General features: G+C 41.2%; 2 protein-coding genes across 2 annotated transcripts in view; one reads left to right on the plus strand and one right to left on the minus strand.

Moving 5' to 3' along the window:
- Nucleotides 1–2,254: 2,254 nt before the first annotated feature.
- PDCD5 (programmed cell death 5) lies at nucleotides 2,255–44,249 on the minus strand. The gene is made up of 6 exons (XM_053701686.1): nucleotides 44,091–44,249; nucleotides 38,901–38,941; nucleotides 32,648–32,709; nucleotides 12,996–13,087; nucleotides 12,798–12,869; nucleotides 2,255–2,754 (listed from the first exon to the last, which is right to left on the minus strand). The coding sequence occupies exons 1-6, from the start codon at nucleotides 44,154–44,156 to the stop codon at nucleotides 2,710–2,712; spliced, it is 378 nt and encodes a 125-aa protein (XP_053557661.1). The 5' UTR covers nucleotides 44,157–44,249; the 3' UTR covers nucleotides 2,255–2,709.
- Nucleotides 44,250–71,417: 27,168 nt separating this feature from the next.
- LOC128642367 (4-hydroxybenzoate polyprenyltransferase, mitochondrial-like) overlaps nucleotides 71,418–72,089 on the plus strand; it is a 1,307-nt gene continuing 635 nt past the window's right edge. Inside the window, 1 exon segment of the mRNA XM_053695121.1 lies at nucleotides 71,418–72,089. This exon segment is cut by the window's right edge and continues 133 nt beyond it. Within this exon segment, the coding sequence (XP_053551096.1) occupies nucleotides 71,512–72,089 (578 nt within the window). The 5' untranslated portion in view covers nucleotides 71,418–71,511.

Genomic DNA, 72,089 nt, shown 5'->3' on the forward strand with positions numbered 1-72,089 from the left:
CTCAAACCAAAATGCTGCTGCAGCCGTGACAGGCGCAATGCATGCAAGAGGTTGCAATATAAAACCTTGTTGAACAAACATTTTCTTAAGGTAACCCTCTAACTTTTTATCCATTGGATCTGAAAAGGCACAGCTATCCTCCACCGGGATAGTGGTACGCTTAGCTAAAGTAGAAACTGCTCCCTCCACCTTAGGGACCGTTTGCCATAAGTCCCGTGTGGTGGCGTCTATTGGAAACATCTTTCTAAATATAGGAGGGGGTGAGAACGGCACACCGGGTCTATCCCACTCCTTAGTAACAATTTCAGTAAGTCTCTTAGGTATAGGAAAAACGTCAGTACTCGACGGTACCGCAAAATATTTATCCAACCTACACATTTTCTCTGGTATTGCAACTGTGTTACAATCATTCAGAGCCGCTAACACCTCCCCTAGTAATACACGGAGGTTTTCCAGCTTAAATTTAAAATTTGAAATGTCTGAATCCAGTTTGTTTGGATCAGAACCGTCACCCGCAGAATGAAGCTCTCCGTCCTCATGTTCTGCAAATTGTGACGCAGTGTCTGACATGGCCCTAATATTATCAGCGCACTCTGTTCTCACCCCAGAGTGATCACGCTTACCTCTTAGTTCTGGTAATTTAGCCAAAACTTCAGTCATAACAGTAGCCATATCCTGTAATGTGATTTGTAATGGCCGCCCAGATGCACTCGGCGCTACAATATCACGCACCTCCCGAGCGGGAGATGCAGGTACTGACACGTGAGGCGAGTTAGTCGGCATAACTCTCCCCTCGTTGTTTGGTGAAATATGTTCAATTTGTACAGATTGACTTTTATTTAAAGTAGCATCAGTGCAGTTAGTACATAAATTTCTATTGGGCTCCACTTTGGCTTTAGCACATATAGCACAGATATCTTCCTCTGAATCAGACATGTTTAACACACTAGCAAATAAACTAGCAACTTGGAAATGCTTTTCAAGTAATTTACTATAATATGAAAACGTACTGTGCCTATAAGAAGCACAGAAAAAGTTATGACAGTTGAAAATTAATAAACTGAGAAGTTATAGCATCAAATCTTTGTAAAAACACAATTTTAGCAAAGGATTGCTCCCATTAGCAAAGGATAACAAACCCTGATAGCAGAAAAAAAAAATACAGAAATAAACGTTTTTTATCACAGTCAACTACAATCTCACAGCTCTGCTGTGAGTGATTACCTCCCTCAAAATAAGTTTTGAAGACCCCTGAGTTCTGTAGAGATGAACCGGATCATGCAGGGAAGACAATAAACTTCTGACTGAATTTTTTGATGCGTAGCAAAAGCGCCAAAAAAAGGCCCCTCCCCCTCACACACAACAGTGAGAGAGATCAGTAAATAAATTACATAAAACGACTGCCAAGTGGAAAAAAATAGTGCCCAAAACATTTTTTCACCCAGTACCTCAGAAAATTAAACGATTTTACATGCCAGCAAAAAACGTTTAACATTAAATAAATTAAGTGTTATTAAAAAGCCTGTTGCTAGTCCCTGCAAATTAGGCTAAAGTCTTATGCATACAGTATAATTCCAGTGAAGTGCCATTCCCCATAATACTGAAGTGTAAAATATACATACATGACAGCCTGATACCAGTTGCTGCTACTGCATTTAAGGCTGAGTTTACATTATATCGGTATGGCAGAATTTTCTCATCAATTCCATTGTCAGAAAATAATAAGCTGCTACATACCTCTTTGCAGATTAATCTGCCCGCTGTCCCCTGATCTGAAGTTTACCTCTCCTCAGATGGCCGAGAAACAGCAATATGATCTTAACTACGCCGGCTAAAATCATAGAAAAAACTCAGGTAGATTCTTCTTCAAATTCTACCAGAGAAGGAATAACACACTCCGGTGCTATTATAAAATAACAAACTTTTGATTGAAGGTATGAAACTAAGTATAATCACCACAGTCCTCTCACACATCCTATCTATTCGTTGGGTGCAAGAGAATGACTGGGTGTGACGTAGAGGGGAGGAGCTATATAGCAACTCTGCTGGGTGAATCCTCTTGCACTTCCTGTTGGGGAGGAGTTAATATCCCAGAAGTAATGATGACCCGTGGACTGACCACACTTAACAGGAGAAATCTGGATTGCCAGGACGTAGTCAAGACCATTTTGATGATGCACTTGGTAGTTAACTACAGGTCTGTTATTTAAGGTGAGGTGTTTCCCTAATGCTAACAAATAAGTACAGCTATAAATGTTTTAGAACACAGAATGTTTATTGAGTGAGAGGTTGTTCAGAATAATCACTGTTTTGTAGGCCAGAATCTCCAATTCATGGTATAAAAAGATGATAAATTGGCACAAAATAGTTAACTGTAAATATACCAATAAACAAAAGATAGAAATTACCAATAACCTGGCTTACAAATATCACTGGGCTTTTTAAATATTATAACTAAACATAAGAGATTCCAATAAACCATACTGCAAGTGCTTTTCAGACAATCCAGAATTAGAAAATGTATTTGAATGTCTTCAGTGTGCTGGATTACAAAAATGTGAATTTTAATTTAGAAAATGTAGTCTCTTTTCTTTGTTTACTATAACTTAAAGCAGTTCAGTGCCTTTCTCCATAATTGCATGCAGCGTAAAACAAGTGCTTCAACACTCAGAGGGAAATATCCTTGATTCTGCAAGCTTGACCCAATATTCAGTCATCCTCATCATCTGAATCCATAACTTTTCTCCTATTAAACTAAGAAGAAAATATATGCATTAGAGTATGAAAATTAAACAAATGTAATCTTGCATGAGCAAAAAAAAAACAAAACAAAAAACCCCCCATGTTACATTAACCCCTTCCCACCGTTAGGATGCCATGGAACATCCTAGCCATTTGACTGTACTGAAGCCAAATGCGCTTCCTGAATGGGATTGCGGCCGGGAGGCTGTGCTTAGCATCATGGGCACTTCCCCCTGACCCGCTCTCATCATTGAAATCTTGTGATTTCAATTTATTTACATCAGAACTTTGTTCCGATGCAGACAAATTCGGCCTGTCAGGAAAGGGTTCAAAATGAACACATTTGTTTAATGAACACACAAGCCAATTAATGTTATATAGACAGTGTTTTTCATTGTATTTTTTTTTAAAGAAATCATATCTTTATCTTTATTTCTGTTTTATGGAATAAATTAAAGAAACATTAAAAAACTTTTTTTGTACAATTAAAAACAAAACAAACTTCTTTTATTAACGTTTGTGCAAAATAGGCAGTAGCTATAGCTGGAAGACCTAACATTTCAATAGAACTTTATTATTTGACTTGTCCTTAGCAAACTACTTGGCTATATTTCATTCCTAGTTTACATATACTCTCCTACCCAGAACCTACTTCACTTATTGTTTTCTCAAACTCTCATTTGCAAAACTTTTCCAGAACTGCAGCTACTAAGTGAAACTTATTCCCTAGCTCACCAAGACTTGCCTGCAGCTTTCAAAGTAGCAAGCATCTTTTAAAACCCTATCTGACCAGGAGTGCAATCTACATTCAAATGACTCTTTTGCCTTGATACCCCACAGCTCTAACATGTATTTCCAGAATGTAAGTTCACAAGTCCATAACATCCTGTTGATGAACTCATGTAATGATGGTTTACAGCTAAGAATGTACAATTTTATACCCAATGCCATAGTGTTACATAACTTTGGACTGGTATCATTGTTTACATAAAAATATAAATCAGTCTATCTTCGTGGAATACTAAGTTGTATCAAACACAGGTTTCTCCCCATGACCTATTTTAAATAAGCACACCACCCGGTTTATTTATGCTGACCACAAAGTTAAAAAAAAATGAGCATATTTCTCATTGATACAATTACAATATGTATATAGTTTTGTGATATTCTGAGCATTTACTCTATGTTCAAATATATACAACGTTTACATTGATTTTGCTATAGTAATGTTTAATTCTATCCACTAGATGGCAATATTGTGAAAACTATTAAAGGGATATGAAACACAATGTTATAGAAACATAGAATTTGACGGTAGATAAGAACCAAAAAGGCCCATCAAGTCTACCCATATTACATGTTCCTTTTTTCCTAGGATAGCCTTATGCATGTCCCAGGCATATTTGAATTTCTTTACAGTCTTTGCGTTTACCACCTCAAATGGAAGTTTATCCCATAAATCCACCACCCTTTCTGTAAAATAAAATGCTTCCTTAAAATTTCTCCTGAATAACTTTAGATTGTGACCCCTTGTCAGAGCATGCAATTTAAAGCAACTTTCTAATTTACTTTCTAGCTTAGGAGCCAGCCCAATTTTGGTTCAGCACACCCCCCCGGGTAGCGCTTGATTGGTAGCTACATTTAGACACCAATCAGCAAGCACTACCTAGGGTGGGTGCTGAACCAAAATTGGGCTGGCTCCTAAGCTTACATTCCTGCGTTTTCAAATAAAGATACAGAGAGAACAAAGAAAATGTGATAATAGGAGTAAATTAGAAAGTTGACTAAATATGCATGTTCTATCTGAATCATGAAAGAAAAAAAAACATTGGGTTTCATATCCCTTTAAACATGACTCAGGTGTAATATCTTAAGAAAAAAATGAAGGGCCAGGTAGTAGCTTGAAACTCACTTTTTTTAGGGACCCTGATGGACAAGGTCCTTTCATATATATATTTCTTCACAAAACGGATTTAAAAAGGGACATGAAATAGTAACATTTTCTTTCTTCATTTAGATAGAGTGGAGAGAGAGAGAGAGAAAAAGAAAGAGAAAAAGAAAGAGAAAAAGAAAGAGAAAAAGAAAGAGAAAAAGAAAGAAAAAGGGGGGGGGGAACTTCCGGGTGGCAGCCATGATAGGCTGCTTTTTTCCACTCTGCTCCTGCATCCTATATATTACTACTTGGAATAACCTTCTAAACAGCTCGAATTATAGCTAACCATACAGATCTCTAACCAATTTCAGAACCTGCATTTGACGAGCCTAACATAGACAAGATTTCTGCAGTTTTGAGCGCCCGGAGCGGCTTGGAAGGTTGAGGCCTTTTTATATTACCCCCCGGCGAGGCACACCAAGGCCTTGTCGTTAAGCAGCACTGAGTGTCAGATGCGAGCGACACAAAGTGCTGAATATTCAGTACCAAGAAGGTGCCAGCGCAGCTCCTGATTCCTGTTTGATATGCTGACCAGCCGCTTGCTATGGAAGAAGACATGACTTGTATCAGCGCCCTGTTACAAGCGCTACAGAATCTCCTCACGGATCACCATGCGGCTTTGGAAGAACAGCTGTCTGAAGCATTTCGCCCTGAAAGTTCCACGGCACTTCGGCAAGACACTTCAGTTGACCCTGTTTTGGTGCCGCACTTAAGCGTTAACGCTCTGGGGCCCCAGCGTCTTAAACCTACCCTGACTGAAACACAAGGGGTGCGCGCCATCGCAGGGCCTGAGAAACATGGCGAGGTTAGTGTGAATGTTGAGCCTAGATGGAAACTTGCCGACTATGCAGCAGATACAGGGCGCGACAGGGGAATTATAGTTGTGACTCACTCAGCTTTTATGCATGCCGAGGAACATTCAGTCACGAAAGTCTTTTTGGAACATTTGCCCCAAGCTCATATAGATACGTGGGCACTAGCACAAAGACCCCTACTAACTTTACAAATTTTGCAAACCCCTTGCTACAATGATAAAAGGATGTACATCTGGGACACTATTCAAGATCAGAGACAATATTTGTTTACTATTCCTTGGTTCAGACGCAGACTTTATACGATTTGGCAACCTAATGATATGATCATGAGGATTAACACTGGAATTGGTTAGCCTGGTCCTTTACACTGTCATAACGGCTCTAAGTTGAATACTTTACATGCAGTTACTGTTTCATTTGCCAGTTTTCTTATACCATATTATTAAGTCTTGCTTGGTTCTTTACAATGTCCTAACAGCACTAAGTTGAATGGTTTAAATGCAATTACTGTTTTATAAGCAAGTCCCTATACTATAATATTAAGTGTTTTCAATAGGTACCACAATCTGAATTTTTCAGGGGTTTTATACCATTGTGAGGGTCTTACTTCTAGCTACATGCATAATATATCCTCTTTCCCAAATTGTACTTTAATATATATGGGCATATTTTTCCTTGCAATATATATTTTTGGATATTGTGACTCTCACACAGAACTCAAAATGGCTATATTGTTATTATAAATTCATTGTGCGGGGGTGTGGGGCTTGCGGCCGGGGCTGCACATCCTGCGCATACTTACATAACCAGCCAGTACAGGTGAATGAGGGCGCAGTATATTATTTAGTTTAAGCTAAGGCTGCAAATATTAGTAAGTAGTTTTAGTAGTACAATTTTTGATAACATATTCCCCAGTCATGTAATCAGTTACAGTTTATCCTTGCCCTTGCCGAACTGCCTTGGAAATAGCCCTGAGACTGTTCATTTTTTTGTATAAGCTGCCTGATCAACACAGTAAATATATAACACAGAATATGTCAACACCATGATTCTATTTAGCTGGCGCCGATAAATACCAACTTACAAAATTTTTAACTCAGTATACCTACTCTAAAAGCATAGCTAAATAATAGAAAATCTGAGGTTACATTAAAGAGATCCATGAGTGGTCTCCTATAAACCAGATTGCTCTCAATAATTGTCACTATTCTATATGATGTGAGGTCCAAGAGAGGCCTTCTGCATGTATTTGAGGGCTCAATTCTTCTTATTGGCTAGTATTTCCTTAATCTACCCTATTCTCTACAGCAAACATGTAAATTACCGATAAGTTACTGTACATCACCTATACGCTTATAGTATGTGCCTTGGGTTTTACTCTTCTTGGATGATACCTATTGCTCATCTCATGTATTTTATTTTCTATCTTATTATGTCGATGTGTCCTATAAGATACTCCTTGGTATAAGTATTTTTGAAGAGCATTTGTATTATGCTGTGCAGTTTATTGTGTATGCCAATAATTTTTCCTCAATAAAAAATATTAAAAAAAAAAAAAAGAAAGAAAAAGAAAGAGAAAAAGAGAGAAAAAAAAAAGAGAAAAAGAAAGATAGAATAAAAGAAAGAGAAAAAGAGAGAAAAAGAGAAAAAAAAAAAAAAGAAAGAAAAAGAGAAATAACATTGTGCTCAATCAGTCAGCACTAATTGTCTAAAACGCAAGTCTGAAAATAGAACTGAAATAAGGGGGCAGTCTGCAGGGGCTTATACTAGGGAATTGGTTATAAAGGGATTAACTATCCTTTTTTGTAATTAAATATTTTTTATTATTTTTCAAGGTCTCTTAGAAGCAGTCCTTGTTCATGTGAGAAACCTGCATCTTTGTTCTGTGAGCAGTATCGTCCGTTTAAGAAACCATGAGCTGGTATATTTCGATGTGTAGTAGATTAATATTGCTTACAGGGTATCAAGGTCTCCAGGGACTCTCGCAAACGAGATGAGAGAATATAGAGACAAGGATAACTTTCAATATTTTCTTGCATAAGTTGACACATTATGAGGCCTAAAAGGAGTTAAACCAATTAGGTAACAAGGAGGAAGGGGTAGGGGTTAAAGAAAGGGGGTGAGGGGGAGAGAGGGAAGGGATCCAAACTATTGGAAAAGGAGGTAAGTAATATATGAGGTGTAGTATAGGTGCTCGACTATGTTGGAAAAGTAATGTTTACTCCTTATTTTCTCTCTGTTCCCAGATAAAAATGATATCTAGGATGAAGTCTGCCTTACCCTGGTGACTATAGTGAATTTTCTTGAGTGATAAAACAAAGTTGACTTCATGTATCCACATTTGAGGTGTAGGAACTTGTTTTTTTTACAGAATCTAGGGATTAGGCTTTTAGCGCAGTTAATCATGCATTGTAATAATTTCCTACGATATAAATGAGAGATTTTTGGGAGGTCGTTTAGAAGAGTCAATGCTGGGTGTAGTTCTATGTTGGTGTCTAGGGTGAAGTTGATATGCTTACTTATTGTGTCCCAATATTGTTTAAGAAGGGGGCAGTACCAAAAACTGTGGTGAAGGGAGACGATTTCTCCACAGTGCAGTCTTTGAGAGAAGAGGTACCATCTAGACAAAATTTTGTAATTTAGTTCCGATATCATTGGTGATATGGATGATTTTTTGGTCGTTAGGAAGATTTTGTGCCATTGCTGTTGGGTAAATGTCATATTTAGTTCATTCTCCCATTTGGTTGTGTAGGAAGGTATGGGTGTTAAGGCGAGGTCAAGAGAGCATAGCGGATTTGGAAGTAGGAAAACTATTTGTGAAAGGGCAGGCCTAAATTCTGTTTTATGTCAGTTTGGGTTCGAAAGTGTCCATCTTGAAATAATCGGTATACTGGAGAGGACGGTTGTCGGACTGTTTGGTGAGATATATGTATCAGATCTAGCTGAAGGAATGAGGGGTTGTTTAGTAGATGTGTTAGGGGAGAAACAGGACTGAAGAGATTTTTATAGAATTAGATTTACCTGGTCGCTATGTAGTAGTTGGATTTGCACGGTGGTGGTCTGTGTCTTTTTGGTATCCAACAGAGCTCATTTAAGTTAAGTGTTGAGGAGGAGGGAATCTTCTAGCTGGACCCATGGCTTAGAAGGTGAGAGATGGTTCCAGGCCACTATGCACGCTAGGCGGGCTACTCTATAATAATTGGTTAAATTGGGGACACCCATTCCATTATCTTTTTTTTTTTTTTTTTTTTAAAGATGCATGTTTTTATTTTATTTTTTTAGATACCCTCTGTCTTTGGTGTGACCAAAAGAAAGTTTTAATCTGTTTCTGTTGTGTCGCTAGGTAATGTGGTGATAGGTCTAAGGTATAAATATTTTGGGAGAATGGTCATTTTCACCGCACTAACTCGGCCAAGTCAAGAGAGGTGGTTCTGTTTATGCCAGGCATCAAGGAGTTTACGGTTTTCATTTTGGAGGGAGAGGTAGCTGTGGTCAAAAAGGTCTGTTGAGGGGGTGACGTTAATGCCAAGGTATCTTAAAGAATTATTTATGGCAAATATAGTGTGTTGGGTCAGATAGGCAACTTCATCTCCGGGCAGATTAACTGGGAGTAAGACAGATATATCCAGGTTTATGGAGAAATTTGATATTGTTTTGAAAGCCTGCGTATACAAGACATTTTTCATTAATGGGGACAAATTCCACGTCCTCAATATTAGGATTATTTCTAACGTCAGAGGCAAGGGTTTTAACTGTTAGTGCAAACAGAAGGGGCAAAAGGGGGCAGCCCTGTAGAGTGCCGTTCTCACAAATTCCAGTTACGGAATATGTGTCGTTAGCGCGTACCAAGGCTGAAGGGTTGGTGTAGATGGCTTTTATTCTATTTATAAGTGAGGGAGAGAAGTCAAATTTCGACAGAACCGACCACAAATTCCCCGTCGAATGCTTTTTCTGCGTCTGTAGAAAGCATAATATTCGTGAGTTTGCCGACGGAGACTGTGTAGAGGGTTTGAAGGACTCTGAGTTATTTTTAGCCTCTCTGCCCGGGATGAAGCCGACCTGATCTGTGTGGATTAGGTTTGGTAAGAATTTGTTAAGGCGAGTAGCCAATAACTTGGCATTTAATTTAAAATCAATGTTTTAGGGAGATGGGTCGATAGTTTTTGACTTGATCTGCTGGTTTGCCAGGTTTGGGGGATCACCGTAATTGATGCTTCTAGGAGATATGTTGGGAAAAGGTACCGGATTGATCTATTGATTGGTAGAATTCGAGTAGGTGAGGGCTAATGTAGGGTGCAAAAGAGGTGGAAGTATTTAGGGGTGAACCAGTCAGGACCTGGGGCTTTGTCCTGCAGTAGGGCTTTTATAGCATCTAGGATTTCATTTGATTGGAATAGCTGATCCAGCGAGGAGTCGTCCTCTGCCGAAAGAGATGGGAGTTCTTTCTGTGCAAGGTAATCATTAGTCACATCTTGGAAATAGGGTCTGGAGTTTTTATGTTATAGAGGGAAGTGTAATAATTGGCAAAACTCTCACTATAGATGTACTATCAGAAATTTTGACCTGAGGGGTCTGTTAGGTTTATGAATGATTTAAATCTTTTTTTATTGATCTGGCAAGCATGCGCCCTGGTTTATTGCGCTCAATAAAGAACTTAGCTTGTAGTGTGACACAGCGTAGGTGTGCACATTTTATGAGATATTTGCTCATGTCTGAGTAGAGTTGGCTGGACTGGGGGTTATTTTTATGAGCGTATTCAGCTTGCGTCAATTTAGTTGTAAGGGAGTTATAAAAGGATGTTCTATGTTGGCACTGTCTTTAAGTGTGTTTTATGAATTCACCCCTTATAAAACATTTATATGCCTCCCAATTGTTAGTTACTGCTGTGTCTGATGATCTGTTTAGGTCAAAAAATGTAGTCGTTTTTTCAGTAATGTCTTATTTGTGGGTCGGAAAAGAGAAGGTTGTTCAATTTCCAGTTAGGGCGGTGTTCAGGTTTTGGGGACCATATGAATTAGTTGATTACGGCACTGTGATTGAACCACGCAGTGTGGTTGATCTTAGAGAGTCTTCCAGGTATGTTAATGTAGATTGGGCGCAAATTATATAATCGAGACGGGTGTATGTTTGCTATGGAATGCGAAAATAAGGTATAATCTTTTATAGTTGTGTGGGTGATGCGCCAAGTGTCGATGAGAGGGATGGGTTGTATTGCTGACCAGTTTGCATTGATTTGTCTGTGGCTCATATATGATGTCCCTGTGGAAGTGTCTAAGTTTGGGTTGATGGAAAAATTGAGGTCTCCTACCAGGAAGATTGAACCTTTAGCTATATCAATGAGCTGGTTAAGCGCCTTGCGAAAAAAGGTGGTCGTAGGGCGGTTGGGTGCATATAGGTTAGCTACTGCAAGAGGCCTGCCGTATAATAAGCCCACTATGATTAGTATCCTGCCCTCTGGGTCAGAGTATTTATGCATATGTTGAAATGGGGTCCCTTTTTTAAAGGATATACCAACACCATTTATCTTATCAGTGCCTGAGCTAAGGAAATGTTGATCATAATGGAACATAGGGAGTTTGGGTTCTCTGGACTTCTTAAAATGAGTTTCTTGTAAGAGGAGGATGTCAATATGTTTCTTGTGAAAATCATGGAAGGCTATGGAATGTTTACCGGAAGAGAGGAAACCCTTGACATTGTGTAGCTATATGAAGAATATTTGAGTGAGTTGGGCTGGTCATAATGAGTTTATTAGGATTTATAATGTCTGGGTAGGTAAAAATATGGCAAAATTGGAGGTGCAGGTGCTAATGTCAGGGAAGAGTAAAAATGTAGGTTATATCCCTAGAGAAATGCGAGGGGGAGGGCCTAAATGGAGAAAAAATGAGGGGGGCTTACTGTGTGAGGTGGAAGGGTTTCTAAAAGGAAAAGGAAGGGGGATTAACTATATTTTTAAACAATAAAAGTAATTGTCCTAGATTAGAAAAGAGATTCTTGAGCCGTTTGTTTTAATATTTTTAAGCTAAAACTATCTGATATTTCTTTTCAATTTTTGTTGCACAAATTATCATTGAAACAGATAAAGTATGTTAAATTATACAATTAATCTGTCCTTAGGATAGCTTAAATAACATTTACAACAGAAAATGTTTTAGTATTGCAATGTATTACACTGCCCTGGCAACATTTTCTGTGGGAAACACTAAAAATAGCAAATATTTGTACCAAAGATTTGGTTTATCACTATTTTTAATCTGCATAACATTAAACATTTCCCCTTACAAGTATGTTTATTCCTCTTACTTGCAACCAGAAACGTAGCTACTTGCTCTAACTCCTGCACATCATCTTTTGAAATACAGGAGGAGAATCAGGCATTAAATGAAAGTGACAAACTTCATTTCGCCATACAAGAATAATGTGCATAAATATATTTAGTGCCAGGGGAAATATAGAAGACAGAAACCCCCAAAACTAAAAAGACAGAAGTCAAAAAGTTTTACAGGAAGGTTTGAAATCCCCTATAGACTGTTTGACAGGGCTGAGAATGTACTCCTATAAAAACCCTCTTCTAACAACCAAACTGTTTATTCCATAAACTTTTTGACTATTAAAAGGAATAGTTTACTCCAGAATTTTACCGTTTAAAAAGATAGATAATCCCTTTATTAGACATTCCCCAGTTTTGTATAACCAACACTGTTATTTTAATATACTTTTTACCTCTGTGATTACCTTGTATCTAAGCATCTGCAGACTGCCCCCTTATCTCAGTTCTTTGAACAGATATGCACTTTAGCCAATCAGTGCTGACTCTTAAATAACTCTACAGGAGTGAACAAAATGTTATCTATATGTCACACATGAACTAACAGTGTCTAACTGTGAAAAAAAAAAAAAAAAACTGTCAAAACCCACTGAGAAGAGAGGCAGTTCAACTGCTTAGAAATTAGCATATAAACCTATTTTTTTCATAAAATATACCAAGAGAGCAAAGCAAATTTAAAAGTAAATTGGAAAGTTGTTTAAAATTGTATGCTCTATCTGAATAAGAGGTTAAACACACAGTAGAAGTACAGCTCAGAACACCAGGGCACTGAAACCACCGCTGATTCAAATCAGCTGCGCCAGTTGCACGACTCAGATGTGGAACTTGCAGTGGTTTCCGCTCAAGACCTGCAGGGTTTATAGTCTTGAAATTACATTACAATTAAATTTAAAAAAAATGTAATTTTTCAACTTTTATGGTTATTTAATAAAACCTTAACATAAGTTTAAGAATGGTTTTACCTTCTGCCGGAACCACTCACCTTCACGGTAGTCTTTTTTTCAGTCTGCTTACTTACTTTTTCCAAAATTTCTATTAATCCTTGGTCTGACAACTAGGAAGAAAAAATATATATACAAGTAACATTTAGTGACAATTCTATTCCTCAAATGTAAAGAAGGTGAAAGATAGATATGATGTTTTAAAAAAATAGTGGTATGAGAAACGTATAGGTACCCACCTTCCCTCCAAGTTGCCCAAATCTTGCCATTTGTATTAGATAATTTTCCACAGCTTTGGCTTTTTCCGGCTTAACCAGCGCCAAGTTATTCACTGGTTTTAAGAAAAAAAAAAAATTGAGAACAAAAACAAATGAATGCAATTTTTTTTTTATTAAAACATCAACAAACAAATAATAACAGCCATTTTTTGGGCTTTAAACATCTGAAAATAGTGAGATATCTATTCCAAACATATAACGCAAAATGAAATTTTCTGTAAACATATAGATTTGCACATATTGATGATACATTTACCAAAATAATGATTCTAATTCAGCACGGTAGGACCAATCACTTGGTCTTTAAATATTTGCGTATACAAATCGTAGTCATTTTTTGCAAACATATCTGGCTATAACAGACATTTCACAATACAATTTGCAGAACTCTGCATATAAAAACCAATTATATTTAGAAAATTCTTGGCTGCCAGAGAAGAATGCAGAAAATGCAGAGAAGGGCTGCACTGCATAGCAAATAGGTTAAATGACAAATAAACAATCATGGTTTGCATCTTACTGAGAAAGAATATACCAATACAGGAAAAATGAAAGCGATAGATCCAGATAGGTGAGGTGGCATTGAAAAAGAAGATGTAAAGAATAGAGAAATGTTTCTGAAAAGAAACTGGTCTTCGCAAGCCATGAAGAAGAAACGTCTAAATGCTAGATAGTATGTATTCACAGCAAAGAAAAGCATACAATAATATGCAGAAGTATTTTTAAAAATGTATATTAGTTATTCAAATATTGAATAATTAAGAGTAAAGATTTAGTGTTCATAACACAATTAGTGCCGCCATGTTGTAACCTAGGTTTTCTTTTGCTGCTGAAGCCAATTAAGGACAGTTCTAAATGAGTCACTAGAGTGCACCAATGATTGTGTAGAATATAGCAGTGTCAAGTCTTGAGTCTGCACTTTTTAGCTATTGGAATTCCACAATTTTCAATTCAATTGCAGGAGAGGGTCAGAACTAATGAAAGTATACTACTATAAACATTTTATATTACAATCTCAAGGTTTTTAAAGGCCCTTTAAAGTGATTGTAAAGTTTAATGAATAAGTGCCCGGTATGTAAAAATAATCTTAAAAACCAGGGCACTTTCATTCATTAAACTTTACAAAGACGCTTATTTTTTTCAAATATTTACACCTCTGCGTTATGGTAAAAATAATGCCGATGCTTCGCCCACAGCTGCTGCTTTCATTACCATATCAATGACGATCCGGCTTTCTCCAATCGTTGCGTACCCCACAAGTTGGACGCCAAAAAGGGGCACACAACGATTGGAGAAAGCCAGATTCGGCATCTGTTAATGAAAGCAGGAGCTGCGGCTAGAGGATCGGCATTATGTTTACCATAAAGCAAAGGTAAGCATTTTAAAAAATAAGCATCCAAGTTTAATGAATGAAAGTGCCCCCTGTTTAAGTCCCCAATTAATCTTCCATTTAGGGTGAACACAAACTATATTAAATATTTAGGGATAAATAGTCTATGCCCAGAGAAATTGTATAATTCAATTATAAAAGGGTCTATTTTTAAAAATTCAAAAATACACAAAGAATATGGAATGCCTTCCCTTATCATTGTATGGTAAAATAAATATTAAAAATGATTCTGTTCCCTAAATTACTCTATACCAGTGATGGCAAAGCTTGGCACTCCAGATGTTTCAGAACTACATTTCCCATGATGCTTGACTGGACTGCAGAGTGCCTAAGCATCACGGGAAATGATCTTATGAAACATCTGGAGTGTCAAGGTTCGCCATCACTGCTCGAGTCTATACTATGCAAAATCGACTCCCATTTATAAAATCCAAACATGTAAAAATAATCAACAATGCTTTTAGGGAGTTTCTCTGGGCGAAAAATAAACCAAAGATTTCATTATTTAGATTATCGCAGAGAAAAGAATATATAGGCTTCAATCCCAAATATACAAAAATAGAACTGGGTATGCCTTGCAAAACTAATACCAGACTGGTTATTGGAAGCCGGTTATAAACTGTAGTACAATTAATATTCTGACAATTAAATGGAGTATTAATAGAGTATGGAAGGCAACTCTGCTTATTTTGTGGCGGGAATAACATTTAAAATTAATAAATAGAGGGTAGGCGGGGCGTAGCCGTGGAGGAACATGGCTGCACTGTGAAAGAGCTCCGTGGCCTCTCTCATTCTGGCCCCCAATGTACTGATAACCTGATTTACCAGACACGAAAACGGTAAATTCACATACTGGAACACCGGCAGCTCCTTTCTGTGTGTAGTGATCGCTGCTAGGACGACTAATTCCCCCAAAATCCGGGGAAAACAAGCCCCCCTCAGGCACCATCTTACCAGCATGAACTGACATGTCTACTCAGCTTAGCCACGGCTGCAGGATCCAGCAAAGATCTACAAGCTGAGACAATCACCCAGACAGCTGGATCGCTAACAAGAACATCGGTCTACAGATAAGGTAAAACAGGATTGCACATATCTGCCTTAAACAGTGTCTTAAAGAACAGACAGTACATATTAAAAATAACAATCACAACATTGCACATGGGTACGAAGGTCCAAGGGAATAAACAGAGCTAGCCGACCACATGTTAATGGAGTAACAGCGATTGCCTAGTTGAAGGGGAAAAACAACATGATATCAACTTAAAGGTCCTGGCAATGCGTGCCTTAACTAAGAAGCATACCAACTACCAAGATATATAATGGATGTCGTAATACCGCATTAAACGTAGAACATAGCTTGTTGAGGCAAGTATTATGGACACAAACGTCATCTCCCTTTCAAGCACAGAAAGCCAACAACATATATACCTGGTTATTACCTTGCCATATAGCACACCTCCTTTGTAAGCCATTCACTGTCATTGGACTCTCTTACTTTTACACATGGCAACAAGGAGATCATCCAGAGCAAACAAAAAATTAACAGGCACAAATCCTCCTTCAGTTAGGTAATTTTTTAAGTCCTCGTACAAAGCTCCCACTAGTAAGCTAAAACTACCTGAACAACTACATAAAATGGAGTCTCGGCCCGCTACAACCGTATCTTCACTGCCACAAAACTAGCTGTCACAAATTCAGCAAACTATAGCATCTCTGCCATCCAAAAAGTGGTATAGCTGACTTGAAAGCATTTATTAAAACTGAAATCTCCTCTCTAAGAAAAGACATGAACGACATGAACTCAAGAATTGAATACTTAGAGGAGGGACAGGAACACTTGGACAACCTGGTTAGTGACAATACACAACAACTAAATTGCCAAGACTCCATTATTCAATCTCTACAGATGAAGACCTTGATAATCGCAGTCGCCGCAGCAACCTACAAATTCGAGAAATTCTGGAAGATGTCACCCAGGATACCCTAGTTGCTTACTTGCTGCAACTTTTCAAGCAGTTGGAACCCTCACTAGAGCTTTCTGAAACGTCACTGGAATGGCTCACCGAGCCCTTAGACCGAAACCTACTTTACCAAACCCACCTAGGGACGTAATCATGAAGTTTGCAAACTACAAGCAAAAGGAAGCCATATGGAAACAGGCACGAAGTCAACAATCAATATCATTCCAGGGACACAATCTTCAAGTATACCAAGATCTCTGCCCAGCAACAATCAAAAGGAGACGCTCCATTTGTTTTATCACTTCTCTCCTACAGGAGCATAAAATAAAGTATCGCTGGTGCTTCCCCTTTAGCCTCCTGGTGCATAAGGATGGTAAAACTATAATCTACAGGGACCTGGGAGACCCTGTCCAAAAGTCTTAACGTCACTTTTCCAGCACCTCAACAACAGGAAACATCAAAACGTGACAACACACAAGACCATCTGCCGAAATCCCAAGGACCAAAGCACCTAGAAGACATACCTTGGATTCTATACCTAAATGAACAACCACTACCTGAAATAAAAGAAGGTTCCTCACTACAAGGATCAAACTACGGGAACGACAGGTAGTATATGACCTCCTCATGTAAATTATGTGGACTACATGTCATGTGTTAAATTTCACCTAGAAAATTGAGGGAGATACTTAGTAGCTCTACTGTTTCTAGTGGGAAGAGAATGCAGATGTAATGGGAATTACTTTTTATACCTAGACTGTTAGGCCAAAACCTGCACACCTGCTATAATTTATATCCTATATATTTTAACTACGAATGTTTACATGTTACTTGTTCATGGCAACTGCCTTTGTTACCTAGTTAAAGAATTTAATGATGTCGAGAACAAAATGTTGTGCCCCCTATAGGGGCTGCGATAGAGGCGACTGTGTTAGAAATGCTGTATTGCTTGCTTGTCCATTGTTAAACGGACATGGGTGCAGTTGTTGAAAGGGGAGTGGCCCCCCGGGTGGGGGGTGCCCACACAAACAGTTACTGTGCTATTAAAAAGGAACTTTATGCTTACCTGATAGATTTATTTCTTTTACGATATGGACGACTCCACGGATTTCATCCTTACTTATGGGATATCGCCTCCTGGTCAGCAGGAGGCGGCAAAGAGCTCCACAGCAGAGCTGCATGTATAGCCCCTTCCCTCCCCCTCCAGTCATTCGACCGAAGTTAGGAAGAGAAAGGAAAAGCCAAGGAGCAGAGGTGACTGAAGTTTAACAAAAATAAAAACCTGTCTTAAGAAAAATAACAGGGTGGGCCGTGGACTTGTCATATCGTAAAATAAATAAATTTATCAGGTAAGCATAAATTTCCTTTTACAAGATATGACAAGTCCACGGATTTCATCCTTACTTATGGGATACAATACCAAAGCTATAGGCCACGGATGAAAGAGAGCGACAAGACGGGAACCTAAACCGAAGGCACCACTGCTTGAAGAACCTTTCTCCCAAAAACAGCCTCAGATGAAGCAAAAGTATCAAATTTGTAAAATTTGTAAAAAGTATGAAGAGACGACAGAGACAACCAAGTTGCAGCCTTGCAAATCTGTTCAACAGAAGCATCATTTTTGAATGCCCACGAGGAAGCCACAGCCCTAGTAGAATGAGCCGTAATTCGTTCTGGAGGCTGCTGTCCAGCAGTCTCATATGCAACACGGATGATACTCTTCAGCCAAAAAGAAAGAGAGGTAGCCATAGGTTTTTTCTGACCCCTACGTTTCCCAGCAAAAACAACGAATAATGAAGATGATTGACGAAAATCCTTAGTCGCCTGCAAGTAGAACTTCAAGGCACGGACTACGTCCAAATTATGTAACAGACGCTCCTTCTTAGAAGAAGGTTTAGGACACAAGAAGGAACAACAATTTCCTGATTAATATTCTTGTTAGAAACAACTTTAGGAAGAAAACCAGGTTTGGTACGTAACACCACCTTATCAGCATGGAAAATAAGATAAGGAGAATCACATTGTAAAGCCGAAAGCTCAGAAACTCTGCGAGCAGAAGAAATAGCAAACAAAAATAAAACTTTCCAAGATAATAACTTAATATCTATGGAATGCATGTGTTCAAACGGAACCCCTTGAAGCACATTAAGAACTAAATTCAAACTCCAAGGAGGAGCAATTGATCTAAACACAGGTCGGATTCTAGTCAAGGCCTGACAAAAAGATTGAACATCTGGAACACCTGCCAGACGCTTGTGTAATAAAATAGACAAAGCAGAAATCTGTCCCTTTAAGGAACTAGCTGACAACAATTTCTTCAATCCTTCTTGGAGAAAAGATAAAATTCTGGGAATCCTAACCCTACTCCATGAGTAGCCATTGGATTCACACCAATAAAGATATTTACACCATATCTTATGGTAAATCTTTCTAGTAATAGGCATGCGTGCCTGAATCAAGGTATCAATGACCGCATCAGAGAACCCCCGCTTAGATAAAATCAAGCATTCAATCTCCAAGCAGTCCGCTGCAGAGAAATTAGATTCGGATGATGGAAGGGTCCCTGAATGAGAAGGTCCTGCCTCAATGGAAGCTTCCACGGCGACAGAGAGGACATGTCCACCAGATCGGCATACCAAGTCCTGCGAGGCCACGCAGATGCGATTAGAATCACCGAAGCCCTCTCCTGTTTGATCCGTGCAATCACCCGGGGAAGGAGAGCAAACGGTGGAAACACATAAGCTAGGTTGAACGACCAAGGCACTGCCAAGGCATCTATCAGTTCGGCCTGAGGATCCCTGGACCTGGATCCGTATCTCGGGAGTTTGGCATTCTGACCAGACGCCATCAGATCCAATTCCGGTCTGCCCCACCTGAGAATCAGAGTGGCAAAGACCTCCGGATGGTGTTCCCATTCCCCCGGATGAAACGTCTGTCTGCTCAAAAAATCTGCCGCCCAGTTGTCCACCCCTGGGATGTAGATTGCTGACATAACAAGAGTGAGCCTCCGCCCACTGAATTATCTTGGATACTTCTGTCATCGCTAAGGAACTCCATGTTCCTCCCTGATGATTGATGTAAGCCACAGTCGTGATATTGTCCGACTAAAATCGGATGAATTTGGCCGAAGCCAACTGAGGCCAAGCTTGAAGCGCATTGAATATTGCTCTCAACTCCAGAACATTGATGGGAAGTAGAGACTCCGACCGAGTTCACACACCCTGAGCCCTCAGGGATTTCCAGACTGCACCCCATCATAGTAGACTGGCGTCCGTTGTCACAATCACCCATGAGGGTCTGCGGAAGCACGTCCCTTGGGACAGATGATCCTGCGACAACCACCAAAGAAGAGAATCTCTTGTCTCTTGATCCAGATCTATCTGAGGAGACAAATTTGCATAATCTCCATTCCACTGTCTGAGCATGCTCAGTTGTAGAGGCCTGAGATGAAAACGAGCAAACGAAATGATGTCCATCGCCGCCACCATCAATCCAATTACCTCCATGCACTGAGCCACTGATGGCCGAGGATTGGACTGAAGGGTTCGGCATGTATTCAGAATCTTTAACTTTCTGACTTCCGTCAAGAAAATTTTCATGGATACAGAAAATATTAGGGTTCCCAGGAAAGGAACCCTTGTCTGTGGAATTAGTGAACTCTTTTCTAGATTCACCTTCCACCCATGAGTCCTTAGAAAGGACAGAACCATGTCGGTATGAGACTTTGTCAGTTGGAAAGACGACGCCTGGATTAGAATATCGTCCAGATAAGGCGCCACTGCAATGCCCCGCGGTCTGAGAACTGCTAGCAAGGATCCTAGGACCTTCGTGAAGATCCTGGGTGCCGTGGCCAACCAGAAGGGAAGAGCCACGAACTGAAAATGTTTGTCCAGGAAGGCAAACCATAGAAACTGGTGATGGTCTCTGTGGATAGGAATGTGAAGATATGCATCCTTTAAGTCCACGGTAGTCATATATTGACCCTCCTGGATCAATGGAAGAATTGTCCGAATCGTCTCCATCTTGAAGGATGGGACTCTGAGAAACTTGTTTAGACCCTTGAGATCTAAAATGGGTCTGAACGTTCCCTCTTTTTTGGGAACCACAAAAGGATTTGAGTAAAACCCCTGCCCCTGTATTGGGACGAATTACTCCCATAGTGGAGAGGTCTTTTACACAACGTAAGAACGCCTCTCTTTATCTGGTCTACAGACAATCATGAAAGAAGAAACCTTCCCCTTGGGAGGGAATTCTTGAACTCCAATTGATACCCCTGAGACACAATTTCTAGTGTCCAGGGATCCTGAACATCTCTTATCCAAGCCTGGACAAAGAGAGAAAGTCTGCCCCCTACTAGATCCGGTCCCGGATCAGGGGCCGCCCCTTCATGCTGTCTTGGGAGCAGCAGCGGGCTTCTTGGGTTGTTTACCCTTACTCCAAGCCTGATTGGGTCTCCAGACGGGCTTGGCTTGTGCCAAGTTCCCTTCCTGTTTGGCGGAAGAGGAAGAAGGGACTCCCTTGAAATTTCGAAAGGAACGAAAATTACTCTGTCTCCTTTGTTTAGATGTCTTATCCTGAGGGAGGTGGTGACCCTTACCTCCCTTAATGTCAGAAATTATCTCTTTCAATTCAGGCCCGAATAGGGTCTTTCCTTTGAAAGGGATAACCAAAAGCTTAGATTTAGAAGACACATCCGCAGACCAAGATTTTAACCATAAGGCTCTGCGTGCTAAAATGGAAAATCCTGCATTCTTAGCCGCCAACTTGGCGATTTGAAAAGCGGCATCCATAACAAAGTAATTGGCCAGCTTAAGGGCCTTAATTCTATCCATTATTTCCTCCAAAGGGGTCTCCATCTTAAGGGACTCCTCTAAGGCGTCAAACCAAAAGGCAGCCGCAGTTGTGACTGGTACAATGCAGGCCGTCGGTTGTAATAGAAACCCTTGATGAACAAATAGCTTTTTCAGAAGACCCTCCAACTTCTTATGCATGGGGTCTTTGAAAGCACAACTATCCTCAATTGGGATAGTCCTACGCATAGCCAGGGTAGAGATAGCTCCCTCCACCTTAGGAACCGTTTTTCCACGAATCCCTGACAGAGTCAGCTATAGGATACATTTTCTTAAAATTAGGAGAGATTGAGAACGGGATACCCGGTCTTTCCCATTCCCGCCTAACAATTTCCGAAATTCTCTTAGGAACCGGAAAAACATCAGAATTAGACGGAATCTAAGTATTTGTCCATCTTACACAATTTCTCTGGCGGTACCACAATAGAATCACAGTCGTCCAGAGTCGCTAAAACCTCCCGAAGCAACAGGCGGAGATGTTCAAGCTTAAATCTGAAGGACATGACGTCCGAGTCTGTCTGAGGTAACACTTCCTGAGTCAGAAAGTGCCCCCTCAGACAGAAGCTCCCTAACCCCCCAAATCAGATCCCTGGGAGGGCATATCGGACATAGCCAACAAAGCATCAGAAGTCGCAGGAACCGCATGGGTCTCTGTCCTGCATCGTTTGCCCTGTAACACAGGCAATTTAGAAAAAACCTCTGTGAGTGGATGACATAACTGCAGCCATATCTTGCAAAGTGAAAGAAGTAGACGCTGTAGAAGAGCATGGTGTCGTTTGTGCGGGCGTTAAAGGCTGTGACGCTTGGGGAGAAAACTGCGGCATACCCTGAGTCTTATCAGTCTGAGAACCGTCATTGGAGATATCTTTATTAAAATTCTTAAAGAAAATTTGCTCCTTACATTCTTAAGCCCTTTCAATGCATGTAGGGCACAATGTACCAGTGGATTCCACAATAGCATCCAAACACATAGGACATGTAACGTTTTCAATGTCCTCCATAATAACAGATTTGAAATGCAAGCGTGGTCAAATCACTGTTAAAACAATTTAGCAAAAATTTGTTAGTGAACTGTGTTCTAAATTTTAAACGTTTACACAGAGATCCCAAGTATTAAATTAATTTAGCCTCATTAAGAGCGGCTCAAAGTATGCTTTCGTACCCTTATTGGGCCCTGCTAATACCCCAGTCACCTCTCCACAACTCTGCTGCGGTTCCTACCTGCCTCCGTGACCACCGCTATCCTTTAACAGCGTAACTAGGACCGCTTGCAATAATAAAGACAAGCGGACCTAGTAGCTGCATCAGAACACTGCCTTCAAGTTGTCTGGGCTCGATCTATACGTAACTGCGCTATCAGAGCGCGAGGAAAAGCCCCGCCCATCGTGGGCGTAAACCACATCAAGCCCGGGAAGACAGATATGTTGATTTAACGTCAAAACACCGCAAATCAAATACACAGTAAAACACACCTCTTACAAGTCCCCAGCGTCAGCCTAAAACCTCTCTTAATAAAAAGTTATGCCCGTATATGTACTCGCATTAGCACAGCACAATAACCTCCTAGCGCTTCCGGCCATTGCAATTGACACCGGACTGTCAGGGAAAATGTAACTAGATATGGGTTGTCATCTTGTTTCTACTATAAATGACATACCGCCCACTAGTATAGTCAGCCCTATTCAGAGCTTACAAACATTGATCCTGTTCTATTTTGGATCCTGTTCTATTTTTGGATCCCAAAAATTATATCCCTACCATACAGAAAGCTTTCAGCGACTTTGTATGGCGTCAACGCCCTCCTAGGAAAAATTAAAAAAAATGATGCAAACCCCAAAACCACAAGGTGGTTTAGGAATACCCAACATAACGAAATACTATCACAATCAGACCTGATCGATAAGGGATACACTTGCTTTCGTAATTGGTTATTGTATGCCTGCGTTTATCACTTTGTAACATTTCACAAGAACTCCAGGAATATGGTTAGGCCATTGACCAACTTCGAACACCTTTGCGCTAGAACTCCCCCAATATCACATACCCTATCAGCAATATAAAAAAATTCTAACAATCTCCCGGGTCACATACCTCCCTTCCTTGAAAAATGGGAAAGAGAGCTTGGCATAATAATACTGCCCCAAACCAGCATATCTATCTTCCAAAATGTCACGAAAATGTAAATCTCACTTTCTATGCAGAAAATCAACCTGAAAATAGTGCATAGATGGTAACTCTCCCCAGTTAAACTACAACGCTTATACCATAACAAATCCAACCGCTGCTGGAGGTGTGGCCACGGGCATGGTAGTTTGGCACATATTTGGTGGTGGTGCTGCAATACAGTTCAGAATTTCTGGAGAAATAGAAAATATTTTAGATATCCAACTCCCCCTAGACCCCACCATCTAGCTATTAGGTAGACCTAAGATTAAAAACTTAAAGGGACATGAAACCCAATTTTTTTCTCTCATGATTTAGAAAGAGCATGCAATTTTTAACAGCTTTCTAATTTACTTCTATTATCTAATTTTCTTTATTATCTTGATATCCTTTGCTTAAAAGCATATCTAGATAGGCTTAGTAGCTGCCGATTGGTGGCTGCACATAGATACATTGTGTGATTGGCTCACACATGTGCATTGCTATTTCTTCAACAGAGGATATCTAAAGAATGAAGCAAATTAGAGGATAGAAGTAAATTGTAAAGTTGTTTAAAGGAACACTGTACCCAAAATTTTTCTTTTGTGATTCAGATTGAGCATGAAATTTTAAGCAAAATTCTAATTTACTCCTATTATCAAATTTTCTTCATTCTCTTGGTATCTTTATTTGAAATGCAAGAATGTAAGTTTAGATGCCGGCCCATTTTTGGTGAACAACCTGGGTTGTCCTTGCTGATTGGTGGATAAATTCATCCACCAATAAAAAAGTGCTCTCCAGAGTACTGAAACCAAAAAAAGCTTAGATGCCTTCTTTTTCAAATAATGATAGCAAGAGAACGAAGAAAAATTGATAATAGGAGTAAATTAGAAAGTTGATTAAAATTGCATGCTCTTTCTGAATTACAAAAGAAAAAAAAAGGGTTCAGTGTCCCTTTAAAATTGTATTCTCTAAGCACTGAAGGGCTCTCCGAGCCCCAATAGATATTGACTTGGAATCCACAAAGTAATGGAGGATGTCCTGGATAAGTCCTCCCCCGCTCCCTTACCCACCCCCTCCCTATCCACTTCTGTATAATTTCTTTCTACTTCTTTACCTTATACTTTGTGCATAATGAAAGAATGTTAGATCATAAACTTGACAGCAGACTGCAGTGTATCTTAATACATCTTTTACATGTCTCAGTTCAACTACATTTGTTGGGTTCACTGCTGGACTCTGTAGGTATAGATAGATGATTGTATGTAACAACAGCATTTTTTCTTTTTCTTTTATTTACTTCTTGTTATTGTAAAAAAAAAAAAAAAAACTATCTGTATCATAAAAGAAAAAATGTGGGTTTAATGTCCCTTTAAACACTGTCTCAAACTATTCTACATAATGACTAACAGCGCCAGATATCTTCTAGCTAGAAATTGGAAAAACAAAGAAGCCCCCTCACCAACGATGTGGATTCACAGAGTTTCAGAATTCCTTGACCTAGAGGAATATTACTACAGGTAGCCCTCAGTTTACGCCAGGGTTAGGTTCCAGAAGGAATTGTTGTAAATTGAAACCGTTGTAAATTGAAACCCAGTTTATAATGTAAGTCAATGGGAAGTGAGGGATTTAGGTTCCAGGCCCCTCTCAAAATTGTCATAAGTAACACCTAATACATTATTTTTAAAGCTTTGAAATGAAGACTTTAAATGCTAAACAGCATTATAAACCTAATAAAATAATCACACAACACAGAATATATAATTAAACTAAGTTAAATGAACAAAAACATTTGCTAAACAGCATTATAAACCTAATAAAATAATAACACAACACAGACTTTACTTGCATTTTTCTGCAAACAGTTCTTTCTATGCATTCCAATCTGGACTGATTTATAGACAGGAAGTTCTTGTTCCTTTGCAAGCTGCTCGATAGCTCAGGTCTGGTTAAACTGATTAATTTCATCTTGCTTGACTTGCATATCTTTGCTGCAACACAAGCGGACAGCTCCACCTACTGGCTATTTTAATCAATGCACTGCTTCTCAATGCTTTTCAATAGCAGTCACATGACTGAAAAAAAGGTTGTTATTCTGAAACGGTGCAAATTGAACCGTTGTAAATCGAGGGCCATCTGTATATTAAATATGCCAAAATGGATGTCTATGTCGAAATGACCATTCTATGGGAACAATACCTCAAGACGTAATATCTCACTTATGACATGACAAAACGGATCAGTTTATTACATGTAGCCATATTGCACTCTTAAAGCAAACAAGGTGTAAATACAATTATAACGAAACAAATAGGAAAAGCTGGTTGTATGCAACACACTAAGGTGAGTCGTTAGCCGCACTCTACATTTAAGAAGTTAAATAAACCAGTCAGTTTTATGCAGTATCTTTATTCTTTCTTCTTGTCTATCCTCCTTTCCTTTTTCACTTCACATATACCGCAGATATTGTCTATGTAACTAAACTAGAAGGTCTTATGATGTATTATCTTCCTTTCTATAATTCAAATGTAAAATATTACCGATTGTTGACTGTTGGCTTATGGAAGCTGTGTCTTCCACTTTGTAACTCAATATAATTTAAATAAAATCTGGGTTAAAAAAATAATTCATAAATAGAGAATATATTACCCATAGTAATCTAGCGCGGTGGGAGAGAAATTCAAGTGCTTCTTGTCATAGATGTCACCACCCCATAGCAAATATTTTGCATTGTATTTGGTACGGTCCTAAAGTGAGGGATTTTTTATTAAAATTTCTTATTGACTGACAAAGATTATTAAACACCCAATTTCTCTCCAAAAAGAGGATATTATTTTCTCAATGGAAGGTCAATGGGAAAGATGTCAGCGTGAGATTTATCAATTTTAGAATTCTGTGTGTGAGAAATATAATTTATTTTCATCCTGGAAATAAAAAAAAAAAACAGTTCTACTCAATTTGTAAATATTCTGAAAGCAAAATTTGTTGTAGAACAACTTGACTGTACATTAAATTAAGAATTTTTTTGCTAAGTGGGGAAGTTTAATTAAGACTATGCCTCCGAACTTGCAGAAGCAATATGTGTATCCATTCTCTAATACAACATATGTTCAAAATGCGATTTTTAAGGGAAGAATTCTTGTGGGTCTAGGGAGGACTCCCTCCCTCGAAATCTTTTTTACACAATCATCTATTGGTTGGGAAGGGCATAGGATCTAACATTAATATTAGTTATAACAGTATCAATTGAAATATATGAGCTTCAATCATTTAAGAGATAAGTGACAAAGGACAGAAGAGAATCTGATATATATATATTATAGATATAGATATAGATATAGATATAGATATAGATATAGATAGAGAGAGAATATATATATATATATATATATATATATATATATATATATATATATATATATATATATATATATATATAGAATAGAATATATAATATAAATTGGGTGGATGGAAAAAATAGCAGGTTAACCAAGTGTTGAAGTGAAGAGAGTACTCATACACTTCTATCTCGTATTACAATAAATACTGTTGGTGCAGACCCATTCATTAATTATATACAACAATAATAGAGAGAGAAAAATGGCACACAATAGTGACATCCAACAAAGACTGGGAATACAGCACTCTTTTATAAGAAACAGGCGAAAACACTTGTAGAATTTAGTAATCAAAAAAAGGTTTTATTGTGCAGCCAGCGGGTCCGGACCAGTCCAGATCCACTTAAGCAGTGGCATAAAAATGGTATGAACCATAACAAAAATATAATAACAAATAATTAAACTTTTAATCATAGTAAAAGTTTCACCAAAGGGCCGGCCCAAATGTTACCCATGCAAGATGTAACTATAGTAAGTATATTTCACATGTGAAGCAATTAGTAAGCAGCTAGACGTAGTGCTGTAAATGGAAGAAGAGCTTTCTGGTGTGCATCAGACCTAATAAAGGTTTTAGTGAAAACTGAGGCAACCATGAAAAAAGCAACTCTTATTCCAAAATGCAGTACTTGTCACACAAGAAATGACAGTAATATGCATAACGAACTTTAAGCATGACAAATTAGTATAAGACAGCACAACATAAAGCAATTGACATATGGTACTGGTCAGTTGGGCATATAGATGTATTAAATAGTGTTTTCTTTGTAGAGACCATAGAAGTTATACAGTCCTCCAGACTGGAACCAATGTAGTAAGTACAAAAAGTCCCCAGGATAATTTTAGCACTATTCAGTCAAGCGCCCAGTGACGGAAATTGGAGCAGGTCGTTGTAGTAAAAGCAGATACAAACAGTATGCGGTTGTAAGCTGATTTCAAGTAAAGCAGATAAAAGTAGGCCAAGTCACTCAAGCAAGTATTGGAGCACTTATATAGCAAGAGATCAGGTTAGTATAGCGTTAATGAGCAGGCAAAGCAAAGGCATATATAGCAAGCTGGAAAAATGGAAGGGTACAGGAGGATACTAGCTAATTAGAGAAGTACCCCTCTGTCAACTGCACCCTTTCAAAGTAGCCTCAGTTTACCCTCAGCCTTGTCGGAACTTCTGGACGCCTTCAGGACCTCTCTCCAAACATTTTTTTCCTTTCCGCTATGAGCAATCATCAAACCTCGGTTTGTATCCAAGTAGTATCTGCTTGGCCTCAGCAGCGTGCTCATAAGCTCACCATAGGCACGCTGAAACTCCGTATAGTCGTCTGCTCCAAATCACTGTACCGCGACCACATTCAGGCTCCACCAAACAGCATGGGTATCACGTGAGACAGCTACCAAGACACCGACACGTGTTTCACCCCTACGTCATCAGAAGAGACGGGGCTTCATCAGGGCATGTTCTTTTGCACGTCATCTGTGCTTTTTATAGAGATAAGTAAGTAACGCCCATAATAGGAGGTGAAAGAATTCTAAGTACATACAGCAAAGTGACAAAATTAAAAGATTAATATACAGCTTATACAAATGTACAATTATTTATTCTGCATTTTGTTATAGACCAAATATGTTGGAAGTTAGGTTTTTTAAAAACCATTTTCGGAACGATCTGATGAAAGGGATAAAAAATGTAATAATAGTAGAGGGGTCACATGGAAGCTACAAAAAGCTTCCCATATCAAGCTTCTCATTTAGACCGCCTTTACCAATGGTAGAAAGATTAAAAATCCACCTGCATTCTTTTTGCAGGAGGATTTTATCATTGTTCCCCCCTCTACCGTTGGTCATTGTCTGGTGATCTTAATAACCCCTTCTGCTGCGAAACCTCCGTGGACGTCCCCTGCGTCCCCTCTAATCCCCTTGCCTGTTCTGTCTGGAAGGATATCTCCTCCCTTCTGAAGGAGTACTCCCTCCTCCTGTGTCTCTTCCTACCCCCTCTCCTTCTTCTAGACCAGTTCTGGCTAGGTGAAGTTCGTTTTTGGACGACTGCTTTTCGGTTTCTACATCCGAACTGTCAGTCCCTGAGTCATAAGAGCCTCTGACAGTTTGGTAGTTGTATACCCGATTTTTCAAGTAGTCATCATTATCTCCTCTTCCTAGATTTAATATCTGACTGCAGTCTAGCAAGTTGCTCCTGTATTTCTCTATTTAATTTGTCAAAGTTAGTGTTCTGTTCGAAAGTATTTACCACTTTGAGTGCATCTTCTACCGGTTGTTTTGTTTTCTCAAATCTCTCCTTATTTCTTTTAATCATTTTCTTCATAAGGATAATTGAACAATCTGTAAGACTGGAATTCCAGTCTTCCAAAAATATATCACCACCTTCATCTTCCCTCAGATTAGTACCTGGATCTAGTCGTAGTCTTAACCCTCTCGGGATAATCCCATTTTTTACATAATTTTCTAGGCTAGCTGTTTCTGCCCGTAATTTAATCTGTTTGACAAGCAATTTTTTATACTCTTTAAAAGCTGTAAAAATGTTCAGTGGATTCACTTCTCCATCCTTACTTTCTAGCGTGCCAGGCACTGACAAAGTCGCAATCAAATCAGCTTCCCATGTTTCATCAGAAAGTTCATATGCCATTGTCAAAAGATGCTGTCTAGGCAAAAATTGATAGGCAATTTTCCTTGTAAAAGGTGTGTGGCCTGTAGGTTTATGTTACAGACTAAGGTCTTCTCAGTGCACGGGGACAAAACTTATAGGTTAAAACACTTTTTTACCTGTAACACAGAAGGTGTAATTTATCTTCTTTCCTGTAATTGCCCCTGTTTATATGTTGGGAAAACAAAACGAATTCTGAAAGACAGAATCCTGGAACACAGGGACGACATTAAAAACAGAATACAAACTAGCAGTGTAGCTAGACATTTTGAAACTCATAACAGTCTAACACTGTATGAGGGTGACAGGCATTGACAAGGGCATTACCAACGGTAGAGGGGGGAACAATGATAAAATCCTCCTGCAAAAAGAATGCAGGTGGATTTTTAATCTTTCTACCATTGGTAAAGGCGGTCTAAATGAGAAGCTTGATATGGGAAGCTTTTTGTAGCTTCCGTGTGACCCCTCTACTATTATTACATTTTTTATCCCTTTCATCAGATCGTTCCGAAAATGGTTTTTAAAAAACCTAACTTCCAACATATTTGGTCTATAACAAAATGCAGAATAAATAATTGTACATTTGTATAAGCTGTATATTAATAATCTTTTAATTTTGTCACTTTGCTGTATGTACTTAGTATTCTTTCACCTCCTATTATGGGCGTTACTTACTTATCTCTATAAAAAGCACGGATGACGTGCAAAAGAACATGCCCTGATGAAGCCCCGTCTCTTCTGATGACGTAGGGGTGAAACACGTGTCGGTGTGTTGTTAGCTGTCTCACGTGATACCCATGCTGTTTGGTGGAGCCTGAATGTGGTCGCGGTACAGTGATTTGGAGCAGACGACTATACGGAGTTTCAGCGTGCCTATGGTGAGCTTATGAGCACGCTGCTGAGGCCAAGCAGATACTACTTGGATACAAACCGAGGTTTGATGATTGCTCATAGCGGAAAGGAAAAAAATGTTTGGAGAGAGGTCCTGAAGGCGTCCAGAAGTTCCGACAAGGCTGAGGGTAAACTGAGGCTACTTTGAAAGGGTGCAGTTGACAGAGAGGTACTTCTCTAATTAGCTAGTATCCTCCTGTACCCTTCCATTTTTCCAGCTTGCTATATATGCCTTTGCTTTGCCTGCTCATTAACGCTATACTAACCTGATCTCTTGCTATATAAGTGCTCCAATACTTGCTTGAGTGACTTGGCCTACTTTTATCTGCTTTACTTGAAATCAGCTTACAACCGCATACTGTTTGTATCTGCTTTTACTACAACGACCTGCTCCAATTTCCGTCACTGGGCGCTTGACTGAATAGTGCTAAAATTATCCTGGGGACTTTTTGTACTTACTACATTGGTTCCAGTCTGGAGGACTGTATAACTTCTATGGTCTCTACAAAGAAAACACTATTTAATACATCTATATGCCCAACTGACCAGTACCATATGTCAATTGCTTTATGTTGTGCTGTCTTATACTAATTTGTCATGCTTAAAGTTCGTTATGCATATTACTGTCATTTCTTGTGTGACAAGTACTGCATTTTGGAATAAGAGTTGCTTTTTTCATGGTTGCCTCAGTTTTCACTAAAACCTTTATAAGGTCTGATGCACACCAGAAAGCTCTTCTTCCATTTACAGCACTACGTCTAGCTGCTTACTAATTGCTTCACATGTGAAATATACTTACTATAGTTACATCTTGCATGGGTAACATTTGGGCCGGCCCTTTGGTGAAACTTTTACTATGATTAAAAGTTTAATTATTTGTTATTATATTTTTGTTATGGTTCATACCATTTATGCCACTGCTTAAGTGGATCTGGACTGGTCCGGACCCGCTGGCTGCACAATAAAACCTTTTTTTGATTACTAAATTCTACAAGTGTTTTCGTCTGTTTCTTATAAAAGAGTGCTGTATTCCCAGTCTTTGTTGGATGCCACTATTGTGTGCCATTTTTCCTCTCTCTATTATTGTTGTGTGTGTATATATATATATATATATATATATATATATATATATATATATATATATATATATATATATATATATTTTTTTTTTTTTTTTTTTTTTATTTATATATATATTTTTTTAATATATCTTGTTTGGATTAACATCATAATGTTGTTATATATGTTAGATGAGGACGAAGATAGACCTTACTCCTTTCTGAAATATTGATATATATTGATAAAGAATTGTGTAAATTTTGTTTTATGATATGAATGGTTGTCCTTTGTATGTAATTAAGTTTCTTGTGTTATCTTCAACATTTGATGCTTTGTTGTTGGTATGTACCCTTCTCTTTTCTGTCGTTACTGACCTTAATATAATAAAAATATATTTAAAAAAAAAAAAAAAAAAAAAAAAAAGTGAGAAAAAAGTGAGCGCCCATGTGTTAAGATTATTTGGCACTTATTCATTAAAGGATTACTTTCTGTTATAATTTTTAAGCTAAACAACTAACATATTAAAGTTAATAAACATTAATAAAAAACCTACTGACCTATATTTTCTCCAAAATGAAGTTTCAAAGCGTTCTAAAAGTTATATTTTTTATTCGCCGATGATGTTACGTTATCCTGCCCACTATTTTCAGAATTGCATGTTCAAAATACTTAAACCAATAGCATTGTGTTTAAAGTGCCATTTTGAAACCTAGGTATTGTAAACGGATTGGTACAGAGCAAAGGATACCCACGGAGTGGGTTTGGAAAACAATTAAATTTGCAGACAAGATTTCTGATATACGGTAGAGATATGTTAATGAAATGCTATTGATTAAAAGCGTATTTTGGGTAGTTAGTAACAGGCATAGAAAATATTTACTTACAGTGGCCCTTTAAGCTTTACAATAACTTTAGGCTACGCATAAGTGGTTGGACCTAACTACAGCATTTAGCATACGCAGACAACAGCTACACTCTTCCCTCTGTGAGTACACAAGTATGCCTCACACAATGGATTTGTGTTTTCTGAATTATTTACCCAAAGCATAACAGTAAGGTTCAAAATATTTCGCCTACATGCCTAAAGGTGCAAAGCACAGGAGCAAAATAATGGTCCGGGAGAACCCAAGTGATCACTTTTACAAGTGGGGATGAGAAAGTGAATGTTCATTAAGCAGTATCCCATTTGGTTAACTGGGTTTTAACAAAGAGCAAATCAATAAAAAAAGTCCCTTCTTAAAAAATAAATAAAACAAACTTGATACTCACACCTTGCACGAGCTGCCTGGCTGAGAACTTGTGCTAAAACATTATTTCTCATATCTTCATCCCTGTAATAAAAATCAGATTAAAAACATCACACACTGCCATACGCATATTGCTCGGATTCTCCACATAGGCGAGTGTCTATACAGAAACATATCTTTCTTTAACCCCTTAACGACCAAGGACGTACGCCATACGTCCTCAAAAAAAATACACTTAACGCCTGAGGACGTATGGCGTACGTCCTCGGTCTGGAAAGCAGCTGGAAGCGATCCTGCTCGCTTCCAGCTGCTTTCCGGTTATTGCAGTGATGCCTCAACATCGAGGCATCCTGCAATAACCCCCCTTGGCCATCCGATGCAGAGAGAGCCACTCTGTGGCCCTCTCTGCACCGGACATCGATGGCCGGTTTCGTTGGTGGGTGGGAGCCAGTCTGGGAGGCGGGTGGGCGGCTATCGATGGGCCGTATGATGTGGAGGGGGGCGGGATCGTGGGCGGGAACGCCGGGTGTGCGCGCGTGCGCGGGGGTAGGAAGCGGGTGGGAACGGCTACACTACAGAAAAAGTATGTGAAAAAAGTTGCAGTGAGGGGCAAAAAGATCGAAAGTATTTTCGATCTAAGAGATCTGGGGGTGGGGTGGGGGGTTGGTCTTTTGGGGGGGCAAGCTACACTACAGAACAATATTTATAAAAATAAAAACCCCCAAATATTTTACTATAAACTGGGTACTGGCAGACAGCTGCCAGTACCAAAGATGGCTACTAATAAGTTAGAGGGGATGGTTAAAGAGCTGTCTGGGGGGTATCAGGGAGGTTGGGGGCTAAGGGGGGATCCTCCAGAGCAGCATATGTAAAAATGCCTTTTAAAAAATTTTTTTTTATCAAGGATAGCTTTTTTTTTTAGTACTGGCAGACTTTATGCCAGTACTTAACATGGCAGGGACAATTGTGGGGTGGGGGAGGGAAGAGAGCTGTTTGGGAGGGATCAGGGGGTGTAATGTGTCAGGTGGGAGGCTGATCTCTACACTAAAGCTAAAATTAACCCTGCAAGCTCCCTACATGCTACCTAATTAACCCCTTCACTGCTAGCCATAATACACGTGTGATGCGCAGCGGCATTTAGCGGCCTTCTAATTACCAAAAAGCAACGCCAAAGGCATATAAGTCTGCTATTTCTGAAGAAAGGGGATCCCAGAGAAGCATTTACAACCATTTGTGCCATAATTGCACAAGCTGTTTGTAAATGATTTCCGTGAGAAACCTAAAATTTTGAAAAATTTAACTTTTTTTTAATTATTCGCATTTGGCGGTGAAATGGTGGCATGAAATATACCAAAATGGGCCTAGATCAATACTTAGGGTTGTCTACTACACTACAATAAAGCTAAAATTAACCCTACAAGCTCCCTAATTAACCCCTTCATTGCTGGGCATAATACACGTGTGGTGCGCAGTGGCATTTAGCGGCCTTCTAATTACCAGAAAGCAACACCAAATCCATATATGTCTGCTATTTATGAAAAAAGGGGATCACAGAGAAGCATTTACAACCATTTGTGCCATAATTGCACAAGCTGTTTGTAAATAAATTCAGTGAGAAACCTAAAGTTTGTAACAAAATGTGTGAAAAAGTGAACAATTTTTTTTATTTGATCGCATTTGGTGGTGAAATGGTGGCATGAAATATACCAAAATGGGCCTAGATCAATACTTTGGGATGTCTTCTAAAAAAAAATATATACATGTCAAGGGATATTCAGGGATTCCTGGAAGATATCAGTGTTCCAATGTAACTAGCGCTAAGTTTGAAAAAAAGTGGTTTGGAAATAGCAAAGTGCTACTTGTATTTATTGCCCTATAACTTGCAAAAAAAGCAAAGAACATGTAAACATTGGGTATTTCTAAACTCAGGACAAAATTTGGAAACTATTTAGCATGGGTGTTTTTTGGTGGTTGTAGATGTGTAACAGATTTTGGGGGTCAAAGTTAGAAAAAACATAATTTATGTAAGAACTTACCTGATAAATTCATTTCTTTCATATTAGCAAGAGTCCATGAGCTAGTGACGTATGGGATATACATTCCTACCAGGAGGGGCAAAGTTTCCCAAACCTCAAAATGCCTATAAATACACCCCTCACCACACCCACAATTCAGTTTAACGAATAGCCAAGAAGTGGGGTGATAAAAAAAGTGCGAAAGCATATAAAATAAGGAATTGGAATAATTGTGCTTTATACAAAATCATAACCACCACAAAAAAAGGGCGATCCTCATGGACTCTTGCTAATATGAAAGAAATGAATTTATCAGGTAAGTTCTTACATAAATTATGTTTTCTTTCATGTAATTAGCAAGAGTCCATGAGCTAGTGACGTATGGGATAATGACTACCCAAGATGTGGATCTTTCCACACAAGAGTCACTAGAGAGGGAGGGATAAAATAAAGACAGCCAATTCCTGCTGAAAATAATCCACACCCGAAATAATGTTTAACGAAAAACATAAGCAGAAGATTCAAACTGAAACCGCTGCCTGAAGTACTTTTCTACCAAAAACTGCTTCAGAAGAAGAAAATACATCAAAATGGTAGAATTTAGTAAAAGTATGCAAAGAGGACCAAGTTGCTGCTTTGCAAATCTGGTCAACCGAAGCTTCATTCCTAAACGCCCAGGAAGTAGAAACTGACCTAGTAGAATGAGCTGTAATTCTCTGAGGCGGAGTTTTACCCGACTCAACATAGGCAAGATGAATTAAAGATTTCAACCAAGATGCCAAAGAAATGGCAGAAGCTTTCTGGCCTTTTCTAGAACCGGAAAAGATAACAAATAGACTAGAAGTCTTACGGAAAGATTTCGTAGCTTCAACATAATATTTCAAAGCTCTAACAACATCCAAAGAATGCAACGATTTCTCCTTAGAATTCTTAGGATTAGGACATAATGAAGGAACCACAATTTCTCTACTAATGTTGTTGGAATTCACAACCTTAGGTAAAAATTTAAAAGAAGTTCGCAACACCGCCTTATCCTGGTGAAAAAATCAGAAAAGGAGACTCACAAGAAAGAGCAGATAATTCAGAAACTCTTCTGGCAGAAGAGATGGCCAAAAGGAACAAAACTTTCCAAGAAAGTAATTTAATGTCCAATGAATGCATAGGTTCAAACGGAGGAGCTTGAAGAGCTCCCAGAACCAAATTCAAACTCCAAGGAGGAGAAATTGACTTAATGACAGGTTTTATACGAACCAAAGCTTGTACAAAACAATGAATATCAGGAAGAATAGCAATCTTTCTGTGAAAAAGAACAGAAAGAGCAGAGATTTGTCCTTTCAAAGAACTTGCGGACAAACCCTTATCTAGACCATCCTGAAGAAACTGTAAAATTCTCAGAATTCTAAAAGAATGCCAAGAAAAATGATGAGAAAGACACCAAGAAATATAAGTCTTCCAGACTCTATAATATATCTCTCTAGATACAGATTTACGAGCCTGTAACATAGTATTAATCACAGAATCAGAGAAACCTCTTTGACCAAGAATCAAGCGTTCAATCTCCATACCTTTAAATTTAAGGATTTCAGATCCTGATGGAAAAAAGGACCTTGTGACAGAAGGTCTGGTCTTAACGGAAGAGTCCACGGTTGGCAAGAGGCCATCCGGACAAGATCCGCATACCAAAACCTGTGAGGCCATGCCGGAGCTACCAGCAGAACAAACGAGCATTCCTTCAGAATCTTGGAGATTACTCTTGGAAGAAGAACTAGAGGCGGAAAGATATAGGCAGGATGATACTTCCAAGGAAGTGATAATGCATCCACTGCCTCCGCCTGAGGATCCCGGGATCTGGACAGATACCTGGGAAGTTTCTTGTTTAGATGGGACGCCATCAGATCTATTTCTGGAAGTTCCCACATTTGAACAATCTGAAGAAATACCTCTGGGTGAAGAGACCATTCGCCCGGATGCAACGTTTGGCGACTGAGATAATCCGCTTCCCAATTGTCTATACCTGGGATATGAACCGCAGAGATTAGACAAGAGCTGGATTCCGCCCAAACCAAAATTCGAGATACTTCTTTCATAGCCAGAGGACTGTGAGTCCCTCCTTGATGATTGATGTATGCCACAGTTGTGACATTGTCTGTCTGAAAACAAATGAACGATTCTCTCTTCAGAAGAGGCCAAAACTGAAGAGCTCTGAAAATTGCACGGAGTTCCAAAATATTGATCGGTAATCTCACCACCCAATTTATCCCATTCTTTGGAAATTACTGCAGAAATAGCATTAGGAACAGGAAAAACTTCTGGAATAACCACAGGAGCTTTAAATACCTTATCCAAACGTTTAGAATTAGTATCAAGAGGACCAGAATCCTCTATTTCTAAAGCAATTAGTACTTCTTTAAGTAAAGAACGAATAAATTCCATTTTAAATAAATATGAAGATTTATCAGCATCAACCTCTGAGACAGAATCCTCTGAACCAGAAGAGTCATCAGAATCAGAATGATGATGTTCATTTAAAAATTCATCTGTAGGGAGAGAAGTTTTAAAAGATTTTTTACGTTTACTAGAAGGAGAAATAACAGACATAGCCTTCTTTATGGATTCAGAAACAAAATCTCTTATATTATCAGGAACATTCTGCACCTTAGATGTTGAAGCAACTGCAACAGGCAATGGTACTTTACTAAAGGAAATATTATCTGCTTTAACAAGTTTGTCATGACAATCAATACAAACAACAGCTGGAGGAATAGCTATCAAAAGTTTACAGCAGATACACTTAGCTTTGGTAGATTCAGCACTAGACAGCGATTTTCCTGTACTATCTTCTGACTCAGATGCAACGTGGGACATCTTACAATATGTAAGAGAAAAAACAACATATATATAAAGCAAAATTGATCAAATTCCTTAAATGACAGTTTCAGGAATGGGAAAAAATGCCAAAGAACAAGCTTCTAGCAACCAGAAGCAATGAAAAATGAGACTAAAATAATGTGGAGACAAAAGCGACGCCCATAATTTTTCGCGCCAAATAAGACGCCCACATTATTTGGCGCCTAAATGCTTTTGGCGCCAAAAATGACGCCACATCCGGAACGCCGACATTTTTGGCGCAAAATAACGTCAAAAAATGACGCAACTTCCGGCGACACGTATGACGCCGGAAACGGAAATAGAATTTTTGCGCCAAAAGAGTCCGCGCCAAGAATGACGCAATAAAATAAAGCATTTTCAGCCCCCGCGAGCCTAACAGCCCACAGGGAAGAGTCAAATTTTTTGAAGGTAAGAAAAAATGATCAAATGCATTATCCCAAATATGAAACCGACTGTCTGAAAATAAGGAAAGTTGAACATTCTGAGTCAAGGCAAATAAATGTTTGAATACATATATTTAGAACTTTATAAACAAAGTGCCCAACCATAGCTTAGAGTGTCACAGAAAATAAGATTTACTTACCCCAGGACACTCATCTACATGTTTGTAGAAAGCCAAACCAGTACTGAAACGAGAATCAGCAGAGGTAATGGTATATATAAGAGTATATCGTCGATCTGAAAAGGGAGGTAAGAGATGAATCTCTACGACCGATAACAGAGAACCTATGAAATAGACCCCGTAGAAGGAGATCACTGCATTCAAATAGGCAATACTCTCCTCACATCCCTCTGACATTCACTGCACGCTGAGAGGAAAACCGGGCTCCAACTTGCTGCGGAGCGCATATCAACGTAGAATCTAGCACAAACTTACTTCACCACCTCCATCGGAGGCAAAGTTTGTAAAACTGAATTGTGGGTGTGGTGAGGGGTGTATTTATAGGCATTTTAAGGTTTGGGAAACTTTGCCCCTCCTGGTAGGAATGTATATCCCATACGTCACTAGCTCATGGACTCTTGCTAATTACATGAAAGAAAGTGTGTTTTTTTCCATTTTTTCCTCATATTTTATATTTTTTTTTATAGTAAATTATAAGATATGATGAAAATAATGGTATCTTTAGAAAGTCCATTTAATGGCGAGAAAAACGGTATATAATATGTGTGGGTACAGTAAATGAGTAAGAGGAAAATTACAGCTAAACACAAACACTGCAGAAATGTAAAAATAGCCTTGGTCCCAAACGGTCAGAAAATGGAAAAGTGCTGTGGTCATTAAGGGGTTAAAGCACAAATATATATAGGTTTTAGAAAGATTTTTATAGACTAACAAAATGTTGTGATTAGGCTACATGAGGATAAACGTACCTTTGTTTTGCTTCCTGTTGAGCTTGATCGTTTCCACTTTCCTGAAAAATGCATTGCGAATATAAATATTTTCTCCCATGCAGGATATAGCAGATAATTATAAGCATCTTTTCATCATTATTCAGTATTTTCCACAGAAAATGTTGCCAGTCAGGTGGCATTATAAAGCAGCCGGTGGGGGCAGTATTTTTCTAATATTATAAAATGTTCTCCTATCTAAAGCACAAATTACTTGCATCATTTAGCATAAATTTATTTAATTATACATTGATACATTTTCGCCGAGTGGTCACTAAGGTCAGCTGGGTGGTGCACTCATTAACCCTTTTTGGCCAAATGGACGTACCATTACATAACAACAACAAAATAGGTCTTAAAATGGTTAGTTTAGTCAAAATTAAACTTTCATGATTCAGATAGAGCAGGCGATTTTAAGCAACTTTATAATTTACTCCTATTATCAAGTTGTCTTCTCTTGGTAACTTTATATGAAAAAGCAAGAATGTAACCATAGGAGCCGGCCCATTTTTTGTTCATAACATGGGTAGCGCTTGCTGATTGGTCTCTTAAATGTAGCCACCAATCAGCAAGCGCTACCCAGGTGCTGAACCAAAAATGGTCCGGCTCCTATGCTTACATGCTCTTTCTGAATCATGAAAGTTTAATTTACACTTTAGTGTCCCTTTAACTGTTGGGAATTTCAAAAGTGTGGTGCACAGCTGCAATTCACAGCCTTTTAATTGCTAAAAACCATTTGCAAAGCCACCCAAACAAAGCTTGTTAAGCAACAACGGTAAACACTTGTGTGGTACGAGGAGGGAGAAGGCAAGGCAAGTTAAAAAGTCTGTTTATTGTAACATAAAAAACACAACTGACGCTTTTTTTGCTGCCCCTCAGAGCACTTCCTCAGAGCTGCTGTACAGGTGTGGCATACCTAATTAAGTAAACAGGTAGGAAATATAGCCCAACCATATAAAACTTGCTACTTTATAATCTTAGTGGATGCGTAATGATGTATGTAACACCTGATAATAAGAATATGGCATTTGGAAACAATGTGATACTGTTATGAACACTCATTGGTCTATTGGTGTTACAGTCAAATGCTGATTTAAGCGCATCTGTATAACTGCATTTAAGTTTTTTTTTGTGTGATGTATTTGCAAAGCCATGCATGTCTGCTATTTTAGAGCAAAACAGACACCAGAGAAGCTTTTACAACTATTTGTCTTATGACTGCATTAGCTGTGTGTAAATTTCAGTGAGAACCCCAAAATTATATTGGGTTATGTTAAAATTGAGATATATACATACATATAGATATATACATACACACACACACACACACACACACATATAGTTTTGATAGGTAAATAAAAAAAACAAAAAAACAAAGGCTCTTTCTGTTTAAATGGGGTGATAGCAAAAATGCAAAAAATTCTCTGAAGGGGTTAAAAGGGTCCTGTAAGAACGCTGGTTATTAACCCTTTGAGTGCTAAGCACTTTCCCACCTGGGCGCTAAGATTTTTTAAGTTTTTTTTTTATTATTTATTTTTTTAACAAATTTTTTTTTCAGACTTACACTGTTTGGAAGGTAAGGCTATTACCTTTCCAATGGTGGGTCTTGGGGGTCTGTAGCTGCTTAGATGCCCGAGATACAGGCTTCTAAGCAGCATGCCCCCTGCACCTACAGTATACTTAACATTGTTAAAGGGACACTGTACCCAAAATTTTTCTTTCGTGATTCAGATTGAGCATGAAATTTTAAGCAACTTTCTAATTTACTCCTATTATCAAATTTTCTTCAGTCTCTTGGTATCTTTATTTGAAATGCAAGAATGTAAGTTTAGATGCCGGCCCATTTTTGGTGAACAACCTGGGTTGTCCTTGCTGACTGGTGGATAAATTCATCCACCAATAAAAAAGTGCTGTCCAGAGTACTGAAACAAAAAAAAAAAGCTTAGATGCCTTCTTTTTCAAATAATGATAGCAAGAGAACAAAGAAAAATTGATAATAGGAGTAAATTAGGAAGTTGCTTAAAATTACATGCTCTTTCTGAATTACAAAAGAAAAAAATTGGGTTCAGTGTCCCTTTAAGTATAAAGTTGCGGGGCACGCTCGCCGGGGTGGGAGCCCCCAGATCTCCCTCAAGGTGGGAGAGTGCTAGTGACTGCTATGAGCCGTCATTAGCACTCAAGGGGTTAATATAGCCCCTCTAAAATTCTTAAAACAAATCTGCAATATACAGAAAGTTTAGAATTAAAAATATGAAATGTGGTTTCCTCAAAGTGTTTTGTGAAAGTTGTCAATGTTGGAGAAAGGGTAGAAATGTAAGATCTGTGGCTCTCTGTCTACCAAGATTTGACACGCCCTAAAAACAAAAATGAAATCCCAGTATATACACAGCAGCAACTAAAGTAAAGTAGATATGTTAGGTGTAATGCACTTAGTATTCTGGGTTAGGAAGCGGAACATAACTAAAGCAACAGCTCATGAAAGAATAAAGCATTTTTTAGGATATGAAACCCACATTCCTTCTTTCATGATTTAGATAGAGCAGGACATTTTAAACAACTTTCTAATTTTGCTATCTTGGTATCTATTTGAAAAATCAGGAATGTAAGCCCATTTTTGGTTCAGAACCTTGGGTAGCGCTTGTTGATTGGTAGCTACATTTAGCCATCAATCAGCAAGCGCTACCAGGTGATGAACCAAAAATTGTCCAACTTCTAATCTTACATTCCTGTTTTTCAAATAAACCAAGAGAAAGAAGAAAACATGGATAATAGGAGTAAATTAGAAAGTTGCTTAATATTGCATGCTCTATCTGAATTATGAATGAAAAAAAATGGGTTTCATATCGGGATCGGAAAGTCAAAATGAAACTTCCATTATTCAGAGCATGTAATTTTAAGACATTTCTAAATTCACATGCTTCATTCTCTTGGTATCCCTTGTTGAAAAAGAATACGCACATATCCTACACTAGTGGGAGTGGCTGCCTATTGGTGCCTGCACACATTTGTCTCTTGTGGTTGGCTTACTAGATGTGGTCATCTAGCTGTTAGTAGTGCAAAGTTGTTCTTTCAGCAAAGGATAACAAGAGAATTAAGAAAATTTAATAATAGAAGTAAATTGTAAAGGTAATATTGTATGTTCTATCCAAATCATGAAAGAAAATGTTGAGCTTTCCTGTTCTATTAAGAAAACAAGGTGAAATGTTTTTCTGCAAAGTTCCACATTTCCAGGGGTGAGACGATTTTAACAGGTTCCTTGTTAACCTTTTTATTTAAGGGGCACTCATTTTCCACTTGTACCTTTTCTAGGCTGATCGCCTATACACTCAGTGCAAGTGCTTATGCTATGAACTAAAAGACCTTTATGAACAGAATGAAAGGGACTGTTGTTTATTTGTCCATGACAAACAGTAGGATGTAAAAGATGTATTGACTAACTGTATCAAAAGACTACTGTACAAACATTTTGGATAAAAAATACAGTCTGAATTTAGCTTATGTGTTCTTATTTTCTTAAATAAAGGCTGTCTTTCTATCTTCTTAATGCTGAAAATTAGTATTTCCCTTCCTGTGCAAGCCACTTGCCAAAGAGCCCATTTTGATTTAGCTGCCAATCACTGACTGTGTCCTGCAAGCAGTGCACAAACTTAAAGGGACATTGTGTACACTAGATTTTTCTTTGTAGATGATCCATTTATATAGAGCCCATCTGGGAGTGTTTTTGTAACAATGTATAGTTTTGATTATTTTTTTTTAATAACACTGGGCTGATTTTCAGACTCTTAACCAAGCCCCAAAGTATCAGATGTAAACCCTTGTTGTTCACTACTACTTACTGTTGGCTCCTATTTGTGTAATCTATATTTTGATATGCAGGAAAGGGGGGAGTGCGTTTCCCCAGTCCCTTTCACTGTGTGTCCCAGCCTAACCTCATCAACAGTGATAAATTGGGAGCTTCTAAGTAAGTTTTTAAAAGGTTTTATACTGGATTTTTAGATCAGTATCTGTGCGTATTATTCTTTATAGTAGTGTCTATTACATGCAGTTACAGTACCTGAAAATTCTTATAAAGAGACATGCAACCCAATTTATTTCTTATAAAGAGACATGCAACCCAATTTATTTCTTTCAAAATATAAACACATACAACTTTCCAAATTACTTGTATTATCAAATTGCTTAGTCCTCTTGGTATCCTTTGTTCAAAGAACAGTCATGCACTATTAGGAACTAGCTGAACACATCAGTTGAGCCAATAACATGTGGCATGTGTGTGCAATCACTAATCAGCATCTAGCTCCCAGTAGTGCATTGCTACTCCTAAGCCTACCTATGTATGCTTTTAAACAAAGGTTACCAAATGAACAAAGCAAATTAGATCATAGAAGTAAATTGGAAAGTGGTTTATAACTGGCTCAGAATTCTGAAAGAAAAACATTGGGGTTTCATGTCCATTTAACTTAAATATTGAAGCCAACTGAGAAGGTTTAAAGGGACATTATAATAGAAATATAAAATGCTATTTAGTTAGAACATTTTATCTTTAAACACAGACCTTTATTTTACTGTTTAACTTTTTCAAAATGGTTAAACACCAAAGTTAAATTCCTGGAACACCCTTATTTGGCTCCAAAGATGGATATACCAGTGACTGGAGCATATGCATGTATGCCAGCTGCTCATCTTGAATGTCAGAAGAGCACACGTTTGACTATATTTAAACCCCTTTTGCAGGGGCTAAACAAGTAGTAAAAGGAAGGATGCACTGCAGAATATGGCAGGTGATTGGCAGTTACAGCCATATGCCATACCTATTTAGGTAGGTATGATCTTCAAGAAAGAATACCATGCAAAGCAAATTTAATAGAGCATACCATTTTTTTAATTATTTAATTTACTTCTATCTGAATTGCAAAATATATTTGTTTAGAGATGCTAAGTCTTAAAACCAGACGCAACATGAGAGTTCTTTGTTTTATAATTTGATATATTTATGATTTATCCTATCAGCCTCTAGATAGGGATATACAGAGCTGACAGCTTAACGATAAATGTGCATTAATACTGTGCTTTGCTTTCTCTTTCAGATTCAGATCTCTTTTAGCATCATATTAATTATCCATCACTATAGAGTACTATATGCTACTCTTCAGTAGCCCGCATCAAACTCACCCCATGTTTACTCTGCAGCTCGGCCATCCGCTGCCTTCTTAAAGCTGCTAGCTCTGGATCCTCCATTTCTGTACCGTCACACCGACACTGTAACTAGTAACTAGGCCTCCCTACCACAACCACACCACTGTCTGCGTAATTCGACGCTCACGCTCACGCTCACAACGTCAACAGCCAATCACAGACAGTTCAGGTGGATCCAGAGAGCCTTCATGCCTGTGTAATTGAGTGTCGAGCAGCTGTTGCTATGCTGGTACTGTAGAATGTAGATGGCTTTTGCAAACAATTAAATATAATGATTTGCCACTAAACATCATTGCTTATTTTAATAAGGATAAGCCTTTGCTATAAACGATATCATTAAAATATTATATTAATGTTCAAAATTATCAGATGAGAAATACAAGCAGTAGTGGCAGTAAAATGATACAAAATGAAATGTTAAAATTTGGGTCTTAGATGTGCAGTGTCAGCTGCATCAATGGGTCAATATATTTCTGCATTAGCAAGTGAAGTAATTTAAACATTTAGCTTAAAGGGATAGTAAACCCCAACATTTCTTTTAGATAGAACATACAATTTTAAACAACTTTCCAATTTAATTCTATTATCAAATTTTCTTCATTCTCTTGTTATCCATTGCTGAAGGGACAGCATTTGCACTACTGACAGGAAGCTGAAAATATCTATTTAGCCAACAAGAGACAAATGTGTGCAGGCACCAATTAGCAGCAGCTCCCACTAGTGTATTATATGTGCGTATTCATTTTTTAACAAGGGATACTAAGAGAACGAAGCACATCTGAAAATAGAAGTGAATTTAAAATTGTTTTAAAATGACATACTCTATCTGAATCATGCAAATTTCATTTTGACTTTCCTATCCCTTTAACATTGCTCCCATATTGTTTAAAAAAATAATAATCAGATATACACTTTAAATGTTTGTAGCATGGGGGGCGGAGCTAACCGCCATAGCTATTGGACGCACTGATCAGGAGCTCCTGATTTCAACACCATAAAATACGAATTCTCCCTGACAAAACTATTCTACTTAGCTTATAGCTGGTCAATACTGCTAAAAGAGGAAGCCGGGGATACGCGGATAAAGAATTGGAGGCTGTGTGCCTCATATTGAGCTGAGAAACGGTGAGGGGGTTTCCTATCACAAGCTGCAGCGCCATTTTGGAAGTCATTTTGGAAGCGGCTGTACTATTGCCCGTGATGGAGCCCCAAGTACTGTACGCTGACATCAGAAACCTACTGGAGGAGTACGGGAGGAGAATATGTGTGAGATTGGATGCTCTTACTGCTAAAGTTCAAGCAGCGCGAGCACACAGCGCTACCACGGCTGAAGAACAAGATACACCACCGGAGTTACAGTGTGACGCAACACCTAAGGATTCCCAGCCGCGCTCCCCAGCGCTGATGCTTGAGAGTGCAGGTCCCAAACTGGAGCCCGGTTCTTTCTCTGTTGCCGCGAGTGGGTTGTGGACCTGGGAGACCACACAGCACGACAGCCTGTATATGGGGGCAAGCTCTGGGGTGCACTGCAGAGCCCATGTGGTGTCCCTCTCGCTTCTTCCTGGCTTTTCACAGCAAGTCTGTGAGGAATTAGAGCAGTTATCTCCCTGGAGTTCAATCCAACAGCAGCTGCAGGTTCAGCATTCTATCCACTTCTGCTCTGCTCCCACGAACCACAGAGACAGTATTGGTTGAGACATAGGACTATGTTTACATTGTGCTGCTGTAAGCAATATTCCTATGTATTTGCCCGCTTGTCAGTGCTATATTATTATCCCCTGCTGTGCATTAGATGATAAGTTATGAAGGCTCACAATAGCCTGAGATGTGCGCATGAGGAACGGGACAATGCTGTTTTACTGTTCACTAAAAGAGAACATTAGATATGGATTCATACTCACAGGACATAAAAGTTATTCTATTGTTGAAGCCTGGAGACTTAAATCTCATAAACTACTTGAGCTATGATATTGACTGCCATGCAATGTTTTATTTTATATTACATCATCACCCACTAATGCTTAGTATCAATGTTATTTTGATAGATAGGAAGAAAGTCTACATACCATATCAGTATATTACCATGTATGATCAACTTAGAGCTCTGTCTATAATGTACATTCTAGTTAAGACTGTCCACATGCTTAGGTGTCCTTAATTAGACAGACATAATGTTAAGTTATTCTATCTATATCTCCAGGCCCTATGTTATGAATGTAAGCTAACAATAGTAAGATCTGTCATTTTTGGCTATCCCTCTGCCCGCCCCCCCCCCTTCCTCTCCTCCTCCCTCTCCTCCTTCCTCTCCTCCCTCTTCCTCCCCTCCCTCATTCCCCCCCCTCCTTCCTTCCTCCCCCCTCCCCCCCCCCTCCTCCCTTCCCCTTCCCCTCCTCCCTCCCCTCCTCAGTCGCATCTCTCCTCCTCCCTCCTCCTTTCCCCCCCTCTTCCCTCCTTCTTTCCTCCCTCCCTCCTCCTTCCCCTTCCTTCCCCACCTCCCCCTCTTCCCTCCCACCTCCTCCTCTTCCCCCTTCCTTCCTTCCTTCTTCCCCCCCTTTCTCCTCCTTTCCTCCTCTTTCCCCTTCCCTTCCCTCTCCCCCCCCTTCCCCTACCTCCCTTCCCCTTCCCCTTCCCCTCATTACTTCTGTGCGGTTGGGGATGAGTCCCCTTTTTCTGCACCCTTTTGGCAGAGTTTAGTAGCCTCTGCCCTACCTGTAGAGCCATGACCTAGTTTTTCTTTCCACCTGCAACATGATAGAATGGCTCTCAGGGGTTCAACACAGGATCATTGATTTTATAGTGATTTCCTGTTTTCACTAGTCTGCTTAAGATAATAGTTTAGAGATTGCTTATGTTTTAACGGAGGCTCAGCATTAATGGTTATCAGCTTATAATAATTATTAAGAGAGGCTATACCCCATGCTTTTCCAAGTGATGATCTCTACAGAGCTACCCTGATGCCTTTACTATGCTTTACTGTATTGATATTATATATACGCTTCATATTCTGTATTTATCCCACATAAGTTGAAATTGCAATCTTTACTATTATCTACTTTGCCATATCCTCAATTGTTTTGTTTAGCTTTGGGTCCCACGATTGGACCTGCTTGTCTGAGGATCTCGCAAAACTCACAAGTTTTAAAAAAATGAGGTGTCCACTGTGTAATGTCATGTCAGTATAATATAAGTTGTATAATGTATTCTGATGATGAGACTATTGTCAATGCGATATTTAACCTCAATAAAAAACTATATAATAATAAAAAAAATGTAACATAAGGCTATGCATAACTAAAGGTTGTTATACAGGTAGTAAACTGCTATCAGTTTTGTTTCTCCTCTACCATGCACTTTTCCTTTATTTCCACACTCCTTTTCCTGTCTACTAACGATATTGTGAAGAAGTAACAATCTATGGGGAATATCCCAATATGTCAGAGTGATGCAAATTGGTCTGCACAACATTTCAAAGGGTTCTCAAATTCGAAGCCAGTCCAAACTGTTTCAAGTCTTTCTTCTCTTTCTTCTGTCGGTTTATCAAAATAAGTTGAACAGCATATAAGGCAAAGCCTTGGAATGTGGGACAATGCTTTTATATAAATCCCTTCCACACCCATTGCTAACAAGTGCATAAAACCCACAACATAGCCATGACCCAAGTAGTCGTCAAGATTCTGCCCTCCTAACAAATTAAATAATCTCCTTTTCCCAACCTCTCTTCAATAAAAAAAAACACACCATTTTGTGGGTATACAATTTTGGCCGCAGCTTCTTTATTAATACAATTACTTAAAGGGACACTGAACCCAAATTTTTTCTTTTGTAATTCAGAAAGAGCATGTAATTTTAAGCAACTTTCTAATTTACTCCTATTATCAATTTTTCTTCGTTCTCTTGCTATCATTATTTGAAAAAGAAGGCATCTAAGCTTTTTTTTGGTTTCAGTTCTCTGGACAGCACTTTTTTATTGGTGGATGAATTTATCCACCAATCAGCAAGGACAACCCAGGTTGTTCACCAAAAATGGGCCGGCATCTAAACTTACATTCTTGCATTTCAAATAAAGATACCAAGAGAATGAAGAAAATTTGATAATAGAAGTAAATTAGAAAGTTGCTTAAAATTTTATGCTCAATCTGAATCGAGAAAGAAAATTTTTGGGTACAGTGTCCCTTTAATATCACAGATACCGGGCTGCAGGGGTTAAACCTCCACCCCCTACTACCTCACCCCTCATATTTCTAAGCGGATTTGGGCTTTTTGAGAGCCACCATGATCTCCCAGACCTTGGATTTACTTTGTTTGTGGGTCACACATCATCAGGAAAGAGCTGGTCCCTGACCGCCTAGTCCCTATCTGGTCAACTGGGCCCCTGGAACTGCCAGTCTGCCACATCGTCCCGTATCCCTGGTGTCCCTTACCCCAGGTTGCTCCAGCAGCCATTTGTCCCAGAGCCTAGCTCTTTTGGGGATTGGTACCCCTTGGGGAGGGCAAGAGGTGGGGTGATTGCCGGAGGGGAGCTCCCTTGGGAACCAAGGGTTCTGGACCCCTCTCTACAACCCCCACTCCCCAGTGGCCTTCCCGGTGTACGTTTAGTCACCCCCAGCCATGGATCATGTCACTTTTTGGACTGTAGCAGCTGGGGACTGAGGGCTTCCCAGCGTCACCTTGGAAGTGCCGCCGCTCCCCCGGGATCTCCCCAAACCACTATCCTTATACCGCTGCTGGACACTATAAGACTATGGACTGTAGGGATGGTGCCAGCCTGTCTGGAGGAACGGGAATTGCAGGAGATTTAGGGGACCGATAAGGCTCTTATCTTGATAAGATTGTGTATATAAACTGTGTGTTTTCCCAATAAAAGGAGTGCTTGTTTCACGTGAATACTAGTCTGTCACGTTATTTGGGTGTGCTCCTGCTATAATCACTCTTCTCCTCTACATAGCGGCAGGTTCCAGGTGTTGGAAAGATCCTTTGGTGGGGCTACCCAGTCGGGGTAGCCAGGTTCCGTCACATTGGTTGGCAGCGGTGGGATGCTTCCATCTACCTGGAATGTCCAAACCACCAACCGAAGACTTCTTCGAATGGAGCAGTATGCTGGACTCCGAAAGGAAATGTTGAAATGCCGGTAGATTCCGGTAGCAGCCAGAGCAGCTTACGGCCCAGTGAGGCCTCAACCCCGGAGACTACAATGTCGAACCTCCAGAGGGATATCCAGTGGCGGCTCGCCCTCTATGGGACTAACCCACCTGCAGAGATTATCACGCAGATGGTCACGGAAGCCACCCGGGTCCACATGCTGGAGCTCCAGAAATAAATGGGGGGAGCCGTGCCAGCTCCCATAGAACCACCTCCCTGGCCAAGAGAGCTACCCCACAAGGCTTTTTGAGCCTTCAAAAACGGTGAGGAGGAGATTGACAGCTACCTCCAACTTTTCGAAACCCAGTGTGAGTAGCCATCTTGCTTGGGAAGCTGTCCGGTCAAGCCCTGGATGCTTTTCACTCTGTACCCCAGGGGACCAGAAGCATTACAACCAGGGTGAAAGAACGCGTCCTTGCCTGCTATGCACTCACGCCAGAGGCTCATTGGCTCATTGGCTGAAGTTTGGAGGGCTAAAGAGACAAGAGGGGATGCCGTTCACCGAGTGCACCCACCGGTTCACCCGGTCCTTGGAGGAAGAGGCTACCCAGCTCATTTTGTTCGAACATTTTTACAACAACTCCCCGGCGAAGATCCAGGACTGGGTCAAAGATAAGGGGCCTGCAACAGCCGACCAGGCGGCTGTCCTGGCCGATCAGTATTTGGATGCCAGACGCCAGACCACTCCTGAGCCCCGACTGGTGACCTGCTCCACTCCCACCTCTGCCCGCCCTCCGGCTCCTACTCGGTACCCCCAGACTCGGCCGGTGCCTGTCTGCCCATCCGGGCCCCAGCTCATCCCAGGGGTGCTACAAGTGCGGGCGTCCAGGCCACATAAGAAGAGAGTGCCCAGAGCGGAGGCCAAGGAATCCCTCTCCGGCTCAGTGGACCAGTACTCCTGTCAGGAGCTACCAAGCTGCGGTCCACTGCCTGTACACTGAGGACCCCACCAACTACACCGTCTTGGCTGAAGAAGAAGTTGGGGTCCTGCATGAAGTGCATCCCGCAACTGGCGACAATCACCGACACCATCGCTAGGACGTTTGGGTCAATGGGCAGGTATCCCAGGGACTAAAGGACACTGGAGCTACAGTCACCCTGGTCCAACCCCGCCTGGCCCCCCCCTCCAGCCATACAGGGAGGATAATTGCCGTTGGGGTGACTGGTGGTGCCGTACTAAGGATCCCCACAGCACAAGTGCACCTGGATTGGGGTGTCGGGCCCGTGCTATAGAAGTAGGGGTCATGAGCCACTTGCCTGCTGAGGTCTTACTGGGAAACGACCTTGGCCACCTTGCCTCGGCTTTTGTGGGGGATAAACACCAGGATGTTGCTGCAGTAACCACCCGCCAGCAAGCCAGATGCCAAGCCACTGCATCTAATCTGGGGACCCAGGTGAGACATTCTGCCCCGACTCCTACCTTTCCCCGACCCTCTACCCTGACCCCTACCTTGCCCCGACCTTCCCCTCCGACTCCAACCCTACCCCCTGACCAATCCGCCTGGGCGTCCTCCAACTTCATCCAGGCGACGTTGAGTGACCCGACCCTAGCCCCTTACAGAGACCAAGTAGGTACAGACCCCCTGGACCCCGGGGAGGAACGTTTCCAGTGGGAGAGAGGGCTCCTGTACCGGATCTCTGAGAGGAGAAAAGGGCCGATGCCCAAATGTCAGCTGGTTGTACCAAAGAAGTTTTGGTCCGACCTGCTGCGGATAGGGCATGATATTCCCCTAGCTGGACTTTTAGGAAAGTCCAGGACCCACCACCGCCTGACCCAGACCTTCTTTTGGCCACAGATTACAGTAGACATTAAGGACTACTGTAAAACTTGCCCAGTGTGTCAGAAGGTAGGGAAGACAGGAGACCACACTAAAGCTCCCCTGAATCCCCTTCCCATTATTGACGAACCCTTCAGTAGAGTAGCAGTAGACATAATTGGACCTTTGGCCCGACCTAGCCCCACTGGGAAGAAGTATATACTTACAGTGGTTGACTATGCTACCCGATACCCGGAGGCAATCCCCCTGGCCAATATCCAAGCGGAGACAGTGGCAGATGTAATTTCCGGATATTCATCAGGATAGGTTTCCCCTGGGAAGTGATCTCCGACCAGGGAACTCAATTTATGATGTTCAGATGACCGAGTCCGCCGGACCTTTTATGTGAACATGTTAAAGGCATACCTGGAAAGGAACCAGGATGTGGCCGCTATCTGTGCTCTGGCTGTGGAGGACTCCGAGAGTCTTCCCATTCCAGAGCTCCCCGGGTAAAATGAGACCCCCCAAGGAGTAGCCGACATCCCCCTAGACGAGAGGTTAGAGACTGGACAGAGAGAGCAAGTCCGGTGACTCCTCGAAGACAGAAGAGATATGTTCTCTACTGTCCCTGGATACACTGCAGCGGCCATACACCGACCCCAGGACAGGCCCCCCTACGACAGGCAGCCTACAGGGTCCCAGAGGCAGTTAGGGACAGTATGCACTGCAAGCTCAGGGGAATGTTAGACCTAGATGTTGTTGAACTGTCCAACAGTCCCTGGGCCTCCCCACTGGTGCTGGTACCCAAGAAGGACGGGACTACCCAGTTTTGCATTGACTACCGTCAATGACAGAACCACAACTGTTGTTTACCCTATGCCCCGAGTCAATGACCTATTAGACAGAATCGCCCCCGCGGCCACTTCCTGACCACCCTCGACCTCTGCAAGGGATACTGGCAGATCCCTTTAGACCCTGAGTCCGTCCCCAAGTCTGCCTTCATCACCCCCTTCGGCCTCTACCAGTTCAAGGTCATGCCATTTGGGATGAAGAACGCTCCAGCTACCTTCCAATGGATGGTGGATCACCTTCTGGATGGCCTCCAGGACTATGCCTGCGCATACCTGGACAACATCGCCATCTATAGTGACACCTGGGAGGACCATTTGGTTCAGCTAGGCGTCGTTTTAGATCGCATCAGGGCCGCCGGTCTGACCCTGAAGCCAGACAAATGCACCATAGGACTCTTGGAGGTCCAGTACCTGGGCCACTGAGTGGGCTGTGCAAAGCAGCGGCCGGAGCCGGACAAAATTGAGGCAGTGGTGAACTGGCCAACCCCCAAGACCAAAACACAAGTCCTACCTTTTCTAGGAACCACCGGGTATTACCGTAAATTTGTCCCCAATTACAGTGCCCTGGCCAAGCCCCTGACCGACCTAACATGTAAGCGACTCCCTTGACAGGTCCTGTGGTCCCCAGAATGTAAGACTGCCTTCCAGAGCCTACCAAGTCAGGTAGACGAGGAGGGGCAAGACCACCCTGTAGCTTACATCAGCCGAAAGCTATTGCCCAGTGAAGTAGCCTATGTGGCGGTGGAGAAGGAGTGCCTGGCTCTAGTGTGGGCCCTTAAGAAACTGCAGCCCTGCCTCTATGGGAGGCCTTTCACTGTCCTCACGGATCATAACCACCTCGTATGGCTCAACAGAGTGTCTGGGGGACAATGGACGATTGCTGTGGTGGAGTTTAGTCCTGCAGCACCTTAACTTTGACATTCAGTACAGGCCGGGAAAGAGCAATGGAAACACTGATGGACTTTCCCGGCAAACTGACCCATGTGTGGATCTAGCCGAGTCTGCCGAACTGGAAGGGGGGGAGCTGTCACAGATACCGGGCTGCAGGGCTTAAACCTCTATCCCCTACTACCTCACCCCCTCCTATTTTTAAGCGGATTTTGACTTTTTGAGAGCCACGCGATCTCCCAGAACTTGGATTTACTTTGTTTGTGGGTCACACATCATTAGGAAAGAGCTGGTCCCTGACCGCATAGTCCCTATCCGGCCGACCAGGCCCCCCGGTGTCCCTTACCCCAGGTAGCTCCAGCGGCCCCTTGTCACAGAGCTCTGCTCTTTTGGGGATTGGTACCCCTTGGGGAGGGCAAGAGGTGGGGACTCCTATACTGCTCCCCAACCCGTAAGAGTTGCATCTGTTGTGATCACAGACCAGGTAGGGCAAACAAAGGAGGCCCCCTGAACAAATTGGTGGTCTAGCCACCATGTCAGAGAAAAACAAGAATATTAGTTGTGATATTCGAGTATAATCATTGCACCATTGATGTAGCATGTGACAAGCAAAGGGGATGGCGTCCGATACTGCAATCATTAGGCCTAACACCTCCATACACATAGCCACTGAAGGGTATGATAGAGACTGAAGTTTTAGACAAGCTGAAACTAACTTCATTCATCTCTTTTCTGTCAGAGAAAGAGTCTTGGACACTGAGTCTATTTGGAATCCTAAATAAGTGACCTTTGTCTGAGGAATCAAAAAACTCTTTGAAAACCATGATTTTGAAGAAATAACAATAGTTGAGTTGTGTGAGATTCTGCTAAATGAAAAGATTGAGCTAGAACCAAGATATTGTCCAAATAAGGAAACACAGCAATACCCTGCTCTCTGATTACAGATAGAAGGGCACAGAGAACCTTTGAAAATATTCTTGGTGCTGTTGCTAGGCCAAACAGAAGAGCAATGAACTGAAAATGCTTTTATAGAAAAGAGAATCTCATAAATTGAAAATGGTCTGGATGAATAGGGATGTAAAGATAAGTACCCTGTAAGTCTATTGTGGACATATAATGACCTTGCTGAACAAAAGGTAGAATATTCCTTATAGTTTCCATCTTTAAAGTTGGAATTCTTACAAATTTGTTTAGTGTTTTCAGATCCAAAATTGGTCTGAAGGAATTATACTTTGTTGGCACAATGATTAGATTTGAGTAAAAAGCCTTTCCTTGTTCCTGTAGAGGAACTGGGACAATCACTCCCATTAATTCTAGATGTGAGACACATATTAGAAAAGCATGAGCTTTTACTGGATGTTTTGGCACTTGAGTTAAATAAAACCGTCCCCTTGTGGGGTTTGATCTTGAAACCAATTCAATATCCCTGAGAGATTTTATTCTGAATCCAGGGATTTTGGAGAGATTCTGACCAAATTTTCTGAAAAAGTTTTAATCTGCCCCCTACCAGAAGAACTGGGTTGGGGGCCGCACCTTCATGCTGTTTTCTAGACAGGATTAGGTTTCTTGAATTGCTTATGTATTTTCCAATTGGAAGAAGGTCTCCAATTAGAGCCAGGGGTTTTTGGAGAGGGGGAAGGCTTCTGATCTTTGTTTCGAAAAGAACGAAAACGATTTGGAGCCTTAAATTTCCCTTTAGATCTATAGTCTTGAAACAGAAAATCTGACTTGCCTCCAGTAATGGAAGAACTAATTGAATCTAATTGTGAAAAGAAATAGAAAGAGTAAGTAATCTCATTTTAGAGACCATATCAGCATTCCAAGATTTAAGCCATAAAGCTCTTTGTGACGGACTTCCAGCTACTCCGACTGGGTAGCACCGTCGACCAGGTCCTTCCTCTGCCTGGAACAAGTGGCTATGTAGCTCAGGAAAGTGATTCTAGCAGGAGCCCACCCAAATAACTAGACAGACTAGCATTCAGGTGAAAGCAAGAACTGATTTTATTAAAAACACACACTCCTTTTATACAGTCAGCTCATCTTGATAAGACAAAGAGACAATGCCACAGTTTTCCCGCCATTCCCGCCCCTCCAGACTGACTGGCGCCTCCATAGCAACCATAGTCCCATAGAATCCCAGGACACAGTGGTGACGGTTTTGGAGTGATCCCGTGGGAGCTGCAGCACTTCCAGGTGTCATTTGAAAGCTCTCGGTCCCCAGATGCCGCAGTCCAAAAAGCGGCATAATTCGTTAATAGGGACCGAAGATACAACGCGTTGAATTTATGGGGGTAGGGGTGTCCAAAACCCCCAGTTCCCAATGCAGCTCCCCTCCGGTAATTCCCCCACCTCTTGTCCTCCCTAGGGGCTACTAATCCCCAAAAGACCGGAGCTCTGGGGCATATGGTTGCTGGAGCGACAAGGGGTAAAGTTAGCAGTGTATCCTGCTGTCCTGTGGCCGACCGGGAGTTCCAGGAGCCTGGACAGCCTGAGAAGGGTTAGGCGGGTGTCCGTGGTAAGGCGGCTAACCGGGAGTTCCAGGGGCCCGGCCAGCCTAGGAGGGTTTTCCTGGTCATACACCAGTTTTTCACAAGACAAGCAACCAAAGCTTCCAGGGATTGTGGTTGCTCTGAGGAGCCCAAAACCACTGAGAAACAACAGGGGAGAGGTTGTAGGGGGGTGGGGGGGGGGGTAAGTGTTCAGCCCCTGCAGCCCAGTATCCGTGACAACTCCCCCTCTCCAGTTCGGCATACCTGGCTAGATCCACACACGGATCGGCCTGGGGATGTCCAAGTAGTTTATGCCACTTCAGTCCACCGGGAAAGTCCGTCAGCATTCCCATTGCTCTTTCCCGGTCGGTACTAAATGTCAAAGTTAAATGGCTGGAGGGCTAGGCTCCACCTCAACAGTCTCCCGTTGTCCCCGGAAACCCGGTTGAGCCATACTAGGGGGTTGTGGTCAGTAAGGACGGTGAAGGGTCTCCTATATAGGTAGAGCTGCAACTTCTTCAAAGCCCATACCAGCGCCAGACACTCCTTCTCAACCGCCGCGTAGCCTATTTCTCGGGGTAGCAGTTTGCGACTGATGTAGGCAACGGGGTGGTCCTGTCCTTTCTCGTCCGCCTTGCTTAGTATGGCCCCCAACCCGAACATGGAGGCATCTGTGTGGACAGAAAAACGTTTGACTGGTTTAGGAGCGGCCAGTACTGGGGCAGAGATTAAGGCAGATTTAAGACTATGGAAGGCTTTTTCACATTCGGGGGACCACAGGACCTGTCGGGGAAGTCGTTTACGGGGCAGATCAGTCAGGGGTTTGGTGAGAGTGCTGTAATTAGGGACGAACCTCCGGTAGTAGCCTGCAGTACCCAGAAAGGCAAGGACTTGGGTTTTGGTCCTGGGGTGGGCCAGTTAGCCACTGCCTCGACTTTGGCCAGCTCGGGTTGCTGCTTACCGCAGCCGACTCGGTGGCCTAAGTCCTTAACTTCCGAGCGCCCAATGGTACACTTATTTGGCTTCAAGGTTAGGCCGGCGGCTCGAAGACGATCTAAGACGACGCCTAGGTGGACCAGATGGTCCTCCCAGGTCTCGCTATAGATGGCGATGTCATCCAGGTATGCACAGGCATAGTCCTGGAGGCCATCCAATAGGCAGTCTACCATTCTTTGGAAAGTGGCTGGGGCGTTCTTCATTCCAAACGGCATTACTTTAATCTGGTATAAGCCGAAGGGAGTAATGAAGGCAGACTTGGGGACGGACTCAGGGTCGAGGGGGATTTGCCAATAACCCTTGCATAGGTCGAGGGTGGTCAGGAAGTGGCCTCAGGCGATTCAATCTAACAGGTCATCTACTTGGGGCATGGGATAGGCGTCAGTGGTGGTTCTGTCATTGAGTCTACGGTAGTCAACGCAGAACCGGGTAGTTCCGTCCTTCTTGGGTACTAACACTACCGGAGAGGCCCAGGGACTGTTGGACGGTTCAATGACACCGAGGTCCAACATTCCCAGGAGCTCCCGGTGCATACTGTACCTGACGGCCTCTGGGACCCTGTAGGCAGCCTGTTGCAGGGGGGTCTGTCCCGGGGTCTCCACCCGGTGGATGGCTGTGGTGCTAAACCCAGGGACAGTAGAGAACATGTCACTTCTTTGTTCCAAGAGTCGCCGGACCTGCCTTTTCTGTCCGGGCTCTAACCTATCGTCTAGGGATATGTCATCCACCCCCTGGGGGGTGTCAGTAGGTCCGGGAAGCTCCGGCATTGGAAGACTTTCAGAGTCCTCCACTGCCGGCACACAGATAGTGTCCACATCTATGGGTCTCTCTATGTATGCCTTTAACATGTTCACATGAAAGGTCCGACAGATCCTTTTATCTGAACACTTCGCTACCAGGTATGTGGTGTTCTTCAGTTGTTCCACAACCCGGTAAGGTCCTTGCCAAGAGGCCTGTAGCTTGTCGGTTTTGACAGGCTTCAGAGCGAGGACCTTCTGTCCCATGATCAGGGTTCGGGTATGGGCGATCGTACCATCGCTTCTGCCTGTGCTGAGAGGCTTGAAGGTTCTCGCGTACCTGGGCAGCCAGGTCCTTCAGCCGGTCTCTGGGCTGGAGTACATACTCCACAACAGAGTGCTCTTCCCTCCGGTGGCTCCCTCCCAGTGGGCTCATACCAAATCTAGCGGGCCCCTGACCGTTCGACCATATAGAAGTTCAAAGGGGGAAAACCCGGTGGATTCCTGAGGCACCTCTCGATATGCAAAGAGGAGGTGCGGCAGGAATCTCTCCCAGTCCTTGTGAGTGGCTGAGAACGTCCGAAACAGTTGCTTTAGGGTCCCGTTAAACCTCCAACACAGCCCATTCATCTGGGGATGATAAGGGGCGCTGTGCAGGGGTTTAATCCCACACAACTCCCAGAGTTGTTGAGTGATTTCCGCAGTGAACTGCGTTCCCTGATCGGAAACCACTTCCCGAGGGAAGCCTACCCTGGTGAATATCCGGAGCATCGCATCTGCTATTGTCTCCGCCTTGATATTGGCCAAGGGGATTGCCTTGGGGTATCGGGTGACATAGTCCACCCCTGTAAGGATGTATTTCTTCCCTGAGGGGCTGGGCTGAGCTAATGGCCCCACAATGTCTACTGCCACTTGGCTAAAGGGTTCCCCAATAATGGGCAAACCTCACAGGATTTACAGTATTCCTTAATATTGGCTGTAATGCCTGGCCAGAAGAAGGTTTGAGTCAAGCGGTGGTGGGTCCTTTGCTTTCCTAAGTGGCCGGCTAAGGGGATGTCATGACCTATGTTCAGTAGGTTGGACCGAAACTTCTTCGGTACGACCAGCTGGCGTTTGGGCACCGGTCCTTTTCTCCTCTTGGAGATCCGGTACAGGAGCTCTCCCTCCCACTGGAACCGTTCGTCTCCGGGGCCCTGGGCGTCAGCACCTACTCAGTCTCGGTAAGGGGCTAGGGTTGGGTCGCTCAATGTTTCTTTGGCAAAGTCAGAGGGGGTCGCCCAGGAGGGGGTGTCAGTAAGTTCAGGGTTAGTGGGGACGGGCCGTTGGGGAAAGGTAGGAGTTGGGGTGGTAGGTCTTACCTGGGTCCCCAGAGTTGGTGAGGTGGCTTGGCATCTGGCCTGCTGGCGGGTAGTCACTGGGCAGGTATCCGGAGAGGTATCCCCCACAAAGGCGGACACAAGGTGGCCAAGGTCGTTTCCCAACAGGACCTCGGCAGGGATGTGGTGCATAACCCCCACTTCTACATTGCAGGAGTCGGTTTTCCAGTCCAAATGGACCCAGGCTGTAGAAATCCTGAGGACCTCACCTCCCGCTACCCCCACAGCAAGGGTGTGCCCCAGTGCATCCTGAGGGGGGAATGAGGTGAGGTTGGATCAAAGAAACGGTGGCCCCCGTATCTCTCATTCCTTGAGCCGCCTGCCCGTTGACCCAGACAACTTGCCGGTGTTGTTGTCGGTTGTCTTGGTCCATTGAGCTGACATGGTGCAAGACACCCACTTCTTCTCCTGTCCACTCAGCATAGGGGTCGGAGCTCGCTGTATGGGCACAATAGGCAGCGGCCTGATATGTGCTGGCTTGAGGAGACCCCCACGAGGTTGAGGCAGGGTTTCTTGGCGGCTGGGCTGGGGGGTTTCGTTGTCTGGCTGGGCAGTTCCGTATAACATGTCCGGGGTGTCCACACCCATAACACCCCCAGGAATTGCTGCTCCCAGCCGGGTAAACAGGGGGAGGCTGGGTCTGTGGCTGCCGGTAGACCGTTGGGGGTCGAGCTGGGGCTGGAGCGGAGCGGGTTGCTGGCCGGGGGTCCGTGGCCGCCTGGCGCCGGGCATCCACATACTGATCGGCCAGAGCGGCAGCTTGGTCAGCTGTTCTGGGTCCCTTGTCTTTTACACAGTCCCTTATCTCTGCTGGGGTGCGGTTGTAGAACTGCTCCAGGAGGATGAGTTGAACAGCTTCATCTAGGGTGGTGATGTGGCACCCAGTAACCCAGGAGTTCAAGGATCTAGCTAAGCGGTGGGCAAACTCGGTATACGGCTGCTCCTCTTGTCTTTGTAGTCCCCTGAATTTTAGCCGGTGAGCCTCCGGGGTGAGTCAGCCCCTGCAGCCCAGTATCTGTGACACTCTTCTTGAAAGAATAGCTAAAGACATAGTTTTAACATTGATCTTGATAATGACAAATACTGCATCGCAGATAAAAAGATTTGCTTCTTGTAATAAATGAAGAATATTATAACATTCAGGGTCTGAAGAAAATTGCTGAGCAAGATTAGAGAGCCAAAAAGTAGAGGCAGTGGCTGTGTCAGCAATAGATATAGCTGGCATAAGAACATAACCAGTATGTAAATAAGCTCTTCTCAAAAGAGATTCAAGTTTCCTATCTAAAGGATCTTTGAAAGAAGTACTATTCTCTAAGGGAATCGTAGTACGGTTAGTTAGAGAAGAAATATCTGCATCTACTTTTGGGATAGTTTCCCATATCTCCAAATTGGCATCAGGTAAAGGATGCAATTTTATAAACCTAGAAGAAGGGTTAAAAGAAGTACCAGGTTTAGACAATTCTTTCGAGATAATATTAGAGATTGCGTTATGAACAGGAAATATCTCTGGAATTTAAATTGTTACAAGGTTTAGCTTCTTCAATTCCTAAAGTGACTAAAACTTCTTTTAAAAGAGAACGAATATGCTCAATTTTAAATAAAAAAGAAGATTTATCTGGTTCAGTATCAGATGAGGGAGCCTCAGTATCAGAGGAATTATCATCATGAGAAGATACGTCAGTATTAGTCTTATCAGTACATACTTTTCTAGGTGAAGGTAAAACATTAGCTGATCTCTTTCGCTTATTTGAAGGCGGAATTTTAGTCAGGGCCTTCTCAATTGAAGCAGCAATAAATGTCTTCATTGCTGAGGGTACGCCATCTACATCCATCTGTGAAATTGAAACAGAAGGATCATTTGAAACCATAGGTACATCATTAGGGCGAGATAAAAATAATATAGATGAGTCACATAAATTTGCTGACGATGGCACTTCAGAAGATTTGCAAAAAACACACTTAGCTTTGGTAGAAATGTGTTCAACAGACTCAGGTCCTATGGTGATTTCAGGGACAGAAGCAGGATGTTCCATTATGGCCAATGTTCCCAAAGAGCGTACATAAATCATTTGACCGGCAAGTTCAGATTTTTTAGAAAATATTTCAGAAGATATTGCAAGCGATTTGCTTATACAAGAGCAGTAGAAAAGGGGACCTCTGAACAGCCGGTAGCCAGGCACTTTGCTCAGGCCAAACACAAGGTCTCTGACCTAAAATACATTATCATCGCCCACATAGCGCCACTTACCAGGGGAGGCGATCGTGCCAGGATGCTACTTCAGCGTGAGGCAAGATGGATATATGAACTGGGCACTATGGCACCACAAGGACTAAATGTTCACCTTGATTGGAATTGTTTCCTATGAGAGTCCACATCCATTTCTATCTCTATGAGAGAACATGATCCAAATACTCCATATAGCTGTCTGGTTTAGGCAACATCTCAATGGGAGAGAAAATTAAATGTATCTTATTCAGCCCCCTGTTAGATGTAAAAACTTATAGTCTATTAGAATTGGAAAATCTAAATTGTCACTGCTCTGGTATAAGCAAATCGCTTACAATATCTTCTGAAATATTTTCTAAAAAATCTGAACTGGCCAGCCAAATGATTTATGTACGCTCTTTAGTTTAGTACTTTTCCTGCCTGTATGTGTAGTAACTTGTATTTTTACAAATAAAATGTTCTGGTAGACAGGCAGATATATATATGCAAATACCTTAGGTATGTTCCCTTATGTGGTCTGTTTTGCTCTATCCATGTGCTTAACACACTGCTATAGTTCATGATAATGGATTTTGGATGTATGAGCTATAACTCTTCCTATAATTACAGTACTGTCCATATTTAAATACCCTGTCATGGGGGTATCTGTTGTTATTAATACGGATAAGAATTGGCATTGAGTTGTGCCTTCATCTGTATACCATAACAAGGATACTACATCACAGGATGCCATATCAGAATGGTTGATTTAGTACATGTGCATAGATATGACCGTGCCCCTTTAGTATCATTTGTTAGCCTGTTGCATATGAGATTAATACACTGATGATTATATTGCAGGTTAAGCACTATTATGATTTTGTCCTCCTCATTTTCAGCTTGATATTATCGCAATTGTTTTTGCTTTTGTTTTTAAAGGTTTTCACCTGGGAGATTTCACTGCGGATCACTGTGTTGCATCCCGGTTACCATGACAACCGATGACGTGTGATTGTGACACGTGGTTGCCAGGACTTTTGCTACAATGCTGGCGGCGCCGCGGGTGTGGGTCATGGGTCTATTTATGTTGGGTAAGCAATGTTGACTGTATGTATGTTGGTTTGAGGACGGGGGAGACCCTGAAACGTCACCTTATTAAAGATTTTGTCTGACACTAAAGACCCAGTGAGTGCCTTTCTATCTGGACTATATATATATATATATATATATATATATATATATATATATATATACACACATATACAGTTGTGCTCATAAGTTTCCATACCCTTTCAGAATTTATGATTTCTTGGCCATTTTTCAGAGAATATGAATGATAACACAAAAACATTTCTTTCACTCATGGTTAGTGTTTGGCTGAAGCCATTTATTATCAATCAACTGTGTTTACTCTTTTTAAATCATAGTGACAACAGAAACTACCCAAATGACCCTGCTCAAATGTTTACATACCCTGGTGATTTTGGACTGATAACATGCACACAAGTTGACACAAAGGGGTTTGAATGGCTATTAAAGGTAACCATCCTCACCTGTGATCTGTTTTCTTGTAATTAGTGTGTGTGTATAAAAGGTCAATGAGTTTCTGGACTCCTGACAGACCCTTGCATCTTTCATCCAGTGCTGCACTGACAATTCTGGATTCTGAGTCATGGGGAAAGCAAAAGAATTGTCAAAGGATCTGCGGGAAAAGTTAGTTGAACTGTATAAAACAGAAAAGGGATATAAAAAGATATCCAAGGAATTGAGAATGCAAATCAGCAGTGTTCAAACTCTAATAAAGAAGTGGAAAATGAGGGGTTCTGTTGAAACCAAACCACGGTCAGGTAGACCAACTAAAATTTCAGCCACAGGAAAATTGTTCGGGATGCAAAGACAAACCCACAAATAACTTCAGGGGAAATACAGGACATGTGGTGTGGCTGTTTCAAGATGCACAATAAGGAGGCACTTGAAGAAAGATGGGCTCCATGGTCGAGTCGCCAGAAGAAAGCCATTACTATGCAAATGCCACAAAGTATTCCGCTTACAATACGCCAAAAAGCACAGAGACAAGCCTCAAACCTTCTGGCACAAAGTCATTTGGAGTGATGAGACCAAAATGTGGCTTTTTGGCCACAACCATACATGCTACATTTGGAGAGGAGTCAACAAGGCCTATGATGAAAGGTACACCATTCCTACTGTCAGACACAGAGGTGGATCACTGATGTTTTGGGGAAGTGTGAGCTACAAAGGCACAGGACATTTGGTCAGAATTGATGGCAAGATGAATGCAGTATGTTATCAAACAGAATGCCTCATTTTCCACTTCTTAATTAGAGTTTGAACACTGCTGATTTGCATTCTCAAATACTTGGATATCTTTTTATATCCCTTTCCTGTTTTATACAGTTCAACTACCTTTTTCCCACAGATCCTTTGACAATTCTTTTTCTTTCCCCATGACTACATGAATTCAGAAATGTCAGTGCAGCACTGGATGAAAGATGCAAGGGTTTGTCAGGAGTCCAGAAACTCATTGACCTTTTATACACACACACTAATTACAAGCAAACAGATCACAGGTGAGGATGGTTACCTTTTAATAGCCATTCAAACCCCTTTGTGTCAACTTGTGTGCATGTTATCAGGCCAAAATCACCAAGGTATGTAAACTTTTGATCAGGGTCATTTGAGTAGTTTCTGTTGTCATTATGATTTAAAAAGAGTAAACACAGTTGATTGATAATAAATGGCTTCAGCCAAACCCTAACCACGAGTGAAAGAAAAGTTTTTGTGTTATCATTCATATTCTCTAAAAAATGGCCAAGAAATAATAAATTCTGCCAGGGTATGTAAACTTATGAGCACAACTGTATATATATATATATATATATATATATATCATATATGTATATCTATATATTGTATATATACTGTGTATATATATCATACATATATTATATATTTAATATATATACTGTATATATATATATATATATATCATATATGACCCCCAGACACAGTCCCCAAATACTGACCCTACAGTCCCCAAATACTGACCCCAGACACAGTCCTTAGAAACTGACCCCAGACACAGTCCCTAGAAACTGACCCCAGACACTGACCTAACAAGCTGTCACCTCAGGAAACATCATTGTGATCATCATAGCAGACAAAGACGCCGCAAAAACTTCCCGCGCTGCATGTCATTTAGCGCTCTATGCGCTTTTTACTTCCTCACTGTCCTGTCGTGCACGGACGTGTTTATCAGTGCGCGGGTATACACAGAATACTGCGCGCTTGCGATGCCGCGCACGCTACAGGGAACATTAATTATGGCATAGAAAATAATGTTTGAAAAAAGTAAAACAAATTACAATTTTTAAAAAAAAAAATCCTAGCTTAAAAAAGAACTTTGAGGTTTGGAAAAAGTCTTTCTCAATAAATATAAGGTTATAAAAACACTGTATAGAGCGCTTTAAGAATATAAACTTATGTAGTATATAAAGCCCCTATACTCAAATGAGGGCGTCTAAGTGTTGCAATGAACTACTATTTAAAGTAAAAAAGGAACAAAAATCGCGGCAAAAAAACACGTGAAATTACCTTTCAAAAAAATATGATGTCATAAGGGGCTGGTTTAAAGGAGATGCTACACGGCGTCGCACTCATAGAAAAAAAAAAACAAGCAGCAAGGTAAGCATCTGAGATTCATGAGATCTAATATAATATACTGTGGCAAAGAAACTAAACATAATTGCGGTTTAAATACCGTTCCTCAAAAAATTTAAAACAGTTCTGTCCCTGGGCTGCAATATAACAGTATATACAAAACATAAACCTTTGAAACAGAAAAGTGCCCAAATTAGCTAGGAGTGTCTGTAAAAGAAAAAAAATTACTTACCGTAATAATACTGATAGACACTTGTCCACTGCAAGCAAACCAGTGCTGAAACATATCAGCAGAGGAACATATATGGGAGTATGAAGAGAACTATGAAGGGAGGCAGAAAATGAATCACTGCAACCGGTTTACAGATAGCCCATTAAAAGGTATATACAGAGGTAAGAACATGTTAACCTTAGGCAATACTCCGCTTACTTCCCTCTGACAAACATTGTACTCTGAGGAAAAAACGGACTTCAATATACACTGAAGCACATATCTTAAGCACATCATACTTTAACCACCTCCAAAGGAGGCAAAGTTTAAACTGAGATATGAGTGAGGTGGGTGGGGTATTTATAGGCTTTGAGGTTTGGAAAACTTTGCCTCCTCCTGGTAGGAATGAATATCCCATATGTAACAAATCGTGCACTCTGACCTCTGGCCAAGTTCTGTAACACTTAAACTTAAAATGGACTAGCACCCTCGCCAACGACTGGCCTGATCTCATCAGTTCATTCACGCCAAACTCTCATTTAAACACTCTTTTATAGAACTCCCCACATCCTCCAAGTCAACATGGTGGATAACAGCCCTCCCTATTTTTCTGACAAATATATCTGGTGGCGAGCATTGTTCACAATATTCTAATACCATAGATAATACCCATTCCCACCTCTGACACCATAACACTTCACCTAACACTCTGTTCCAGAGAAACCTAATTGAAGCCCGTCTTCTTTTCTAGCAACTACTCTGCCCAAAATATAAAAGAATGCCCCACTAACCATATTTTCTTACTACCTACAACATCAAAGAAAGGAAATAAAAAATACTAAACCATCACACTCTCAACTCAGGGCGAATATAAACACAGTACCTAATAGATCCCCATCTACCAATGTTGCATATCACTCTTTCATCCAAACCCAACATGGAAGCTTCAGTTGCTGCCACTATACGGAAGGAATAAGACCCAGATTCCACAGGGACAAAGCCCAATTGATTATAGATTTGTTGAAAATAGCCCTAAACTGAAATTAAAGGGACACTGAGCCCAAATTTTTTTCTTTCGAGATTCAGATAAAGCATGCAATTTTAAGCAATTTTCTAATTTACTCTTATTATGAATTTTTCTTCATTCTCTTGCTATCTTTATTTGAAAAAGAAGGCATCTAAGCTAAGGAGCCAGACAATTTTTGGTTCAGACCTTGGACAGCACTTGTTTATTGGTGGGTGAATTTATCCACCAATCAGCAAGAACAACCCAGGTTGTTCACCAAAAATGGGCCAGCATCTAAACTTACATTCTTGCTTTTCAAATAAAGATACCAAGAGGATGAAGAAAATGTGATAATAGGAGTACATTAGAAAGTTGCTTAAAATTGCATGCTCTATCTGAATCACAAAAGAAAAAATGTGGGTTCAGTGTCCCTTTAAGTAAGAGGAACACTGTTCTGATGCACAAACAATGGGCCATAAGACTGAGGCCGTATTTCCAAAAAATTGCTGCAAAGACACACCTCTGTGTCATTTGCAAAAATAAATATGTAAGACCCTTTCCCACTTGGTCCATCTTACTCTTTCGTCTTACTCTTTCATACGAATATCTCCACTTTTGAGCACAAAGCTATTACATCATCTACTGTGAAACCCCCCGTCCATTTTTTATTCCTACTCACCAATTCAGAAAGTCAAAAACTCTAAAAAATGCCAAAATAAACGCTGTTCGAAACAAACAACTGTCATATAGGGAAGCACACACCTCATTCAAAACTTCCATAAGTTTCTTCAACAAACAAAAGGAAATAGGTCTCCTACCATCTCTACTTTTTCCTTTTTGTCTCTCTAAACCCCTCAAAACTTGCCGGACACAAAAACCCTTTGTCACATCGGGCACCTCTAAGAGCTTAAACTGAAAAGCTAACACTGCCAGTCTTCTTTCAAAGACTGAAGTGGATGAACCTTCTTTACACCAGTCCCACATCCATTTCAGCAAGACCACCCCCAGGTTGTCCTTACCTTATACAATGTTTTTTTCTGGGTAACCACAACTCCCAATTGTCCCATACCCTGGGACCAAGGACTCCTTTACCAGGTCTGCAAGTCCTCCTTGCCAAGCTGACATAGAATGTTCGGGCACTCCAACCGCTCCTTCTCTGCCTTGGGCACCAGCTTCCGAAAATCGCTCCCACTGAAAGCTAGACAAGGAATCAGATATAGAATTATATGCACCAAGGATATGTCTAGCATACAGGATAACACATACACTCTTAAGCATTGTAGAACTAACACTCTTAACAGCCTTATCACTAGTGGAGAAGATACTGCTAGGCTATTCAAAGCGCATACCACCCCCTTATTAGATGTATAGAAATCTACACATTTGTTCTCCAACTATCTATTCCATACAAACAATGACACAAGTATGAAAAAGAGTTCAAAGAACAGAAGGTTCTTCACCAGAATCTCCTCCTCCCAAGCTTGAGGCCACCTGGCTAGTACCATATACCAATGACCCTGAAAGAAGGCCCCAAAACCCATGCAACCCACTGCATCTGTCACTAAACCCAATTCCTCATTCGAGGATCTTTTTTCTTGAATCAAATTCGATCGATTAAAATCTGACAGAAAACTCAGCCATACCCTCAAGTCCTCCGTATGCTCTCTAAAAAGTCTCACAAAATGGTGAGGGTGGCAGAACCCCTGCCGTGGCCAATGTAAATCGCCTACTAAATATACGCCAAATATGAATAATACGACAAGCAAAGTTTAATTTGCACAAAAGTGATGGAAGGTCTTTTAATGTCACTTTGGGGCCCTCAAAAACCAATGTATAACCCCCACTAAATCGTCAACTTTATTAATAGGAAGTCTGCACTTCATTCTCACAGAATCAACGGTAATACCAAGAAAGAGGGTTGTAACTGGACCTTCAGACTTCTCATAAGCTATAGGCACTCCAAAATCCTCAGCCATACGATAGAAACCATCCCTCAAGGTTAAACAATTCCTCGACCCAGCCCGACCCACAAACAAGAAGTCATCCAAATTGTGCACAACCAAGCTTAAGCTGGTCTGTGCACACACCACCCACTCCAAGAAAGTAGTAAAACTCTCAAATAGAGAGAAAGACACTAAGCACCCCATCGGCAGGCACAAATCCACATAATACGCCCCTTCAAAGCAACAACCCAGCAAGTAATGCAAGGTTGGGTGAACAGGTAATAAACGGAAAACTGCCTCAATGTCAATTTTTTGCAAGAAGAGCTGTGTGACCTGCCTCCCTCACTAAATCGAGAGCCTTATCGAACGAAACAGAGGACAGTTCTTCTGGTATCCCATCATTTACAGAACCACCCTTCTGGAATTTTCCAGGGACACTTTTTGGAACTACTGCCAATGTTGAAATACGCAAGTTATTTATTGGAGGAACAGGGAATGGACCTGCCATTCGCACTAACACTACCTCCTTTTTGAGCTTCTCCCAGACCACACCAGGCCATTCCCTAGCAGATTTTAGGTATCCTCCAAAATGACCCTTACCCCGTAGAATGAATCACAAAACCTTCCTCTAAGCCGCTCAGCAACAAGGCAGCTTTTTCTGTGTAGCCCCTCTGATTGCCGTACTTGCCTAACCAAAGTGCTATCACGTTTACTTACACCGGTGTGAACCCCTTTTTCAGGTATTTCGGGCCCCCGGACGTCTTGTCCCTTTTAAGACACTTTGATTAAGGATGAGCTCCCCTGCAGCTGGAAAACATTAATTTCAGGAACTTATAAGATGAACCCCACTTACAGTTCTTGTCATTGTAGGAAAAACAGAAACCCTTTTTTTATTTTTATTTAAAGCATAATCTTTTATTGAGGTTTTTATAAAACACATTGTAAAATACAGTTTCTAATACAATAATCCAGAAGACAGGTTATGTGTTCCAAATAATGTCATAAGGTAAATTACTAACAGTGCTTAAGTTATTAGAGCACATGTTATCTTGTTAGCAAACTCCTGCTTCTTAGTTGTAGACATACATTAATAAAAGTTAGTTGAAAGTAAAGACAAACAATGAACCATAAGTCTACAAATAAATTTAACACTTAGAAATGAAACCTAATTTTCTGTAGTAAATGTTCCTTGCAAAATTAGAGGGTCACTTTTGGACCTGACTACGCTAATGGCATAAACATGAGGAATAATAGCAATGTAGGTGGCCACTCTTCGGCCTTAGCATATACAGTATATAGAGTGTATAGTTTCTGATATAGATGTAATGGGTAAGATATCTATGTAAGATTACGGCTGTGGATGTAATGGCTACATGTAAGGACCTAGAGTGTGGTGTAATATGAAAGACATTCATCTGCGCAGTATTCTAAGACATAAGTGCTCAGCAAAAAAAGGAACCCTGTATGGGTCAACAGATACTATGTTCGTAGGAGCTAGTGGAGATCTCGACTCACTCATATGGTTCCAGAAGGCCCCCAGGTCGTCAGCTCCGTAGAGAGTAGAGATGTATGTGTCACTGGCAAATATGATTGTAAACTTGTCGGCCTCAAGCCCCGCCTCGATCGGCCGCTTCGTAGCAGGATCCGGGGTAACAGCGATGATGTCGGGAATGACATCAGGGTATCTCTCTGGGCCAGGACAAGGATCGATCTGAGGTTCCACCCTGTAGTTTGCGCCACCATTATAGATAGGCCTTCATGGACCTCGCCGGCTATCCTGTTGTGTAAACGGTTTCTCCTCATCTTCCGGTAGGTGAGTAACAAAGGAAGGTGAGTTGTTGAGGTCACTATCTGGAGTGTCTAGCATACCCTCCCAATCAAGGGATAGGCGATGGAGGAGTGTGTTAAAATGGGCGTCCATATGGATCTCTAACACAGCAAGTGCGTATTTGATCTCGGAGTCCATCTTTTGGACTGGTATGAAATTCATATCTGCCCCAAATGAATGAGCGGTAGATGAGAGTCCAATCTTTGGTCTAGGATCTAGGTTCTATTGTGCATGAGCAATGTGCCATTAACATCATCAGGGCAAGAGCTGCTTGACCCAGGTAGCCTGAGGGGAGTGTTGAGATCATGAGCAGAGGCCTCTGTCTGAGTTCCCAACGGTCCAGATCAGATCCTAGGAGACCCAATTAGGTGATCTTGGTATCTTTTATATCAGCTGATAGTATGGTAGCTAAATCTAATAGTTTTGAGGTTGGATGCCTAAATTCTATAGAGATATTCAATAGATTAGTATAAGGGTTCTGGGAGCTTCATATTTTACGGCTTGTCATGGCCACATCTTAGCCACACCCTTTTTAAGTGGTGCTGGTGAGCTACCTGAGGCTGACCCACCGGCTCCCCCATGAAAAGTGTAGATATATGCTTTTTAACTATAAACCTATATCTCTATCGTCCCATTTCATATCAGGTTTAACTGACAGCCGTTGAAAAAATTGCTCGTCATAAACCAACTAAGCCATACGTTCTCATGTGCCACAGCAATTTCATCAAGATAGCAGAAAAGTGGGGCACCTTGATCTGGGAACTTCCCTGCAAGCACACTGAAGTAAATCACAAACTACTGAAACCAGTATGTGAAGCATACTGTAATGCTTTTTTCTCTCTTCCTTCTTAACTGCATCCTTCTTAAGTTCCTCAGGAACCTCAAAAGACTGGCCCAAAGTCAAGAGAGAAAAGAGTTCAATAAACTCTCATTTATAAATTTTTTCTTTAACTTCCATCATTAGATGCATGCCTAACGGACCTATGGAACATAAACAGTACCGAGACATGGTGGTATCTGCCACCCGCAGCTCCGGTCCTCCAGCCATTTTGCCAGACCCAGTCGCAGGGCTATCCAAAATCAAGGCCCCACCCCTCCTTAGACCCGGCATTAGGCCACAGGCCATCACTGCTGAACTCTTTCTGCCCACCTCACTAGGACAGAGACACACCTCAGTAGAAAGGCTGTCTTCTGGATCCAAGTGAATGCTATCCGTCCATGAACACTGTAGGCCAAAGGAGTCCTCCAAGTGTAAAAATCACCTATCATCTGTTGTATCACTCGCAACAGAGGCTCAAACTGCCTCTTGAAGCAATATCAGCAGAAGAACTCTGCGTTGGGAGCTTTATGAAAATAGGTATTCATGGCAGAGCAGTGGTACACGCCTCATATTAACATACACAAAGACCAGTGTGGGCTGGAATGGTGTAAAGCATGCTGTCACTGGACTCTGCGGCAGTGCTCTCTGAAGTGATGACTCATTCTTCACTATCTGGCAGTCTGAGAGAAGAATCTGGGAGTGAAGGCTGCTAGGAGAATACTACCTACTGGAATACGTAGTTTATACTGTAAAGTTTGGTGGAGGAGGATAATGGTCTGGGGCTAGTTTTCAGGGTTTGGGCTAATCCTATTAGTTAAAGGATCATCTTAAAGGGACATTATACACTAGATTCTTCTTTGCATAAATGTTTTGTAGATGATCCATTTACATAGTCCATATGGGGGTGTTTTTGTAAAATATGACTTTTTGCGTGGGATTTTCATAGCTCAGGTATTACAGGTTGTGCATTCAGGCTAAAAAGCTTGCGTTAAGGCCTATACCGACACGATCCATACCGCCATCTGAAAACAGTAGTTATAATTTTTGTGCCACAAAATTGTTTCACAAAACTCATAACTAAATTGTAACATAGTACACTAACACCCATAAACTACCTTTTAACTTCTAAACTGCCACCCTCCCGCATCGCAAACACTATATTAAAGATATTAACCCCTAATCTGCCACCCACCAACACCGTGACTATTAAATACATTTATTAACCCCTAATCAGCCTCTCCCTACATCGCAGACACTAATAAAAATTATTAACCCCGGGCTATGGGAGGGGCTGTAGGCAGTGACAAGGGGACCTGCGGGGAGGGACTGGGGCCGACATGAAGCTGCCATGTTACAGAATGCTCCTGTGTACGTCAATTCCTAGACATATTTACAGGCCTTCCGCACATTGCTTTAAAGAATCATGTGACTATAACTCTCAAGAATATGATCTTAAACAGTTGCCATTGGTCATGAACACCAGATGTTTATATACTAACAAGTCAATACATTTTTGTCAGAGAAACTGGAGGTCCAGAGTGTACCATAGTCCACCTTACAAAATTCATGAATGGAAACGATCACTTAGCTTTTCTGCTGCTGGTATGGTGAATTCAATGCAAAAAAATGTCCAGCCTTACCTGAGGTTAATGAGACTGGATAAACCAATAGGCACCTGGCTGCTGTACTTACCATGTACCTGGAGTATTGCCCTTGCTGCTGTACCCGGCAATCTCCCAGACCTATCATTGCTGGCCTTATTTGGTACTGGTGCTGTTCTAATGCGAGGGGCTGGCTGTACTATCAATGACATGTGGGACAGAGACTTTGATAGAAAGGTATAAAGAACTGCTAGTCGCCCCATTGCATCAGGGGACATCTCTCAGTTTCAGTCATTGGTGTTTCTTGGTGGACAGCTAAGTTTGGCTTTGTGTGTCCTATTGTGTCTGAATTATTATAGTATTGCCCTGGGAGCAGCCTCCTTGTCCCTGGTAGTCACCTATCCACTGATGAAGAGGGTAACCTATTGGCCACAACTTGTTTTAGGGCT

This window comes from Bombina bombina, chromosome 1, assembly GCF_027579735.1.
Source record: "Bombina bombina isolate aBomBom1 chromosome 1, aBomBom1.pri, whole genome shotgun sequence".
Classification (NCBI taxonomy): Eukaryota; Metazoa; Chordata; class Amphibia; order Anura; family Bombinatoridae; genus Bombina; species Bombina bombina.

Excerpts from the sequence above, each read along its gene's own strand:
- PDCD5 (XM_053701686.1), bottom strand. The coding sequence starts at position 44,156 with ATGGAGGATCCAGAGCTAGCAGCTTTAAGAAGGCAGCGGATGGCCGAG. Across the intron at positions 38,942-44,090 it reads AGCTGCAGAGTAAACATGGG|GAAAGTGGAAACGATCAAGC; the intron begins GTGAGTTTGATG and ends TGCATTTTTCAG. Across the intron at positions 32,710-38,900 it reads CAACAGGAAGCAAAACAAAG|GGATGAAGATATGAGAAATA; the intron begins GTACGTTTATCC and ends TTTTTATTACAG.